This window comes from Phacochoerus africanus, chromosome 4 (assembly GCF_016906955.1).
Source record: "Phacochoerus africanus isolate WHEZ1 chromosome 4, ROS_Pafr_v1, whole genome shotgun sequence".
NCBI classification, from domain to species: Eukaryota; Metazoa; Chordata; class Mammalia; order Artiodactyla; family Suidae; genus Phacochoerus; species Phacochoerus africanus.
Window position 1 is genome coordinate 1360566 of NC_062547.1, and position 66871 is coordinate 1427436.

General features: G+C 67.6%; 2 protein-coding genes and 1 pseudogene across 7 annotated transcripts; 1 reads left to right on the forward strand and 2 right to left on the reverse strand.

The window, feature by feature from the left end:
- Nucleotides 1–9819: 9819 nt before the first annotated feature.
- On the reverse strand, nt 9820–13425 carry LOC125124809 (uncharacterized). Of its 5 annotated transcripts, none has more exons than XM_047774947.1 (3): nt 13180–13424; nt 12886–13034; nt 9820–12592 (listed from the first exon to the last, which is right to left on the reverse strand). In XM_047774947.1, exon 3 carries the CDS (start codon nt 12055–12057, stop codon nt 11131–11133), a length of 927 nt encoding a protein of 308 aa, XP_047630903.1. In that variant the 5' UTR covers nt 12058–12592; nt 12886–13034; nt 13180–13424; the 3' UTR covers nt 9820–11130. The 5 variants fall into 5 exon arrangements, with proteins under 5 accessions (XP_047630903.1, XP_047630905.1, XP_047630904.1 ...); XM_047774949.1 differs by having other exon boundaries at nt 13128–13424; XM_047774952.1 differs by having other exon boundaries at nt 12022–12592; nt 12960–13034; nt 13180–13418.
- LOC125124810 (junctophilin-2-like) lies at nt 10137–14547 on the forward strand. 2 transcript variants are annotated; one of them, XM_047774953.1, is made up of 3 exons: nt 10137–10867; nt 13427–13610; nt 14296–14547. In XM_047774953.1, exons 1-3 carry the CDS (start codon nt 10684–10686, stop codon nt 14528–14530), a joined length of 603 nt encoding a protein of 200 aa, XP_047630909.1. In that variant the 5' UTR covers nt 10137–10683; the 3' UTR covers nt 14531–14547. The 2 variants fall into 2 exon arrangements, 1 of the variants encoding a protein (XP_047630909.1); XR_007134314.1 differs by lacking the exon at nt 14296–14547 and having other exon boundaries at nt 10137–12020; nt 13427–14006.
- Nucleotides 14548–28431: 13884 nt separating this feature from the next.
- Nucleotides 28432–32001, reverse strand: LOC125123896 (uncharacterized; annotated as a pseudogene).
- Nucleotides 32002–66871: the final 34870 nt, after the last annotated feature.

The following is a 66871-nucleotide window of genomic DNA, read 5'->3' on the forward strand; positions in this document are numbered from 1 at the left end:
GGCCGAGTGCGTGAGCGAGGCCCCGCAGGGTTGGCTGGACGAGCGTGTGCGTGGGCTGGGCCTGGAGGCCCGGGGGGCAGGCGGGAAGGCGCTGCTGGCCTGCTTGGGGAACCGGGCCGTATCGGCCCCGGTGCAGCTCAGGACCACTCAGGGCCAGTGTCCTCCGTGGCTTCCTGGTCCCTGACTCCCCCCGCCCTTCCCTCTGCTGGGGGCCACCTCCAGGGGCCTTGCACGGGGAGGCAGAGTGGAGAGCTGGCTCAGCCGTCCCCCTCCACCCCGAGGGACGCTGGCGTCGCATCACGTGGACCTTTGAAGCTCCCCTCCGCCTGGAGGTGAGGGTTCAGGGAAACCCCACTCTTCAGCGTTGATTTAAAGTGATGGGGAAGCTGCCAGGGGTGGGGGCGGGGACGGAGTCAGTGGCATTTTCCTTAGAGAAATAATTCATGGGGCCCCACGGCCCCGAGGACCCCAACTCAAGGTCGGGAGAGGAATCCATCCTTTGTCTGTCCTTCCAGAACCAGCCGCCCGCATGCCCGTGATATGGGTCCCTGCTCCGCCAGCCTTGGCCCTCACCCCCCAGCCACCTAGTGGCCCTCTGCTGTCCTTGCTGTGCCCCCAGCGCCCCCAGGCCTGGCACCCGCCGTTCACAGCCCCAGGAGGAGGAGGGGCCGGCCAGGGGCAGCAGCCTCGGTCTCCTGCACACCCGCGGGCGGCAGAGCAGAGTGCGCACGTGGGGACAGCAAGTGGGCTTCAGCTGGGGGGCTCCTCGGCTCCACCCCCGACACGGAGGGTTGAGGGGGCTACTTGCTACCGCTCCCGGCCTGGAGGCTGGAGCCGGTGCCTCGGGAGCCTCTGCCCAGGACGATGGGCCCCTCCCGAGGTGGTGGCCCAGACGTCCCGTCCCCGCAGCCCTGCCCCCCGGCTCCCCACCCCCCGTGGGGAGCCCTAAGCTGGGCGCCATCCTTCCCCTTACATCCAAGAGGCCCGTCCCCTGCTGCAGGGGGAACTTCCTGCGGGCCTGCCTGGGCTGGACAGCCTCCCGAGGGTGGGGGACTGGGGACTCGCCCTCCCCCAGGGACGGTCCTGCTGGAAGTACCCCAGGCCAGTGCCCACCGCATGGGGCCCCCCCCTCCCTGTCTGTATGGCCACATGTCACGCTGGGTGGGGGGGTGCGAGCCCCACGGTGCGGCATGTGACGGGAGGCTGGGGGCTGCGCCGGGCCCTGCTCAGAGCCGCAGGCCTGTGCTGATGAGTTATAGCTGCAGCAGGCCCGGCCCAGGGCCCACGGGGAGGCGGCCCAGACCCCCCAGCAGCCCCAGGTGAGGCCCAGCCGCCAGGGCTGCCGGGAGGGAGCGGAAACCCATCTGGCCACAGCCCCTCCGTCGGCATCTGGTTTTCCTCTTCGAGGGCCAGAAAGTCTCCCCGGGGCTGCATCACGCTGTCATCCCAGCTCCAAGCCCACGGCTTCAGGAACCGACCGCAGGTGACCTGCTGCCTGGCTGGGCCCCGCTGCCGGGGGGGGCCCCCCTCTCGCTTCAGCTGCCGGGACCCCAGTTGAGTTGGAGGTCACCTGCCTGCTGGGGGCTCCGTCTTCTGGGCCCAAGCAGGGGACCCAGGCCCAGGGACCCGGCAGTTCTCGTCGGCCCCTCCCGCCTCCCAGGTTGTAAAACAGACGAAACTAAGCTGTCGGGCCCCTGAAGGCAGGGCTGCGGGGCGCCTCTCCCGCTCCCACAGACATGGGCTCTCGGCCCGGCCCGGGGACGAGTGAGCAAGCATGTGCCTGTGAATAACCCGCTAGAGACACTCCACTCGGCCCACAGGACAGCCTGGCCGGCCTTGCCCCAGGAGCCTGAGAGGTGGGCCTGGCCCGCCACCGTCTGCGCGGAGGCTGACTTCGGGCTGTAGGGCGCGGTCGCCTGCCTCACCCCCCGAGGGCAGGAGAGCTGGTCCAGGCGGGTTCTCCTCTGCTTTCCAACTGCTTTATTGAGGTTCTGCCCCCCCCCCGCCCCCCCGCCACCACCCTCCAAAGCATATGGTTGGGGCTGTGTGTCCATCCCTAGGTCAATTTTGAAGCACCCTCACGGAGCCCATGCTCGCCCACCCCCACGCCCGGCCTGGCCCTGCCAACCACGCGTCTGCTTTCTGTCTCCGCGGATTTGCCTGGTCTGGACATTTCGTGGAAGTGGAGTCATGCAGCGTGTGGCTGTCGGTGTCTGGCTTCTGTCACGCCACGTCCTGCCCTCCAGGTCCCCCTGGGGCTGTTGCCGAGTCAGGCTGCCCCTCTTTTTTCAGGTTGAGTAATACTCCGCCCCATGCCCAGGATGCAGCGCGAACCTGTCTGTCTGTGGACAGCCTGGCGTGTGTTCCCATCGCTCTAGGGGGTGGGTGCTTAGCCGGGAATGTTTCGTGCGAGGCGGGTGCTGCCTCTGCCTCACCGCCGACAAGGGTGTGTATCAGCCCCTCCCTGCAGGCTGCGGAGCGGCGGGCACCTCCCGTACCGCCTGCCACCGAGGCCCATGGGGACGCCTTCCACAGCCTCTCGTGGGACTCCGGGGGCTCTGCCACGGCCGGGAGCTTCCACTTCAGTGAGGCTGGCATGGGGAGAGGGTTTCCAGCCCCAGCACCCCCCACCCCGTGCCTCTCTCCTTCCACGCGGCTCTGACCCTTGGAAACCCTCAAGGGCCCAGGCGTGGGGGCCGGCAAATGGGGGCACGGCTGCCTGTCGCCATGTGCACGTGGGCCCACCCATCTTCACCCCCTGAGACAAAGTTTTCCGCCCTCCCAGAGTCAAGTGCCACAGGGCAGCCCCCCGTTTCTGCCAGTGCCCCATGCCTGCTTCCCCTGCCCTGCCCAGGCGCTCGGCTTCCTGGGAGAAAGGGGGAGGCGTCCTGGGAGAAAGGGGGACTGGGGCCTCCCTCCCAGGTTCCCAGCCACCCACCTGGGGGGAGCTGCCCCGCAGGGCTCGGCCCACACACCACGAGGGCGACACGGGGACACGAGGACAGCGGCCCGGAAAGCCCCAGCCAAGACGGCTCTCCACGTGGGCTGCGAGGCCGACCTGTTCAGCCTCTGATACCCTCTGAGATCACCCCCAGCGCCAGTCCCCCCAAATCACCTCGTTACTTCTCTGTAAATAGGGCTTTTCCTCGTCAAAATAATCAGTGTTTTTTTTCGCTGCTCCCACATCTGGCTTTGATTGGCCCCGGCCTCGTCGGGTGGACGTGGAGCCTGCGAGGCCGGCCAGCCCGCTTTCCTCCCACGCCTGGCCGACCAGGGACCCCATTCTCTCCCTGCACGTCTGCCCGCAGCCTGGGCCGGCTCTGTAGGGGCCCCCTGCTTCCCTCTGCAGAGTTGGGGCCCAGCGCCCCCGTGGCTACCCCGCTCACCTGGGTGACCCAACCCTCAGTCGTGCCGGCCGGGTCCCCATGCCGGGTCCTGCAACTGCCCTCCCAACCGTGGGCATAGCTGCAGCCAAGGATCGGGGAGACGCTGCTGTCAGGACGAACAGGGAGGTGCCCCGGTGTCCTCGGAATCAGCACCCGAGGTGCCTGGGAGCTCGCACGAGCACATGGTGGGTGCCTCAGACGTGCACGGCGGGCAGCCCTCCAGGACGCAGAGGCAGGGGCCCTGGGCCGTCTGCCTTGCCGTCTCTCCTCCCGCCCCAGGACATTCTGCAGGCCTCCAGGTCCACCGGCCACAGACACGGGGTGCCCAGCATCTGGGCAGAGGATGCATGAACAGCAAGACGGCGCCCACCCGTGAGACTGTGCCCGCTGACCACCGAGGGGGCTGCGCCTCGTGTCCCCTTGGGTGGGGGAGGTGCCTCCCTCCCAGAAGCCTCACGCAGGCGCAGGGCCACGGGGTGGCCTGATGCACCTCCCTTCGGGGAGCGCTTGCAGTTCCGGCGGCCCAAGCGATGGAGGTCCTCCCTGGGGCTTCACGGCAGCCAGGGCCCTAAATTACTCTTATAAAAACCATGTCAGCCCCAAACTGTGTGATATCTGATTTGTAGCCCTAATAAAACCCCATGCCTGCTGCTGGGGGGCGGGGGGGAAGCCCGGCGCCAGGGGCCTCCCGTCCAGCGGGTGTGCGTGCACGTGCAAGAGGGAGTGAGGGGTGACCTAGCGGGGCTCCTGCAGCTGGGGGGGGGGGGGTCCTGCCTCACTCCGTGGCTCACGAGCCCCGCCCCCGCCGACCCCCCCGCTTTTTTAACTAAAGCTGCAGCTGCGGGAGTCACGGGCCTGGGTGGCGGTTGGGTGGTGGACCGTTCTCCAGGCGGACTGTGCAGCCCCTCCCGCTGGAGGCGGGGGGACCAGGGGCTGCCGCCAGTGTGGCCCAAGGCCGGGTGCTGAAGGGGACTGAGTCTGGCCGCGGGTGCCCCCGCAGCCCGGCCTTGCTCAGTGTCCTGCTCCCCACTGGGCGCGCAGGCCCCGCAGGGAGGGCCGCAGCTTGTCCATCCCTCGGCGCTCCGAGCCAGCTCCGGCGACAAGCAGTGCAGGTTCCTTTCTTCCAGTGCCAGGCTGGGGAGGTGCCCAGGTGACCCCAGAACGCCCCCAGGAGCGTCTTCCTGCCCCCCCCCACCCAACGCAGGCCCTCTGGGGGCGCAAGGCAGGGACTAGCCATTGACAGGCTCCCCGTGGGGCCTGGTCGCTAAAGGCCAGACCAAAGGCCCTGGAAACCCACCCACAAGGAAGTCTGGCTGGAGTAGGGCAAGCTCCAGCCCCCAGCCCCCAGTGGGGCCCAGGACATGGCGGACGAGCAGGCAGGGCGGGCCTGGGCGCCAGAGGCGAGTGTACGGACGTGAGGGGCCCATCTGCCTCCTGGTGGCCAGCAGACATGGCCACCTGGACAAGACAATCTGTTGGGGCAGCATGGGCTCTGCAGAGACTTCCAGAAGGGAGGCGGGGCTCTGGGGCCTCGAGGGCCAGGCCTGCCCTTCACTCCGAGCTGCTGCTCTCAGTCACGAGGGCCCAGTGGCAGCCTCCTCTTTCTTGTCTGAGATATGGCACCGGTCACATGGGCAGGGCGGAGACAGGGCCAGGCTGGCAGAAGGCACCCCACGGCTCTCACCAGGACCCTGTCCCCTTGACGCCAGGCCCCCTTCCCCACCCAGGTGTGTGCCCTGGCGTCGAGCAAGGCCTGGGGAGCCCCTGCCCGGCTCAGGCCTCTGTCTCCACAGCTGTCCCTGGTGGGGAGAGCTCCCTTACATAGCCATGGTGTGGCAGGGCGGGCAAGGCAGAGCAGCGGTCGGCCACGCTATGGGGCGTCCACCCTGCGGGGAGGGGGTTGGGGGCAGAAGTGGGCATTTAGTCGCTGCCCAGTTTGGCAGCCCCAAATCAGACCACCCACCCTGTGCTTTTGGGCCCAGACAGAAACCGCCCTTCACGCCGGCCCCCGACCGCGGGCGGGACGGTCGAGAGATGGACCTGCTGGGCCTCGGCCGCGTGTCTGTCCAAGGTCGGCCCCTGGGCAAAGCCGCCCTTCTGAAGAGGGGCCTCGTGTGTGTCCCCAGCGCCCCCGCACTGCCTCCGCCTGCTTGGCTGGCCCCTAGCTTCTGCGGCTTTGGGGCGCTGCGGGCCCCGGTGGGTCTCAGGGGTCGACCAGCTGCATAGTGAGAAGGGCTCTGCCGCTGGGACCTAGCTCTTGGGACCCTCAGCCCTGGAGCTGGGCTGGCGGGCACTCGGGCTGTGCCCCTCAGATCTGGGCTCGTGAGTTCCTCCTCCCTCGGTGCTGCCGGGGGGCGGGGGGCCGGGCCTTAAGGCCCCTCAGGAGGGGCCCCCGTCCCTCGCCTGCTGGGCCCCAGAACTCCAGCCCCAAGGTTCTAGTCACTGGAGACCACGACCCGGGAGCCCCCACCCTGGGTCTCTCCTGGGTCCTGGGACAACCTGGTGCGTGACTGTGCGGGGCTGGTCCTGTGTCCCCAAGAACAGGCAGCACGGGTTCCAGAGGGCGTCTCCCAAAAATACAGAGTGGGCTCGAGGCCCTGCGGGGCCCGTCCTGGAGGAGGCCAGTGGGATTAGGACCAGCTGCCGCGTCCGTCCCGGCCTGTCCTCGCCTCTCAGAACACATCCTCTGCCTGCCCGGTCCCCTGGCCTCACCCTGGCTAAGCCCGCCTTGGCCCCGCGGCTGGTACAAAACAGGAAGACTCTGTGTTCCGAGCCCCCTCTGGGGCTTAGAGGGTAAGGGGAGCCGGCAGCTGCCCGAGGGGATGATGAGTGACGCCCTTTATCTGAAAAGAGCCCATTGCCCGCGTGCCAGCCCTCCCGACTCCTGCGAAAACCGAAATAGCTGTGGGAAGTGGGACGCAGCTGTCCCATCAGTCAAAAGGCGACCCTGGCCGGAACGGCAGGTCCGAAAGGCCCTGACCTCAGGCTTTTCCAGGGGCTGCTGACGGGGGCCCCTCAGACCCCAGCCAGCGAGCTGGAAGCCCCCCTCCCCAGGCCCCCAGCAGAGGGAGGGCAAGTGGCCACAGTGGCGGTTCCACGGCCCTGGCTGTGCCCCTGGCCTGCTCCTGATGTTGGCCTATCTCTCCCCCTGGACTCGCCTCCCCACCGGGGAACCTCTGCAGGCTGGGGTCTGGGCCGGTGTCCTGGGCAGAGCTGGGGTGGGGGCTGCGGGGGCGGCTGGAGCTCCCTGCAGAGTGTGGGGTGCAGTGCGGGGCAGGCGGGCCGCAGGAAGGGAAGGGTCACCAAGGGTCTGTGTGCAGGGGGCTGGCGGGAGGCAAGGCGTGCGGGAAGCTCCTTGCACCAGGAAGACCTAAGAGCAGCGAGGAGGAGGCTCCAGACGGGCAGGGTGGCCGCGGCCGGAAGGCTCCGGGCCGGGCGGTGACCCCGGGGCAGGAGGGGAGCAGGCGCCGGCGGGGCGTGCTCAGCCTGGCACGCTGGGCCACATGCTTGCCCATGGGGCTCATGGAACATTCTTGTGGGGGGCCAGGGCCGGGGCCCGAGGTGTGTGTGTGTGTCCCGGGGGGGGGGGGGGCGGGTGTCGGGCGCTATAACGGGCGACACACAGCACACTTAGTCACCTCTGAGGTATGGCTCCCCGGCCTCGCCCCGTGTCATTGCCACGGCAACGCCGGGAGGGGCCTGCAAACAGCCCAAAACAGAGTGGCCCCCGACTCCTGATCGTCCCCTTGAGGGTGGGACACTGGAGAGATGCTGCCAAGTTTGGAAGCAGGAGCTTGCGGGCTGGCTCTGCGCCAGCCTTGCCCGGGACGTGTGAGCCCCTGGCCCGCCCCTGCCCCTCCCCGCCTGGGCCAGGGGGCCCCGCAGGGGCCTGGGCACCGGGGTGGGGTCTGGCTCGAGGGGTCCTGGCTCCCTGGGGCCAGGGTGCCCCCCCAGAATGTGTGGGTTGTCGAGAGCGGGGCTGGCCCTGCCTGGGACCCGTGTTTGGGGGGCTCTCAGCGCAGGGACAGGCACCCTTCCCACCACGCCCCTTGCCCTTCCCTTAAAACAGGGACCCAGCCAGCCCGGCTGCAGGCTCCTCCTGCCCCTCAGGTGGCCAGGGTCCCAGGCTGTTCAGAGCAGTGCTGGGGGAGCTCACTGGGGGCGGCCGCCTGACGGGGGCAGTAGTGTCACACAGTGACAGGCGGTCCGTGGCTTCTGCAGCCCAGGTTGGGGGGAGGGCCTGCCCCCAGAAAAGGCACCTTCTCACCACCCCCTCCCCAGGAATGCAGCCCCAGAAGGCGTCTCAGGTCTGGCACCCACACACCCAAAAGGCACCCAAGCCGCATTTATGGGCTGCTCGCGCAGGCTGTGCGGTGACCCAGGCTGGTGAGGCCTGGGCGGGGGTCTGGGGGGAGGCCTTGCTCCAGGCGGGGCTGTCAGGGACCCCCTAGAGAGGTTTTGTCCGCAGACCAGTCCAGCACGAACTCGCCCCCAGCCAGGCTGGCTCCCGGGCCGCACAGAGCCGTCCAGAGCCTCCAGCGCAGCCAGTCCCCAGGGCTGACAGCTGGTGAGGACCCGGCCCCAGGGCCTTGGGTGGGACACGGTGCCCCCGTGGACCCAGGCCTGGAAGCACAAATGTGCATGCACCGCGTCCCCCAAGAGCGGCGCTGCCGGCCACCGGGCAGCTGGACGCCGCTCAGGGAGGTCAGGTACGGTGACGGCTGAGCTGTCCCTCCCCGCTCAGCTGTCAGCAACCTGAACCCTCCCTGCTGGCCGGGAGCCTTGGGGCCTAAATTAGGGTCTGAGGGAGAGGCTCTGGCGTCACGGGGGACATCCGAACCACCACTGCAGCAAAAATGTCCGGTCCCGGAGCCGGAGGGGCCCGTCTATCCAGAGGGTGGCTGGCGACAAGCATTTACGGGAAGCTCGAGGGTGCCCACCCTGTGGACGCCCGGCCGGGGAGGGTCCAGCCCAGCCCCCTCCCCAGCCTAAGCAGACCCCCAGCCCCTGCCTTCCGGCCCAGCGGCTGCGCCCCGGGCCAAGGGATCAGGTTCCCCCCACCTCTCGGGGCTGCGTCTTATCTCTGGGAAAGAGATTACGGGTTTCTGATGTTAAATTTTCATGCTGAAGTTTTCAGCATGGACTTTGGAAAGTGCTTTTTTCCAAACAACACCTGGAGAGAGAAGGAGGATGTCAGGTCTGCTCACACAGGTTGTGACCCGGGGGGTGGGAGGGAGTATTCTGTCCCGGGCCCCCCGCCACCCCCCTGCCCAACGCCCAAGGCCCAGGCCAGCGCCTCCCCCTCCCCAAACGCAGTTACGGATTCCGGCCACGCGAGCCTCTTCCTGGGGCCCGGCTGCGGCCAGGCCCCCCTCCAGCAGGCCGGGTCTGCACGGCCCCCGGACCTCGTGGCGGGTGTGGAGCGTGGCGTGAGGTGGTCGCTGCACTTCGTGCTCTGTCACACGTTGGTCTTTGTCTCGCGCGCCGGCCCCAGGCCACCCTCTCACAGCTGCGGGAGCGGATGGCCAGCTGTCCCACGGCAGCCCCCGGGAGAGGGCAGCCAAGGGGGCCGGGCTGGGACCCCCACCCCGCTCTGTGCCCGATGGTCCTGTGGACCCGGCTGCGTTCTTGTCTGCAGGAGCAGGAATCGAAGGGGCCCGTCCACGTGTGTCTTTGGGTGACGGAAGGGCCCACTTGGAAAATCTGGTCTCAAGCTTGTCAGATGGGTCATTTTGATTTGGGGATTTCCAAACATCGGGGCCACGAGAGGTCACCCCACTGACCTGGGCCTGCCTCCTCAGGTCACAGCCCCACTGCTGCGACACCAGAGGGAACCCAGAAGGCCTGCTTGGGGCCGGAGGTGGGGGCGGGGTGCAGCTGGGGGGCTGCAGGCTGCTGCATCCCTCCGGCCCCACACTCTGCACATGGGCCCCTCGGCCGCCGCTGCCGCTCAGCCAGCCTGGGCCTCCACGCCCGAGTCCAGCTGGGCTCCCGGACCTGCTGACTGCGCTCGTGAAGGCTGGGCGGGTCCACGCGCCCTCCGCCTGATGGGCCTGATTCGGCGCTGGACGCCGGACGCTGTCCCCGCTCCTCCCTGGCCCTCCAAGCATGTGGCCCCTCTGCCTCCCTTCTCTGCCCTGCCCCGGCCCTGCCGCGGTGTCCCCCGATCGCCCCCTTTGGCCCTTCCGTCTGCCTCCCCTTGCATCTTCCTCGGGAGTGGGATTGTCAGGCCAGGTCGGAAGCCCCCTTCCCCGTGACCTCGCCGGGGCCCCCCTGACATGGCCAGCACACAAAAGAAGTCACCCCGAGGTCCGGCCCTTGGTCCCACAGCAAATCTGGAAGTGATCCGGCCTCTGCCCCAGCCCCTCGCCTCCCTCCCCCAGGGTCCCTGACAGACCCCGCTCCCCCGTGGCGGCCCAGCCCCACGGTCCCGGGTCTTTCTGCACTTCCCACCCCAGCACTGCCCACCCACACCCTCCACTGTGGCCCGAGAGGGACAGCAGACCGGCCGGGGACAGCAGTGGTGGCACCCCCCTCCCCCCGCCAGGCCTCCTTCGGGAAGGCCCGTGGGGTTTGCCTCCGGGCTGCTCTCCTGCGCCTCGGGCCCCTCCCTGCAGCCCCAGCCGAGCGGCCCTGTCTTCCGGAGCCGGCGGGAGCCAGGGAGTCCGGAGGTCGCCCTCCCTCCGTCAGGACTGGGGCCGTGAGAACTGGGGGCGGAGGACGCGGGGCGGGCGGGGGCACGTGGGAAGGTGCCCTCAGGGGCTGCAGGGTCACTGCTTCCATCCGCTTTCCTCCTCCTCCTCTCAAGGGAAAGGTGTGCCGACCAGGGTCTCAGAGGAGGCACGAGCGGGGGGAGCCAGGAACCTGCCCGAGATGCTGGCTGGGGGCTGGATGTTTAACCCTCTCCCAGGGAAGGCGGAGCGCCCGGCCTTGAGTGATCAGGCAAGCCTGTCCCTGGGCACAGAGCCGGCAGATTAGGTGGCTCTGGTGCCCTGGAAACGGGAGATGGGTCAGCAGTGCCCGAGGCTGGGCAGCAACCTCCTTCCTGTCCCCTCTGAGCCTGGCCTGTGGGCTCAGCAGCTCAGCACTTTCTGCAAACCCCACACGCAGCAAACCTCCCGGCCAGGCGGTCAGCGGCACGCTTCCCGAGGGCCGGGCGGCCAGGCCGGGCTGTGAGCCTGGGACACGGCCCTCTTCCCCGGTCACCTCCCCGCCATGCTGCCTCCTCCAGGGTCTCTGTGGTTCCCGGTCCCGCCTGCCCGGCCCGAGACCCTCCTCAAGTCCCAGGGGGAGCAAGATGGCCAGGGCGGCCTCTTCTCCCCACTCGCTGGCTGTGCTCCTCTTTCTGCTGCAGAGAGCGGAGGGCGAGCCCCCAGGGGAGGACCCCCCAGAACCGCCTGGAGCCCAGCGGGCGGCCCGGCCCCAGGAAGCTGGATCCGGACGACTGGCCAGAGTCTCTTGGGACGGGCAGCCCCGCTCGAGTAAGGCTTTGGCCACCTTGGCCTGGTTGTGGGGTTGTTTCTGGACCCCCAGTGGCCCCGCACTTCTGTGGGCCCTGGGTGCAGTCCCACTGGGGTTCTGTGAGGCCTGGTGGGGCCCCCGTGTGCCCTGAGGGTCACACGGGGACCCCAGGGTCACCCTGGAAGGGGAGCAGCAATGAGTGTTCAGCCAGTGTTGTCACCTAGGGGACCCCAGGCCAAGCTGTGCGCAGGCCCCTCAGCCACCTGCACCCAGCCTCTCCGTCTCAGATCAGGACGCAGGTTCCGGCTGCCCCCGGATGTGGCTCGTCCTCCAGCCGTTCGGGCAGAGACACCCCCACACCCCGGCACAGCTTCCGTAGGAGGTGGTCAGCGAGGCCCCCGGGCAGGCCATCTCCACGGCCCCAGGACCCCTTGAGCTGCTGACCCTCTGCTGCCGTGGGAGACGGGAAGGAAGTGGAAGCTTCCAGGAGGATGGGGAAGGGGGTGTGGCTGGGAGGGTGGGGCGAGAGCGTGTAATGGCACGGGTGGAGGGTCTTCCGTGGGGACAAGGGCGCTGGGGAAAGAGACAGGGTTTGGGGGAGCGCGAGGAGGATGGGCGGGGCCTTGGGGAAGAGGTCGGACCACCAGGCGGAGGGCTGTCGGGCTCGGGAGGATGGAGCCCCCATGGCCGGAGGCGAGGGCCTCCTCGCGGCCACCCTTAGGGGAGAGGCCCTAAAGGCCGGGCGGGGAGGACGGGCAGAGCAGGGTCCGTCCGGGGAGCATGATCTCCCTTCTCTGGGGGAAGCTAGGCGGGCACCATTTTGTGCCATGAGGAGACAGGACACAGAACGCAGCGACGTGCCTGCGTCTTGGAGGCTGTCAGGGCAGAGCAGGGGGGTGTGGGTGGGGCCGAGAGGCCTGGACCACATTCTGCCGCCTGGCTGCCCCACCTGGAGGCTGGCGCATCTTGGGAAGACGCAGGGAGCAGGGAGGGAGAAGGGGCTCTGGAGGGCTCTGTGTCCAGAGCTGGCCGCAGCCCTCACCAGGCGGAGGGTGGGGTGCGGGGGACAGGGGTCCAGGGGCCGTACCCCCCGGATGAAGGGAACCTTGTCCCTCGGGGCCAAGAAGAAGCCCTGCCTGGCCCAGGAGTGTTGAAATGACTCAGCCCACAGAGGTATGGAAGAACCTTCTAGAGACCCAGGTGTGCTCATTTCCGCTGCTTTTCCAGGGCCTGCCGCTTGACCCAGGTGGCACCAGCCCTCCCCTCGGGGCAAAGGGGCCCGACCCCCGCTGTCCACGCCAACTCCTCCCTGGGCTTCGTTCTCTTGCTTGTTGGGGTAACAGCCCCATCACCCCTTCTTCATGGGGTCGGGGCTGGAGAGTGTCTGGAGAAAGCCCCTCAAGTGCTTTTAGAGGTCAAGGCCGGGGTAGGGGGGCGGGCAGGGGAAGTGCAGGTGGGATTCCCGCGCGTTTGTTTAGAGGGCACGGATTATTTGCTTAGGTTGAAGCTGGCAACCCAGTGGGACTTGGGGCTGGGGAATTAGGGTGAAGGGCACAGGGGCCTTTTCCTCACCGGGTCTGCTTCTCCCAAGGGCCCATCGGGCGGCAGGCAGGAGCTGACTTGTCCAGTGGGAGCTGACTTGTCCAGTGGGAGCTGGTCTGAGAGTGCCCGTCTGCTCAGAGGGCACCATTCTGGGGCTCAGGAGCCTCCAGGGGACCCAGTTCAGCACCTCTTCTCCTGGGGGGCTGGGATGGGAGGAAAAGGACTGCAAACATGGGCTCGGGGCCTCCTGATTCACGGGGGCAGGGGGTGAATGTCTCCCCGGGGTCGCGGCTGGACGCGGGCACCAGGGGCCCGGCTCGGGGGCTGGCAGGAGGGGCAGCCTTCCCCAGGTGGGACTGTGGGCACCTGTGGCCCTCCAAGCTGGGCTCTGGGGACCTCCTGGGGTGACTGGTCCCCGAGGGGCCGAGTCACCCCCTCTAGGGCAGGCACCCCGCCGGCCCCTGGTTGCATCCTTAGAACCACAGGGGGCTCTCACCTGGCCCTCCTGTGCCGGGCTGGACCCCTAGGCTCTTCAAGGACCAGCTCCAGCCTGGATGTCTGGGAACTGACCTGTCCCAAGCTGGACGACCGAGACGTGACGGTGGCCGTGCTGGGCTCCGGCCGAGGGTGGTCTCCGGGTTGGTGCTGGGGGTTGGGGGAGAGGGTTGCTTTTCATGGTTTGGCCGAGGGGACAGCAACGATGTCCCCCAGCGCGGCCTGCACGCCTCCTTCACCCACGGACATGGCCGCACGCCGGTCTCCATCCAAGGTCCATCCTTGACCGTCTCACCGAGACTCGGGGACCCGCAGTGGCTGCTCCATCTCTGGCCGGCTGGGAAATGACCCACGACGCAGGGCGCAGCCTGGGTGGCCTGGGATTGGTCACTGCCTGAATGTCCCCGGACGGATGCCCATGTGCCCTTGGGCAGGCTGTCCAGGCCGGGAAACCCTAAGCCAAAGGGATTAAGAAGAAAGGACAGAAACGGCCGTTCTTTGGCTGTGCTCGTTCGAGCTTCATTTCGTGTGTCTTTGCTCAGTGGGTAGAGACACGGAGACGATGACGCCAGGGCCGGACAGGCGCCCATCTCTCAGGCCCGCCCGTGAAGAGGCCACCCCGCCCGCCTCCCGGCCGCCACCCGGCTGCCGCCTTGCACATTCCTGTGGTCACCCAGGAGGGCTCCAGGACGAGGGGATGGGGACGCCGAGGGACCCCCGGCTTGGGTGCGCGAGCCCGTCCCTGGGGCCCCGGGCCCCTGGCTCTGTCACCTGCTGCCGGCTTCCTGGGCTGCAGGGAGGGGCCTTCCCAGGGCGAGGACGGTGAGGAAGGCACTCTGCCCCCTTCCGCCTGTCAGAGGTGGGGCCTCGATGGCGGCTTTAACGACACGTGTACTCCAGATCAGCTTCGGGGAGTGGTGGCAGAGGGACCGCAGGTGACAAGGAAGGACCAGGATCTGATGCCCCTTCCCCCACCCCGCTCCCTTTCTTCTGGCCCATTCCCAGGATGGGCTCTGCCTCCCATTCACCTCCCTCTGGGCTCCGGGGTGGACCCAGTTCAGTTCCACTCTGGCAAAGCCCCCAAGGTGCTAGCCCAGAGGGGCGGGGGCAGGGCAGCGCCCCCCCCCCCCCCCCCCCCCCCGCCACCGGCACTCTCAGACCCGACCGCTTAAGAGTAATGAGGCCCAGGTGGCCCCGCGTGAGCCTGGATCCTTGCTGGCTGCAGCACCCACCTCCCACCCGGGAGCAGCTAATGACAACCAGAGGCTGGGGGGTGAGAGCCCCCTTGGCTGTCAGGGCTGCGGCCGGCAGGTGGGCAGCAGGGCCCGAGCCGCGTCAGTCCAGCCGGGGCTGGCTGCCGCGACACCCACCGCTGGGACTCGCGAGACCCGTGGATGTTTCTGCATCTCAGGAGGCAGCCTGAGGAGGTGACGGCCATCCATCTGCCCCCAGGACGGAGGGCCGGCAGGGCCAACGAGCCAAGGGGTGTCCGGTTGATCGGGAAGATGGGGTGCTCTGGCCGGTGGTGCTGGCTGCTCTGCACCCAGAAAGCATGCAACGCCGCTGCTATGTCCCCCGGCCGAGGGGTCCAGTGGCAGAGTTTCTATGTCCCGCATATTTACCCCAATAAAGCACAGACCGCCTGAGAGGATATAAAACGGGCTGTACTGTCTGCCGTCTCTCTCCTGGTGGGCAGTGTCCCCGGCTGAGACCCAGGGCAGCCAAGCGGCGTCCCGCTGCCCCGGCTGTGGGAACTCCCCACCTGCTGCCGCCACCCTCGTCCCCGCCAGGAGACTGTCCCCTCTCCCCCGCCGTCCTCCCCCAGGCCCGTGCAGAACTCCCAGCCTTGGCCCAGGCCCGCTGTGGCCACTGGAGGGGCGACGTGGGGCTGCGCCCGGTGGGAAGGCCCCCGGGGTCTGGGCACCATCAGCAGGTGCCCTGGGAAATGCTGAGTCCGTCCTTCGGGAAAGTGGCCGGGGCACCGGCCGGGCTTGCAGGGTGGGCCGGGAGAGGAGTCGGGGCGTGTAGGACCGAAAATTTCAGACAAGCGGCAGGCGAGGCCCCCCGCCCCTCCACCAGGGCCCCGGGCAAGCCATCGCCGGGTGTGTGTGTTTTCAGGGGGCCGGGCCCAGGTGGGAGCCACCGGCAGGCAGGCCGCAGTCAACCCAGCGGACACGGGGCCAGGCCGCCTCGGGGTTTTTTATTACAGGAAGGGTAGGAAAATGGCTGATGAAGGGGGTCGAGGCGGAGCTGCAAGGATGAGGGCGCACAGCTGAGCGAGGCCCAGGGTCAAGGCCTGTGGGGGGCTGGCCGGCCGCGGCCCTGAGCCCTGAGCGGCGGTGCAGCCCACCCCGGACCGCCGTCCAGTGGGAGCGTGCTGGCTCTGCAACTTTGGACGATGGAGACCATTGCGCAACCTTGGACTGCCTGAGACCAGGGTGGCCTGGGAATCGTGCGAGAGGAGGCCCGGGGTCTATGGTCGGGCCCCCTCCGCCCCCCAGGGGACAGAGAAAGCCCCTGTCATCAGCAGGGAGCCTGCCTCTGCCTCTGTCTGCAGGGCCGAGCACCCCACGGCCCCGCCAGCTACTGCCACCAGGCTTCCTGCTGTGGCTCTGAGGGTCTGTCCCTGAGGCTCTGTCCCTGGGGCTCCTGGACCCTGGAGCTGCACACGTGGGTCACAGCCCCCACCAGTGCCTGCCCCGGGGTGCACCTGGCCTGGCCGTCCGGCCTCCCTCTCCGCGCAGCCCACACTCTAGCCCTTCCAGGAGGGAGCCTCGCCCTGGGGGCGCCCCCCACCTCCGTGGCCATCCCGGGCCCGTCTGTGGAGCCCAGCTGCGGGGTGTGACGGGGGCGCCTGGCCCATCCACTGTTCCCGAGAGCAGGCGTCAGGGCTGGATGAGCTGGTACCCACGCTCTGAGCCAGGTAACCCGGCCCGGACAGATGGACATTCCTGGCAGAGCCTGAGGCCAGCAGGACACAGTGGTCCCTGCCCTCCAGGGAGCACTCAGAGGCCAGAAATGCGGAGAGGGAGCAGCACAGGCTGTGGCAGGAGGGGCTCTGGGTAGCGTTCCCTCCCAGCTTTCCCATGACGCCCCCTAATCTGGGCCCTTCTCCCTGGCACCCCCGCACCTCACAGCTGCCGGGCCCAGCCAGCTGCTCCTCCCCCCGCCCGGCCGAGACAAGCAAGTGTCCTGGCATCGCGGCCCTTTCCCATGGCGGGGATGGGGCGAGGGGGGCCAGGAATTTGAGGAGGAAGCAGCAGTGGCCCGAGAATTCGGAAAATGCGGGGGGATTAGGAGGGAGGGAGGCTGGACGCACAGTCCTGGGTGGGCCGTGACGGATGGGGCAGCCGGGGGCTCGGGCAGGAGAAGCGAGCCCTGTCCACGCCGGCGAGGTGGGGGGAGCAGCTGTTACCATCCGTCAGGCCACCCCCTCCCTCCTTCGACCCCAGGCTGGTGGGGGGCTGGGTGGCGGGCCTCAGCGGCACCCACAGGCCACACAGGGCCCAGTGCGGGCTCAGGGCATGGGGCTCCTTGGGAACTGAAGCCTGGACCCCGCTGACCGCCTCTCCCACCGGCGCTGCCTTCCCTCTTGCCCTGGCTTCTGGGCCCCGAGTCCCTCCGGTCTGGGCCCTCCGTGGGGGTGCCCCTCGGGGAAGGGGGGCCGAGGCCGCTGTCTGGTGGGGCTGGCCCCTGGGAACCCTCCGGAACAGCAGCTGTCCCTGCCCTTGGAGCTGGCTGACAGGTCGGCCCGCCCCCCCCCCCCCCCCCCCCGGGCCCGGCCCTCCATGATTGATTGTGGAGGGTCGCACATCGGGGGGCGAGCCTGCTGAGCCCAGCAGCTGCTCGGAGGGGCTGAGGGGCTGAGGGGCTCGGGGCGCCTCCTCCAGCCCCCACCCCTCCCTCCTCCCACCCTGCCTGCCGGTGTTAGCTTCACCCGGCTTGGCTGGGCCCGCTCCATCCTCCCTCTGGGGTCTCAAGGGAGGGGCCCCCCAAAGGAGACCAACCAGGCCTGGCGGCCAGAGCTTTGGTGACCTTGGAATAACCAGGTCCTCCCTGGCCCGGCCGAGGCATAATTGGAGATGATGAGGTGACAGCTGCCCACCCCCCCACCCCAAAGTGCAGCCCCAGAGAAGCAGGAAATCATGCTGCCCATGCAGGGCAGGGCTTTGCTTCGAGGGGAGAGGTGCCTGCACCTTGCAGCCCACAGGGGTTGGCGTCCCCCGGGAGTGTGGCGGGGGGGGGGGCAGTGGACAGAGGTGCTGGGACCACTGGGCCTCTGAACATCAGTCCCAAAGGGGGCGGATCATGAGCTGGATTTTGACCTGGAAAACAGGCTTTTTCCAGAAAGGGGAAAGGGGGCCGCGGGGCCCCGCCAGTCCCGTCTCCCTGACCCTTGGCTCCGGCGTTTGCTCAGCCAACTTTGCAAAGACCCAGCACAATAATCCCTGGGTCATTGACTCCAGGCCCCCTCCGGGCCTCCTCACCGGCCTCCGGCCTCCGCTCTCTGCCTCCCCAGCCCCCCCGCCCTCCCTCCCAGCTCGTGCCTCACTCCCTCTGGGAGCCTCCGGTGGCGCCTGGGAAATGGCACTGCCCCGGCATCTCGGCGCCCACTGGGCCGAGGAGTGGAGCAGGAGGGGTCTGCTCGGCAGCCTGGGGCCCCACACAGCTGCATTCACCCCTCTGCTCCCCTGGGCTTCCCCACCTAGAAGGATCCTAGGGGCCGAGGGCCCGGGGGCTGGAGTTCCCGCTCTGTCCCTCAGGCCCCTGAGTGCTGGGCATGGCTGCTGCCCACTACGCTCATACCAGGCTGGGGAACTCAGCGTGGGAAGGTCCTGCAGGCCAGGCTGGGCCCCGAGGGTGCCCACCTGGCAGGCAGAGGAAGCCCAGAGCCCGGGCAGCCCCTGACCTGGTCCTTGGCCCCCTCTCGTGGGGGCTCAAAGTGGGGTCCACCTTATGGGGCTTCTTCAGGCCAACCTGGGCTTCCCACGTGGGCAAGGGGCCCTGGGGGCTGTGTCGGTTCCGGAGGGCGACCCGGTCTCAGGAGCCCTCCCCAGGCAGCGGTAATTGTGGGAAACGCAAGCCACATGCCTCAGGCTCATTTACACTCAATTCAATACAATGGACTTCCCGGGTCTTTGATGTTCCAGGACCTGCGGCCTTTAGTGCTTTGTGGGCTGCGAAACAGGAAGCCACGGCGTTGGTGGGGTTGGGGGCAGAGCCAGGCACCTCCTCCCCTCTGCAGTGGGCTGTCAGGGACCCGGTCCCCTCCTGCGGGAGGGAACCTGGTTCCCCTGGCATAGGCCGGGCAGAGGCACGGGGTGGGGTTTCTCCGCCCCGCCCTGACCATGGGCAAGGGTGGGCATCCTCCAGGAAAAGCTGGGCACCCCCAGGCGGGAGGGGCCGAGGCAGCCTGGAGGAAGCGGCAGGCAAGATCTGGAAAGCTGTGGCCAGGGCTGGGCCAGCGCCCAGGTCAGGAGCCGCCCCAGGGCTGCCTCGCGGACTGTCTGCTGCCCAGGAGGCCTCCTGGCCACCGCCTGGGGTGGGGGGGTGGTGCCAAGTGTTCAAAACTCAGTGGGTGCCGCTGGGGACGGGCTCCCGGAACCCCGTCTAGGGCAAGGCCTCGGAGCCAGTTGTCTCCGCGGGACCCAGCGGCCCAGCCTCTGCCCGAGGGCTTGTGGGGAACCTGGACCCTAGCAGCCGGTGGGGTAGGCCCAGGGGTCTGACAGCTGCGTGCAGGGAGCCGACCCTCCTGAGCTCTCCTGGAGGGCTTCCTGGAGGCGGGGGCTCGGAGGAGGGCCTGGAAGGTCGGGCGGGCTGCAGGCCTCACGGATGCAGGCAGGGAGCCCAGCAGGAACAGAAGTGCAGGGCCGCCCCCGGGGAGTGGTATGTGCACACGGGAGCAGGAGCAGAATCTTCCAGAACTCCAGGCCTGGGGTGACAGGGCCAGCGGCCAGGCCAAGACAAGCTGGGGCCCTGCTGGGTCTGCTGGGAAGTTGGGGCCACTGGGCACTGGGAACTGAGGACAGGGCCCAGAGACACGTTCTGTGCCCTGACAGCGTGCGGCCCGGTACCAGGGGTGCCCCCTGCTCCTCCCCCACCCGGAGGGCTGTGCAGGCTCTGGGGAGGGGCAGCTGTCTGTCTGCACATTCCAGACTCAGGGCCAAGCATTTGGGTGAGGCTGTTTTTCTTAAAAAGTGTCATATGAAAATAAACAGTGTCGCTGGAGCTTCTCTGATGGCCCTGGATCCCTAGGGAGCCGCAGCAGGCAGCGGCTAGGGGCTCCAGGTGGCTGGGGGGTCTTCCCGCCAGAGTGGCCTCTCACCAGCCCCTCCCAACAGGCCTTGCCACTTAGGAGATCTCCCTGGGGAAGGGTCTCCTGCCCGAGGGCTCTGGGGGCCGGGCAGCCCTGCTGGTACCCAGAGCTGGGGAATTCTGGGAAGACCGTTCCCAGAGCAGGGCTGGGCCCAGCTGGGGCTCCGGGCCCAAAGACTTTGTGGGCTGCCTGGGGTGGCGGGTGTGACCCCTGCCGGATCCCTCGCACTTCCCCCTGTGTACCTGGGCTCGGGGGGGTCGAGGCTCCCACCCCACCTCTGCCCTTTGCTTTGCAGTCTAGGGGGCTTGCTTCGCATGCTCTGGGGTCACCTGGGGCCTTCCCACCGTGCCACAGCCCCTCTGAGGCGACTGGCCCTCTCTCCTCTGGGAACAAAACCCAGCCCCAGACTTCCCAGAGGTCACCGGAGCTTAGGCCCAACCTTGACCTCTGGGGAACCTTCCCGAGCGTTCCCTGCACTCTGACCCCCACCCACAGGGCAGGTGCTCCGCTGGGCCCCCAGGCAGCTGTGAGCCAGGCCCAGGCTGTCGGTCTGGGCAGGGGCGTCTAGACCTCCCAGCCTGGGGGCTTCGAGTTTCGACGCGGCCCCAGCAGGATCTGGAAGCTGACTTGGGTTTGTGCCGCCCCGCACCTGCTTCTCTGGCCCTGGTCGGGCGGGCGGGAGGAGGGCGCCGGCTTTGAGGCAGGCGAGGTCCCGGGTCAACCCCGGGCTCAGCCCCCTGAGGAGGGTACCTGGGAGCCCCCACAGCCTCTGCTGCTGTGTGGTGACGCCCTGCGCCTGCTCCAACCCCAGGCTTAGCAGGGACTCACTCGACCTGCAGGGGCCAGGAATCGGGTGAGAGACACCCTCACCACGCAGCAGGAAAGTGGGGGCCCCTGGGAGGCGTCTGTGAGAGGGGTGGCATGCCCCAGAGAGGCTCCAGGGCCGGGGCAGCCTCAGAGAGAAGGGGACTTCCTGCGCGGCCCACCCTGTCCCTGCTCAGAACCCCTGCCCCTATGCGGTACAGCAAGGATGACCTGAGCTGGGGTGCCGGGGGGTGCGAGGGGCCGCCTGCGCCCCCCCTCCCCCACCAAGCAACACACCACCCTTTCCCCCACTCTGGGCCCTGACCCTGAGCCTGGCCCCGGCCCCGGCCCCGGCCCCTGGTGGGCCCAGCCCCGGTGGCCTGTTTGGGCTCTGAGGTCAGTGCCCTGGGACTTTGCCCGGGGGGAGCACCCCAGAGCTCTCGCACGCTGCACCCGTCCATCCTGCCCCCTCTCCGGGGCTGGGGAATGGGCAGTGGGCGGTGGGATGGCCCAGAGACCCGCCTTCCTCTGCCCGCTCAGCCGTGGAAGCCTTGTGCCTTCCAGAAGTTTCCTCCTGTTCCTTTGTCCCTGCCCCGCAGTCCCAGCCGTCTTCTTGCTGGGGAAGGTCCCCGCGTGGAGGGTGGGCTCTTCCGCCTTCGGGGACCTCCGCTCACCCCAACCCACAGGCGCACACACAAAGCCAGAGAGCAGTATAGATGTGAGCTCCCAGCCGGCTCTCTGCACCCGCGAGCTGGCTGGGTCCCTTAGCGGCTGTGGGTGCTCAGGGGTCCCTCCCACCTCTCCGTGGAGTCCCAGGGAGCGGCCCTGTTAGCACAGACACGTCTTCCCCAGGGCTGCTGGCGGTTCTGGTGGAGGGGACCCTGGCCTGAGCGCGGCCCTCCCTGGCAGCTGGAGGCCGGAGCACCCATGTGGGACCCTGCGCCCCCTGTTCCAGGGGCTTCCCCAGACCACCAGGCAGCACCTTCACTGGGGGAGGGGGGCGAGGGGCTGGGTCTGCCGCTCCCGGGGTGGCCCAGGCTAGAAAGGCCTCATCCGGGAGGGATGAGTGCCCAGGCCAGGCCCAGGTGGACGCTCCCGTGGGGCTGGCTGCAGGGGGGCAGCGGTCTCTGGGGCTCAGGCCACACAAGCTGTTGCGCTCAAGTGATCAAAGGGAAAAGGGGGAGAGTGTGGTGGCCGGGGGGGCAGGGGGAGGCCCGAGGGGGACGGACGCACAGCTGCACCCTGGGGGCCGCAGGTGGGCCACCTCCATCGCTCGGAGGCCGAGGCTCGGCTGAGGGCTCCGGCCTTTCCGAGGAACTCAGTTCTTCAGGGGCTTTGCCCAAGTCCCCGCAGGCCCCCTTGCCTTCATCCTCACCCCTTCCTCACTGCTTCCTGCCAAGGCTGCTGGGGATCCCCCTGCCGTGGGCTCATCTGCCTGGGGGAGCAGAGCTGGAGCCCTCCTCCTCAAGCTGCAGGCCGGCCTGGCCCCCAGGGGCTCCTTAGAGGCCCTGGGCCATTTGCCCTCAGCCACCTTGGGGTGGGGTCCCTTGCCTTGCGGCCCAAGGAACACGCGCTTCCCGTGGGCACCCCTTTCTGAGACAGCCAGTGAGCACAAACGGGCCTCAGACGAGGTCGGGGCGCCCGCAGCCGGCTTGCGTCTTTGGGGAAGAGTCAGAACAGACCTGCACAGGCCTGCGTGCCTGCTGAGGGCATGGCCCCCGACCCAGGGAGGAAGGGGCACCCGGATGGCGCGGGCGGCGGGAACCGGGGCCACCGGATGACGGCAGGGTGTTCGCAGACCGAGGGTGTGCGTGGGCGTTTGGGGGTGGGGGCGCCTGGAGCCTGCTCGGGGCCTCGGCGGCAGGAAAGCACGTCTGGAGCACGTTCCTGGGTGACAGCTCCGTGACGGATGGCCGGGGAGCGGGGACGTCTGGGGCCCATCCTGACCCGGGGGCCCCCTCCAGCCTGAGCGGCCACGGCCCTCCGGCCGGCCTCTTCCTTCCGACCCTGGGCTCCCTGGGGAGGGCTAAGCGTGGCGTCAAGCCCGCTCGGCTGGGCCCAGCACCCAGCTTGGCACGGGAAGCCTGGGTGGCTTCTCGGGCCCTCCAGCCATGCCGGGGTAATCCGGGGGCCGGGGTGAGGGTGGGGGCCGGGGGTCTGTTTCCAGGCCCGAGGGCTTCTTGCTACTCAGCGAGGCTCAAAGGCCAGCAGAGCGTGCACGGTGGGCCCTGCATCCCATTTCCTCCGGCCCCACCCTCTGTCCTTCCCACCCAGCCCCCCCCCGCCCCCCTGCCCCCCGCCCTCCTCCGTAAGCATTTATCCGTGACAGGCATAGCATGTCAACCCTTGAAGTGTCCCAGCCTCCCTCCTGTGGTCTGCGGGCCTCTCACCCCCACGCCCACCGCCTTAGGCTTCCAGCCCCGCTGTGCAGGGGCCGTGCCCACCCAAATCCAGGACCCATGAAATTCGGCCTGAGTTAAGTTGTCGCATATGACAGGATCCCACACGTGGGAGGCTCACACTCCGGGACTCTCTGGCCGCCTGCGGGGCGGGGGTGTCCTGGGAACCAGAGAGGGCTGGCCCCTGAGCAGGGGCGGGGAAGGGGCGCCAGGCCGGGTCCCACGGTGCCTGCGCCGGCGGGCGGGCGGCGGGCAGGGGCTGCTGTGCAACCGGCCCCCTCCCTCCGCACAGAGGGGAGCCCGAGGCAGCAGCCCGGCCTTGACTGGGGCTGCCCCTCGCCCCCCTCTGGCCCTGAGCCCACTGGGAAAACAGCCGCTTTATCTCGGCTGCCTCCAGAACTGCAAACAGCCACGTGTCCCAGGGGGTCACTCTTGGCGCCTGCCCTCTGCCCCACGTCCCAGGCGAGGTCGTTCACCCTCGGAGGGCCAACGGGGAGCGGGGGCCCCGGGCCCGTGGCCCCCCCAGGCCGGCCGTGGGATGGAGGGACCACGGGGTGGGCGGGGGGGGCGTGGCCTGGCCGTGGGGTCTGTCCCAGAAGGGCGGCTCCGGGGAGCTCACCTGTCCTGGGGGGTGAGAGGGACAGGACCCTCCTGGTGACCGGGGGCTGTCCCCTCCTTGGTCACCGCTTCCTTGGGACAGAGTGCAGGAAGCCCCTCGTCCCGCCCACCCTCTCCAACCCCCTCCGACACCCACCCACCCACCCATCTGTCCACAGAGCACAGGCCGGGGGCCCCGGGGCCTGTCCGAGACCAGCACACTTTGACTCGCGAGGCTCCCTCCCACCCGCATCCTGACGTCCATTGTGGCCAGGCTCCAGCAACCTCTCAGACACGGACAGTAGCCAGCAGGGACAAACTTTATTGTGGCGCCCCCAGCCGTGGACCCGTGCGGGGCACGGGGGAGTGCCCCCCTCCCAAGCGGGCGCTGGGTGCTGCGGAGCGGGCAGCGTGTTTCTGGAAGTCCGGCCTCTTCCCAAGGCCCGGCCTCCAGCCTCTGGGCCTCTCTGGGGCCCTGCAGCCGGCAGAGGCCCTCTGGTGAGGAGAGGCCCCTGCTGGGTCCGCATCGCAGGCAGAAGTTCTGGGAAGAGAGGCTCTCGTCTCTCACCCTGCCCCGGCGCCCCCTGCGCCCCCACTCCCAGAGAACAGGGGTTCAAGGCTGCAGGGGCAGGCCAGCCCTGAGCTGGCATGTCCAGGGCTGTCACCAGCTGGTGGGCTGGGTGTCCTGACCCTCCCCACTGACCAAAGGCCCACAGCCCCAGGATGGAGGTCAACCAGAGCTTGGTGCCAGGAAGGGTGGCCCCCCCGAGATCTATGGGGGGGCTGTCCCACATTCCGCGGGACTCCCTGGGGTCCGCTTTGCCTCGCTGGGCCTGGACCCACCCCGGAGGCCACTCTGTGAACCCCCAAAACCTCAGGCCCCCTCCAGAGGGAGGAAGAGGGTGGCATTCAGGCCTATGGCCCCATGCTCTCTGGCGGGGACACTGGAGACCGAGAGCCAGCAGGAGGGGCAGACAGTGCCAGGCGCCTGGGGGGCCTTGGCCCCGGCCCCAGACCCAGAGCAGCGGGCCCTCGTGTGGGCCACGGTGGGGCGGGGCGGTGGCAGGGTGGGTCAGGGTCCCCGCTCCCTAAGCCCCGGTGGGGAGCTGCCAGCTCCTGCTATTGACACAGGGCTGACGTCAGCGCCCAACATGGGGGAGCCCGTGGCGGGGGTCTGCGTGCTCCTGAGCACTGTGGGCCTTGCCACGCACGGGGCGCGATCTGAAAGCCACCTGAGTGAAGCCAAGGGGCCCCGCTTCTCCCTGGACCTGGTCTCCTGTCTGCCCCATCTGGGCCCACTGCCCGCACGGGAGAGGCGGGCCCAGGGAGGGCTGGGTGGGAGGGGCCTCTGCCCTGGGCCTGAGCCTTCCTCAGATTGTGGCCCCCTGCGGCCCTGGCCTGGTCCCTTGGGCTGCCGCATCTTCCGGGACCAGGACCATCCTGGGATCCCAAGGCCCCTCCTTGGCCACCTCCTGGGAGCATCTGTGTCGCCCCACTCAGTCCTTGAGCTCTGTCCTGCAGCCGTGCCCAGGCCCCCTGCTGCCAGGGCTCTGAGTGGCGCTGACCCACCAGGCGCCCTCCCAGCTCGCCCGGGCCCGGGACCGGCCCCCAGGTCACGTCCCTGTCAGCTCTGGGGCCGGCCTGTTCCAAGCATCCCGAGCAGCTGCCCGGCCTCCTCCTTCTAGTCCTTCTTCCAGAAAGAAGCCTCGAGCCCGTGCTGCTCTTTCCATCTCCCTGCCCTTCCCCTCCTCCTCCTCCCACTGCCGAGGCCTCTTCCTACCCCGCTCGGGGGGACCGGCTTCCTGCCCTGCCCCCCTCCCCCAGCTCTCCCAGCGAGACGTCCAGGCCGGCCAAGGTTTCTGCAAAGTGTGGGAACACGGCTGTCCCCCCCCCCTGCCCCGAGTGCCTCTGCCCCCTTCTCAGCTCTGCGCCCACAGCCTCCTCCCAGCCTGCAGGATGGGCACTGCTGGGCCTGGGCACGTGGGGGCGGCCTGCAGAAGCGGCGCGGGCCCTGCGCTCGGCGCCGTGGTCGCTTGCTGGTCCGGCCCCAGGCCCGCGCTGCTCCCCCGGGCCCGGCTGCCCGCCTGCGTCCGGCCAGGTGTTCGGTGATGGAGCGCGTGCTCCCGGAGGACAAGGAGCTCAGTGTCTGCTTTATGCAAGCTCGGCGCTGACAAGGAACAAAATATCCAGTGACCGCTTCCAGGAAACGGCCCCGGGCGGGTGGGGCCGGCAAGGAGCAGGCCCCTTCCCAGCAAGCCGGCCTGCAGGTGGGCTTCCAGGAAGGGGCCCCGCTGGTCCCCCTCAGCCCTGGCTGGGAGCCAGCCGTGTCACCAGGTGCAGGCCAGGGAGAGGTGCGGGGAAGGGAGGGGGCCAGGGGGAAGGAGGCGGGTGGGGTGGCCTGGGCCGTGGCCCAGTGTGGTCACCACCGCCCTAGGGAAGCCAAAGCTGGCCACGCTCCTTCTAGAACCTTCTGTTCCCCCTTTTAGGGGTCACCCTGGGGCCTCCAAGTCAGGGGCTTGTTGAGACAACACGCGGGGAGATCCTGGACACGAGAGGGAGCCCAGGCCTGGAATCGGGCCCATGCTCACTGTGCCCCACGCGTGGCGCCCCCCAGCTCTGGGAGCAGGGCGACGGTTGTCCTCCAGGAGGCTGGGGTGGGCCAAGATTTCTCAGGGTGCATTGTCGCTGACCCCAGGGGCATTGTCCGTTCTTTTGTGCTCTTGGAGAATTTCCAGACCCTGTTCAGGGGTCTGAGCAGAGCCACTTCCCACCCTGCCTCCTGTGCAATCCCTGCCTGAAAGTGGCTCATTAAACCTGGGCCGAGATGGACCCACGCGTGGAGCTGGCTCAGACGTTGCTCTTCCAGGGGACATGGGCCCGAACGGCCAGGCCACACAAAAGCCATCAGGCCTTGCAGAGCAGCCACAAAGAGGACAGGGCCCACAGCCCAGCCACACGGCCAGCGGGACCCACACCCTCGTCACAGCTGTGCTGCACCCTGTGGACACTCAGCCTGGGACGGGCCGTGGCTAGGGCTGCACGCCAGAGACCACCCAGGTCCATGGGGACTGCAGGGGACAGACACACAGGCACACAGACGCACACAAGGACTCACAGACACATGGACACACGTGGACACACACGTGGACGCAGACACGTGGACACAGATATGTGGACACACATGGACACACACGCAGACGCACAGGTGGACACACAGACACGTCAGGTCCAGGTTTCAGTGGGCTGTCACTCAGCCTAAACCCTCCCGGGCCGCAGGGCCGGGGGAGGTTCAGGGGCCGAGATCCCAGCAGCCCGGTGCCCCCACCCCCGCCCCTGCCAGGTCTGGGGGAGAAATTCAAGCCGTGTGCCTGGTGACATTTCAGTCAGCGCAGGGACATTGCAAAAGTGCCTTTGCGTGGGGGGCTCGGTCCTGTCCCGCACCCCCTCCCGGGCTTTCTCAAGCAGGAAACCGGCCTGGGCCGAAGGTAAACACAGTCCACCCTGGGTCCCCTGCCCCACGGACCTGAAGGGGCGCTGCTGCTGTCTTCCCAGCCCAGGTGGGGCTCACCCAGGGGCAGGGGTCCTTACCCGGCCCCATCCCCGGCCTCCCCACTGGCTGCCCGCACTGTACCCACGGCCCTCCAGGCAGCTGCCCAGGGAACAGCCTAGAAGCAGAGCAGGTGGGCGCCCAGTGTAGACAGCCCTGTGTGTGGGGCAAGACAGGGCTGTGGGCCCAGGGCCTCGGGGCTCCCCCAGTCCCTGCCCCCCGAGCCTATGCCCATCCAGGGGCACTCACCTCCCCGACGAGCCGCGGGCCCCCAGGAGGGAGGAATCCAGGGCAGAGGCGAGTGCGCGACCGGGAGGCTGCAGCCCCTCTGCCCTCCGCAGCCTGACTCCCCTGGAAGCGGCCGGGTCCTCCGTGTGCCCCAGAAGAGGTTTCGGAGTCACCAACCTCCCTCCTCCACCCCCCACAGCCCCGCCGTGCTCGGTGCCCCTCCGGCCACCTGTGGTGCCCATGCCACCACGGTGAGCCCCCGGGAAGCTGGGCTCTGAGAGCCCGCTTTGCGAAGCCCCAGGAGAGGCAGCTGATTAGCACCGGGCCTTGGAGGGGCTTAACTCCTGACGCCTGGAGGGCGAGTGCTTCTGCCGCTGGCCAAACCCGCGTGATGGAGGTGGAGTGGGCTCGCCTGCGAGTTGCCCATGGGCTTGGGAAAGCCTCCGGGGGCGGCCGGATGCGCAGAGGAATCGCTGAGGGTGCTTTGGGCAGGGGCTTCACCAAACGCAACTGTGCTGCCCACCCGCCCTGCTGACCCGGGACCGTCGCCCCGGAGCCCTGGAGGGCTCTGTCCCCCATCAGGAGGGACAGCAGGGCCCAGAGAGGAGACCAGACGCGGGGAGGCGGTGGGGGGCGGGGGGTGAGCTCATGGGGCCCAGGCCAGGCCAGCCAAGGGCCACGCGGCCGGACGCTGGGAACGGCACGAGCGCGGGGTCTCCCAGGCCTCTGCTATCTCCTCTCGGTCAGTCGGCCCGCTAGGCATTTCCTGACTGCCCTGAGCAGAGGAAGGGGTCAAGGACCCAGCCCTGTTTGCAAGGCCTGCTCCCTCGCGTTCCCAGCGTCACGCCAGGCGCCCAGGGGCTGGGAGGCCGGCGGGGGGGCGGTGGCGGGGGTGGGCAGAGGCAGAGGGGCGTCACCAGCCCAGCTGCTGCCTGGGACCGGGACACCAACCGTGGGGGCTGCAGTGCACCCAAGGCCGTGGCTCCGGGGCTGCCGCCACGAGATCCTGACGTGCCCAGTCCACCCTTTCCAACTTTCTGCCGCCTCCCACTGCCACCTGCCTACTGAGCTGGGCCCCTGTGGGCCGCCCCCCCCACCCTGCCCTTCGCTGCAGCCCAGCAGACTTCCTGGGGTCTCCTGTTGGACACTTCTGCGGTGCCCCCAGCACCGCAAAGCATGAGGGGAGGGGACCCTCTGTGCCCTCCAGCCCAGCACTCAGGGCCTGCCAGGCTCTTGATGAAAGCGGCCGGCCATGGGCGTCCCAGTTGTGTGGCCAGCCTGGGTGGCATGTTCCTTCTGCCAGTCAGACCCACTGCCCTGGACCAGGCCTTCAGGGTCTGGGGCGGGGGCTTGGGGGCCTGGATGTCACGTGCAGGCAGTGCTTTGTGTGGTAGGACCTCTCAGGGCTGAGGACATGCTTCACGCCCCTCGGCCCCCTTTCCCTGCAGGGACCCCTGCATCCTCCAGGCCCCCCGCCCTGATCCCCATGTCCCACTCCCCTTTGCGCCCAGCCCCCCGTTCATTACCCCCCGAGTCCTGTGAGCCCCCTCCCCACCCATTCCGTGTCCCCCACCCCACACGCCCTTACATGTTCCCCATCTCATCCCCCCCTTCCCCGGCGCACCCCCAGCCCAATTGCAAAGTCCCTGAGACAGATTCCGGTAACTGAGTTTATTGATGAGTCCAGGGCTCTGGGGTGGCCCTGGCGAGGAGGGGCACATGACGAGATGGACACTCAGTGCAGCGTTTGAGGTCTGCTCGGTGTTCGGAGCTTCCAGACTAGGGGAGGGGAGGGCGGGGCCCCACACACTCAGGCCCCCACCCAGTCACCCCCAGACAGAGATGGACAATGGCAGGTGCTGAGGGGGCGCGGGCCGAGGAGGCCAGGCCATTCGGCAGCTCACACACCCGCTCCGAGACCCGGGGCTGGTTCCAGGACTCCAAACCAGTGCAAACGACTTAGTGCAAATTAATTCAGGAAGGACGGGGACACAGAGTCCTGGATGCCCCGAGTCTTCTGAGCAAAGGAGAGGAAAGAAGAGAAGAGAAAAGACAGAGGAAAAAAAGGAGGAAGAGGAGGGAGGGAGGCTGCTGGTGTCTCCAGGGCGCGGCAGGGGGTGGCCGCCGAGGTGGAGTGGCCGGGCGGGGGGTGGGGGACACCGCGGGTGCCGTCGGTCCGGTGGTGTGGGACGTCTGTTCCTTTGGCTCAACCTGCGGACAAGGACAGAGACAGGACGTGAGCGGGGAGCGGGGCAGCGGGCGGGGCTTCGGGAGCGGGAGGAGCGCGCGCCCACCTTCCAGAGCTGATTCCTGAGTCAAGTAGTGTAGTGGCTCCAGAATGCAGCATATTCTTGAGTCAGAGCTAGGAGGACTTGAAGAAGTCCGGGTCCAAGGCCCAGGCATGAGCTGGGTAGCACCATCTCTGCAGAGGGAGGGGGGGACCGTGAGCGCCCGGCTCTCGCCCGCGCCCCTTCCACCTGTGGGGCGAGGCAGGACCTGCCTCACCTTGTCGTTTGAGGGTTCTGGGGTCCAGAGAGCAGCAGTCGTGCACGTGCTCCTTCAGGAAGGCAAAGGAACAGACGCTGGGTGTGGCAGCTCCCCCGCGGGGCCAGCCGAGAGTGTTCTATGGGACAGAAGACGGCCATGAGGGGTGGGGGGGGCGGGTGCGGCTGGCCTGGGGGCCAAGGCCTGGACCTGCGCTCACCAGGAAGGCCGGACGGCGTCACGTCTGTCCCTCTCCGTCACACCGGACTGTGTCATGTCCCTCCAAGCACATCCTGGCGTCCGGCCTGCGGTGCTGGCAGTGCATCCACCCCCACTGGAGACGAGGCTGTGGGGAAGCAGAGGGCCCTGGTCGAGGGGGAGGGCAGAGGCGGTGGCGGGGCCGGGAGGGCGGCAGGCCGGGGCCAGACACTCACCTGTCTCCGGTGCGAGCGCAGAGTCACCCATCTCTGCTCCGTTGTCACCCGCAGAGGCCCGCCTTGGCCTCGCTCGCCGCCAGGCTCCGGCTCCTTGCCCCTGCCTGCGTCCCCACCTCCCTCCCCCCAGAGGTCACATCCATTCCACCCCACCCGCCTCGCCTAGTCTGGTCTCGTCAGTGCCCTTGACTCCCCTGGGTGCTGTCCTGTCTGCCGTGCCAGTCCCAGGGGCGAGCGGCGAGGGCGCACAGTGCCACCAAGGACACCGGGGGCCCTGCCGCGCCAGCCCCTGGGCCGCAGTGCTGCGTGGGAACGCACGGCCACAGGCTGGGCCCGCGCAGCCTCCCTGCTGCCGAAATCTCTCTGGGGCCCATCCCCACGGCCATGCTCCCTCCAGGTGACGTCTGTCTAGCACACTGCACCTTCTTTCCCATTCTCCGGCCCTCGAGGCTCCAGCTCAGGCCTCAAGAGGCCCGGCCAGAGCCGCCCCTGTACCTGCTACTAAATGAATTGCAGTGGGTGAAGTGGCGGCTGGGGACCCCACTGTCCTGACACCCCCGACGGATCCTGTCCGACCTGGGCCTGGAATGCCCCCCGCCTGTTGCGTCTCCTTCCTGCTGGCAGCCCTGCCTCGTCTCCCACCAGACTCGCTTGAGATGCTCTTTCCACCTGGGACGGCCCCGGCCCCCCAGCCCCGCCCGGTCCCAGCTCCCCCTGAGACATGTCACCTGTTCTGCCCGCCTTGCCTGTCGTCCGCCGCCACTCTGCCGGGGGGTCAGCCGCTTCGCCTCGCCGGCCCTCGCTCCCCAGAACCTCCTGATGCAGGAGGCCAGAGAAACAAGGCCTGGGAGGGAAGGGGACTCACCTGGCCCGGCAGACTGCTGTCCTCACCTGCCCACAGCTGCCAGCTACACCTCCGCTGCCCCAGGCCCCGGGGCGAACCTCTCTCCAGCTCCCCCTGACCACCAGCCGCCACGACCTGAAACCAAAATTGACCGGGATGAATGCCTGGCTCCCCCCTCTTCCCTCTGCACCCCAGCTCGGGCCTGTCACCCCCCATGCCGATGTTGCCCTGCCTATAGGGCACCTGGGAGCCCGGACCTCAACCCCGCCAGGCTCCCAGGTGCCAGCCAGCCCTGCCCAAGCCAGCCCCTCAACCCTGCGCCGCTCCTGCCAGGCTCCAGATTTCCAAGGTGGTCCTTGGCCCGCGCAAACGCCCCTGCACCCCGCTTCCCCATCTTCCCCTGGTTGCCCCCGGTACCCCCGCTTCCCTGGTTACCCCTCGGCTCCCCCACTTCCCCAGTTTCCCCCAACCCCCCCATCCCTCCCACCACCCCCCTCCCTCACCCTGCTTCCCGGGCCCTAGCCCGGGCTTTTTCTAACAGGGGTGGCCCCGCCCAGAATTCCCGCCCCTGCGCTGCCAGCCAATCGGAGCGGGGACCGTGCTTGGGGCCACCACAAGGCCCACCTCCGACCGGGCCGGTCCAGCACACGTTCCTCACCCGTCCTGGAATTCTCCAAAGAGGGCCTTCTCCCCCTCCCCCCACAGACAGGGTCTGGCCTCGTCCCCATATGTCCCTCCCCACTCCCGGTCGAAAGAGTCCCGTCCCCTCAGGGCGGAGGTGGAGGCAGCTCCCTGCCCAGCCCCCACTGGGTGCGCACTCTGCCCCTAGATGGAGGGGGGCCGCCAGGCGCACGGGTGTGCCACCGTCTGCCACCACGATGGCCGAGCCCACGGTTCACCTCATCGCCCCAGGGTCCACGGAGCGGTCGCAAGGGGTGTGGGGTCAGGGCTCAGGTTGGGCAGAAAGCGCCTGGGATTACGCGGGCGACTGGCGCTGATTCACCAGCTAGTCAACGGTGCTTGTTGTGGTGAGCACAGCGGCTTCCACAGGGCGGGCTTCCCACGGGGGCTGGGGCACCCCAGTCCCCTCGCTGCCCCATCCGACGTCTGGACGCGGCATGCCCGCTGGGCTCACGGGCGCGCCCTAGTGACAAGCCAGGCCCCCTCAGCCCTGCTGCGGCTGCCCAGCACCCCACCGACCAGGACACTGCCCGCTCAGGATTGGGACAAAGAGCAGAGAGAGCGCTTTAAGAACCCTTGGCCAAAAAAAAAAGAGAAAGAAGAAAAAACAGACAGACAAAAAGAACCCTCGGCCACCCTTGGCCGCTCTGTCCCTGGGGCAAACACCTGGCCTCGTGGGGGCCCTCGGGCACGGTCCCTAGGGTTCGGCCACCAAGTCCAGTCCCGAAGGGACTCACAGCTGTCCAGGCCTGACCACACCTTGGAAGGTCCTTGGGAAGACATTGCTTCCATGTACCCTTGGCACACTGGACACCCAGCCTTTGGCACTAGTGGACCCCCAAATATTCAGTGGGAGGACCCCAGGCTTTGCCATGGGTGGACCTCCGAGCCAGGATGGAGCAGAGCCCCACTCTTGGCCAGAAGCAGACCCCGGCCGCGGCCGCCTTGGCGGCGATGTGTGAGCCTGCACCGCCGCCCCGCGGCCGCTTCTACCTCCACACCCACAACCGCAGGGCACCATTCGGGGTGGTGACAGGCCTGGGGGTCGGCTCTAGACAAAGAAAGGAGACCCCAGGAACTCTCCTGCACCCGGAAAGCAGCGCCCAGAGCCCTGTGCCTCCAGGGACCCCGCGGGGAGGGTATCCCCCGAAAGCCGCCTCCGCGCACCCCCGGGGATGGGGGTCCCTCCTTGCCCCCGAGTGCTCTTTCTCCTCTCCCCCACTTCTGCAGTTCAGCCTGGGGTGACTCAGATGGGGTGACCGGGAGGGGCTCAGGCGGGCGCCCCATCTCCCCAATGACCCTCGTGAATCATTACGGTATCCCGCCAGGGTGGACGCGGTACGCCGCGCGGGCGGACCCCGGCGGGCCGCCGCGGCAGATACATGAGGCTGCACTGCCGCCCCGCGGCCACTTGTGTGTAACAGCTCGGCGCTGTCTGGGGTGTAGCCAGCAAACAGGGTGGCACCTGATGCTGGGAGCGGGACCCCAGGACCCTCCCGCCCTGGGCAGGTGCCGCTGAGGTCCTCGTGCCGCAAGCGGCCTGGTGCGGTAGGTGTCCCACTGGAGCTTGGACCGTGCTCCCCTCAGGCTTCCCATCGGGCTTTTGTCACTCCTGGACATGGGGTCCTTCGAGTCGCAAATCCCAGCCTTGGTGGTGTGGGGCTGTGACCCTGGAGTGCAGTGGGATCCACTCTGAGCAGCGCGTGGGCTCCCGGGCAGACCCAGGCTGCTTCCGGGGGTTGGGAAACACACGTCCACGGGCTCACGGGGACCCAAGAGCATGGCGTCGGGAACTGACTGGCCACAGGGCACGTTACCACATCAAGATCACGCCCTTTATGTCTCCTGGACACTAGGGTACCTGCTGCACCCCACTTGGAAGTCGGTGCTTGGGCGGCCGGCAGAGCTTCCGCGGTAGAACCCCTGGAGGCTGCGGCACGCCCTGCCTTTAGCATCTCAAACAATGCTAATGCCCAGCAATTAGGGGCCGAGGTTCCCCTTGGGGGCAAATGCCGATCAATACAAGGCTCGAAAATGGGGAGGACTGGCTTTGGTGGGGTCGGCGCGCTGGGCTGGGTGCGTGAAGTCCCCGGTTTTGGTGACAACTACCACTCCCCTCAGGCCTGGGAGACGACCTTGGCCCCACAGCACCACGGGACCTCACGGGGGAGGGTGACCCATGCTTGAAACCGAGATGGGCCCGACCTGGAGCCCAAGGTGGCTGGAGAGAGCACCCCATCCCCTAGATGACCCTCGGGGACCACCGGGGAATCTGGCTTGCGCGGACCCGGAATGCCACTCGGGCGGATCCTCGCGCGGGCGGGCGAACCCGGGACCCCGCACGGGCGAACCCCAGCCCGAGATGTGTAAGCCTGCACTGCCGCCTCGCGGCCGCTTCCGTCTCCACACCCACAAGCCGTCGGCGCCGTTCAGGGGTGCAGTGGACCTGTGGAAGTCAGCCCACAACCAAAGGGGAAGATCCCCAAACACTTTGGGACCAGGCAAGGCAGCGCCTGGGACCAGGGACCAGGCAAGGCAGCACCCTGTGGGAAGGGTGTTCCCCTGGACCTGGTCTCCTGTCCCTGGCCACCCATCCCCTGGACTCCCAGCCAAGTCCTCCCCAGCACATGGGGACCCCTCCTGCCGCCCAGCATCTGCTGTCACCTTCCTGTTGGCCCAGGTGACAGGAGGGTCAGAAGTCCGATCACCGCAGTCAGGCTCCTAGAATCACGTGGCCTCCTGGGCAGACCCAGGGCGCTCCGGGGCCCCTTCTGTCCACTCACTGGCCGCAGTGCCCGATCCAGAGGTCCTCCGAGTTCGGGTCCACACTGTCCTAGTGTTGACGGGAGCCCCTTCAGCTCATGGATTTGCAGACTTGGTTAACCTCGGGCAGTTTGCTTCTTAATGGGTCATTTGCATCTCTATAGACCAGAGTGGAGGAGGAGCGGGCTCGGCTTCACCCCTGGGGCCAGGCCTGGCCTTGGCTGGTAACAGTGGGCCATTAGGGGCTGTGATCCCTGCATGGGGCACCAAGGGGAGATGGTACAGCCCCTGGCCCACACCCAGAGCCTGCAGATGCGGCCGGGGCCGGGGAGATGGACTCTTACGGACCAACCTTTCCCTCCCAGACACTCCAGCTCTGCCTCTGTCACCTCCACATCCCCAGGAGCTCGATAGGGCGCCGGCTGGAGAAAAAGCGGCGGCTCCACCCCCGGTGGGGCCCTGGGCTCTGGATTTCTGGGACGCCTTCTGGACACCTGTGCGTCAGGTTGGTCTAGTCCAGTGGCCAAGCCCGCGAAGACAGCAGGGCCTAGTTTGCAAGCCCCGTGCCACGTCCTGGGGACCCAGGCTGCGCTCCTCAGCTGCTGGGCACGTGTGCTCAGTGGCCTGGCCACCCTTTTTCGCAGTGAGTTCCAAGGCAGGTGCCCATGGACGTGTGCTGGCATTCAGAAGCTAGAGGAAAGGGCTAGCTGGTGATGTTTGGGGACCCCACCCTAGAGTCCCGTGTTGGCTTAGGGTAGGGGGTGAGGGGCTCACGGCATGAGTGATTGGACGTGTCAGAGATGCCCGCCCTCTCCCCTGGGAGTGAGGCAGGGCACACGGGGGCATCTGCAGAGCATGGAGCTGGGGCCTGGCAGGCACATGGCTGGTGATTCGGGCGGCCGTGCTGATTCTCTGCTGAGAAGGGAGTGACTTCTTGACGCTCCGAGGGAGGCAGGGGTGGGGTGGAGGGTGTGGCTCCATTTAGGCCCCGTAGGAAATGAGGCCGAGGTCACACGGGCTGCCCCGAGGGAGACCCTTGGAGGGCTGGGCCGAGGTCGTGGTCAGAGCTCCAGAAGTGTCCCCCCTCCCCCAGCCAGGAGGGAGGAGGGGCCGGAGCGTGGCAGGGAGAAGCAAGTGTGGACGAGGGTTCAGGACGGGAAGATGAACCAGTGTCACGTGTGGGGCAGCCAAAGGAGCCGCAGGTGGCACAGGCCTGTGAGGCCGTGGAAAGCGTGGGCCGCCGTCACCCCCTTGGCTCCTTGGCCAAGTTCTGGCCACTCTAGAGGCTTGTGCCCCTGACCCCCTCGAATGCTCCAGTCAAAGGACTCCCTTGTCCCCAGCATCTCGCCTGCCAGTCCCACCTGCGCCTCCAGCTCCCCGGCCCCAAACCCAGCCTCCCCTCCCTCTGCCTTTCTTCCCACGGGGTGCCGTCCTCAGAAACGGCTCCTGGCCTCAAGAGCCTGTCTCCCTCTCCCTCTCCCTCCAAAGCCCGTCAGCAAGAGGCCGCCTCTTCTACTTCCACCAGCTGGGCCATCGCCCTGCCCTTTCCCGTCACCCCGCCAGCCCCAAGGCCACATCCACCAGCAGGACTCTGACATCCCTGCTGGGTACTAACCCCCGCCCCCCCAGAGTATCAGCTTCCCGCCCAGTCCCTACCCGGGTACCATCAGCTTTAAAAAAATGCATACTCTGGAGTTCCCGTCGTGGCGCAGTGGTTAACGAATCCGACTGGGAACCATGAGGTTGCGGGTTCCGTCCCTGCCCTTGCTCAGTGGGTTAAGGATCCGGCGTTGCCGTGAGCTGTGGTGTAGGTTGCAGACGCGGCTCGGATCCCGCATTGCTGTGGCTCTGGCGTAGGCCGGTGGCTACAGCTCCGATTCGACCCCTAGCCTGGGAACCTCCATGTGCCGCGGGAGCGGCCCAAGAAATAACAACAACAACAAAAAAAAGACAAAAGACAAAAAATAAATAAATAAAAAAAAATGCATACTCTGAGAGGGGTGAGTTAAGCTTTATTTGGGGCAAATTGAGGACGAAAGCCCACAGGGCAGCATTGTAGAGAAATCTGAGCAACCGCTCCCAGGAGGCAGGGGAGGGCGGTGCAGATGCGATTTTGGTGACGGGGGAGGTGCAGGCAGCCAAGCACACGTTTCTACAGAAGGTCGCTGCTGGTCCCGCGGAGCAGATGTCGCCAGGGAGGGTTTTAGTGCTCTTCCAGATATGAGGAGAAGCAAGGGGCGGCCTCACAGCGTCTTCTCCTGATGGTATCTCAGGATCTGGAGACCTGTTCGGCCAGTTTTCCCAGAGCACAGAGTGCCTCATCCTGATCGCCCTCCTGCAGCGGGTATTGAAGGTTGGCAGCTGCAGTGGCTCAGGAGTCAGTCCACGTAGAAGCAGGTGGCAGGTGCCAATCTCCAGCTCACAGTACCCCCTCCCCCCAGTACCAGCCTCCTACTCGAGTACCAGTCTCCCACCCAGGTATAAAATTCCCACCCAAATACCAAACCTCACCTGGGTACCAACCTCCTACCCGGGTGCCAGCTTCCTGTCTAGGTACCAATCTCCTACCTGGTACCAACTTCCCACCCAGCCTCTTACCTGACTATCAGCTTCCTACCCAGGTACCAATTTCCCATCCAAGTACCAGCTTCCACACAGTGCCAGTCTCCGACCTGGTATCAACCTCCCACCAGGTATCAGCATTCCAACAACGTACCAAGCCCCACTGCGTGCCAGCCCACCACCCAGGTACCGCTCTCCCATCCAAGTATCAGCCTCCTACCTGAGTATCAATCTCCCACCCAAATACCAGCCTCCCGCCCAGTACCAGGCTCCTACTCAAGCATTAATCTCTCACCCGAGCACCAACCTCCACCTGGCTACCAACCCCTCACCTCGCACCAGCCTCCTACCCGAGTATCAGTCTGGGCACCAGCCTCCATCCCAGGTACCAACTTGCCACTTGGGTGCCAAGGTCTGACTGAGGCCAACCTTTCACTAGGGTAGCAAACTCTCACCCAGGTATTAGTCTCCCACCTGGGTACCAACCCCCCACCAGGATACCAACTTCTCCCTTGGGTACCAACCTCTTTCTGGGTATAAACCCCCTACCAGGGTACCAACCACCACCTGGGTATCAACCTCCCACCCAATATTATCCTCCTATCCTGGTATCAGCCTCTCACATGGGTACCAATTTCCCGCCCAAGGACTGACCTCCCGCCAGGGTGCCAACCTTCCACCCAAGTACCAGCTTACCACCTAGGATCCGTCTCCTACCTGAGTATCCATCTGGGTACCAATCTCCATCCCAGGTACCAACTTCCCACCTGGGCCCCAACCTCCGACCAGGCGCCAGCCTTTCACTCAGGTACCCATGAGGTACCAACCCAGAGACCCACAGGCCTTGGCGGCCAGTGACAGCATCTCAACTCCATCTGGCTCCAGCAGGATCCCAGAATTGCGACGCCAGAGGCGCCCTTGCAGCTCATTTGTCCTTCTTGGAAGGCCAGGCTTCTCCAGGCCATGGTGTCTGCTACCTCCAGGCTGATAATCCCCCAGGGTAGCGTGTGTAGGGAGCCGAGAGTGGCCCCCCAGCGATATGCCCACCCCCTCCTCCCCTCAACCTGTGAATGTGACTTTACTGGAAAAAGAAGCCCCACAGCTGTGGGGAATGACATCGGGTGAGGTCCTCCTGGATTACACAGGTGGCCCTAAATCCGGTGACCAGTGTCCTCAGAAGAGATGGGCAGAAGAGGACACACAGGGAGAGGAGGAGCCACGTGGACACGGAGGCAGAAGCTGGGGTGATGCCGTCTGGAGCCCCCAGAAGCTAGGAGAGGCAGGAGGCGTCCTCCTCTAAGACTCTGGAGGGGGCGCAGCCCTACAGACCCCTGCAGGACTAGGAGGAATGGAAGCTGTTGTTCACGCAGCCGAGCGTGCGCCCACCCCTGGGCCCGCCCCGGGAGATGGGTGCAGACCTCACGGTGGAGAGAGGCTCCTTTCCAAATGGTCCTGGCGAAGGTCCTTGGTGGCAGAGGGGCTGCGACAGCCCTTGCCCGCCACCCATGCCTTCACGACGCCCCCCACATAAGGGGGTGGAGTCTACCGTCCCTGGGAATCTGGGGGCGCTTTGACCAAGGACGTGTACCCAGGTATCGCCTCCAGACTCAAGGCTGAGCTTTGCAAAGGCCCCAGGTTTTGTCTCCAGGAAAAGCCGCCACCACCAGGCAAGAAGCCCCACTGTCCTGAGGCCACCGCACTGAGAAGCCAAGCGAGGCCTGTGGCCAAGCCCAGCTGCCGGGGCGGTGTCTCCCAGCCCCTCACGCGGGAGCAAAACGGTCCAGCGGCCCTGCCCTGACTGGGTCCTGACTAAGGAGCCGTGAGCTCTAGGTCGTCGTTACCTGAGACCGTCACGCAGCAGGGGGTCACCAACGCGCCCAGGGCCCCCTCCGTCCATCTCCCAGCCACCGTGTCCTGCTTCTCAGAATCTCCCTTGGGTTCTGTGGGGAGCAGCACGTGTCTGGCCTTAACCACGTGCGCGCTGAGCGCTGGGGCTCCCGTCCAGGGGAGACGCAAGAGGGCCAGTCCTGCCTTTGGCTGTTGGGTGTAAGGGCTCTGCCTTGGGCACCAGGCAGCCAGTGGGAGAGGGCCGTGGGGCCGTGGAGTGCCCAGCGTGGTTTGCTGGCCTGCTCAGCACTTGGGGGTTTGGAGCTTGGGCGGGGCTTGGCAGAGTGGCCAGGCACAAGCAGCACCCACGGGGCTCCCTGAGGGGCCAGCTGGCACCTGGCTTCCGGCTTCCAGGCCCCCGAGCCCCAGCCCCTCCCAAGGCCCCAGATCATGGGGTCCATCCTCGCAGCACCCACCTTGAGCATGGCCGTGCCCTGGTCCACCTCACCGGCGCCCCCCCATCTCGGCCCCACAAGCCCTCTGCGCACCCCTGATCCCCTCAGGCCTCACCCGGGCATGTCCCGCGTCAGCGTCTCTCAGCAGCGCAGACGTCCCATCCTGTGGCTTCAACACTGTTTCTGGACCACGGACAACGTCCCCCACGCCCCCTGGGTCCTCTCGCAGCACCAAGCGGGGCCCCTGGTTTGTGGGGTTCCCCACGTCCTGCGTGCCAGTTGGGAAGCCAGGGAGGCTGGGCCCTTGCCTCTCCCGGCCCCATTTCTGGCCTTTTCCTCCAAATGCTTCTGGAACTTGGGACTCACAGTTCTGAGACCCCAAGGTGCAGCCACTTCCCCGCGCTCTGGAGCCTCCATCTCCCCGCTCCTCAAGGGGCACCTTGGCTGCTCCATTTCAGGCTCCCTCAGCCTTGCATCTGGGACTCTGGCCTGCGCACCCCACAAACGAACACGGTCCACCCCAGCAGAGCCCTCCAAAGGCCATCTCTTCTCTGGGCCTCTTCCGCCATCGCAGGCTGGGCCGCCCCTGCCCCCCGCTGGCCCCTGGGCATCCTCTTGACCCCGACCGCCCACATGGGACCTCGAGTCTCAGCAAGTGCCCACAAGCACTGGGGCCGGACCATGGGGGCCGGAGGCCTCAGCACAGCAGCCTCACACAGCAGCGGTGCCCCCTCCTCCCCTTCTCCCGGACCCCAGGGCGATGGGAGGGCATGGGCAGCAGGGAGCGCGACCCAGCCCCGCGTGGGGCTGACTCTCCTGCAGAGGCAGGGGTCGGGGTGCGTGGGGTGCACAGCGTGTGGGAGGGGAGGCGGGGGGAGGGGCGCCTGAGCCCCAGCGCTCTTCTTGCGGAGGAAGGGGCTTGACCTGGTGGGCTCCTGAGCCCCTGGCCGCAGGTCTGGGTCACAGCGGAGATGCTGGCTGAGGGAAGAAGCGAGCGGATGGGCTGATGCAGCAAGAAAAAGAGAACGGCGCCTCACTTTCTCAAGGTACCAAGGGGTTTTCTGGTCCAGATTCCAGGGGGTTGGGGGGCCTTCCTGCTCTAGCCAGGGCGATTGTTCCTGGCCCCTTGCAGAATCATCTGGAAGTTAATCCCTTAGAAAACAAATATTTCAGACATCTCAACACGGCCCTCCAAGTGGGAGCCTAAGCAGACGGCCGGAGGTCTGGACACACTCCCACACCCCCAGATGCATGAGCGCTCCACGGCCTCACAGCAGCGTCCACGGGGGACGCGGGCTGCGGCCAGGAAAGTGTCAGAGCCGCCAGCCACCTGCCTGGGCCCCCGCCCCTGGGCCCTGTCCATTTTCCTTGGCAGCTCCCGCCACGGACAGGACATTCCTGGAGACTAGGCCGCACGTTGGGGGCCGGGGGCTGGAGAGGTCAGGCAGGCCTGAGGCTGCTTCAAGGCCCGGCCGGGCCTCCCTTCCGCCTCCCCTTCCCCAGCCTCTGCCCCTCGGGCTGACCTGGGAGAAAGGGAGCTTGGCCTGCCTGCTCTGGGCTTCACCCTGCTGAGGTCCTCTGTGCCCAAGGCCCGCGACGCCCAGAGCGCCGTCAGGCAGTCTTCGGGCCGTCACAGGGGCCTCCTGCCGGCCACTCTCTCCTGCTCAGGGCCTGGGGGCCGCCTGCCCTTGGCACCTGAACGTCCCTGTGTGAGGTCTTTCTCCCACCTGGAAGGCCAGCTCTCTGAGGACAGATCAGGCCAGGAAGCCCTCGGTCGACAGGGGTGGGCAGTGGGCCCGGGGCAGTCACAAGCCCTGGGGGGGTCCGCCAGCCGCAAAGACCAGCAGCAGAGGGATGAGGACAGAGGGCGCACAGCCCAGGGCCCGGGAGGACCTGTCTCAGGGACGCGCCTTCCAGCCCCACGCGGGGCGGATGCCGCCACAGGCAGACGCGGGCCTGGGACACGGACATGTGGGCAGAGGGGCTGTGTCTTTTCCAGGCCGACCCTGGAAATGTCTGCCGAAGGACCCTCCGTTGTCGCTGCCTCACCCCCCAGGCCAACAGCGGGTCGGAGAGGAGGCCCTGCGTTCCCAGGACCGTGGAGCCCCAAGGTGGCAGGAGCCTGGGCCCTGCAGGCAGCCTCCCCCGAGAAGAGCCTCCCCGGGATGAACGGGCTGCCCTCGCTGAGCGGCCACCTCGCTGAGCAGGGACCGGCTGCTCCCACCCTCTCGGGGGGATGCAGGGGTGGTGTTGGGTGGCACGGCCGCGGGAGAGGCAGCTGTGGGGCCGGGCGTGGAGGTCGCTGGTCCCCGTGGCCCTGTTGGGCTGGGCGGCCGCGCCAGGACCACCGGGCGAGCACCCTCCCGCCCAGGGCACCCGCATGAGGGCGGCCGGGAGCGGGGCCGAGGAGGAAGGTGTGAAGCAAGAGTCGGAGGAGGAAGGGCTGCGGTGCGTGGAGGCCCCGGTCCCCGTCGCAGGGACCATCCAGGGCTGTCCTTTGTCTCACCCCCACACCACATATTTCCAGAAAGAAATCATGCCTGATTCCAAAGGCTCCACGGAGGCGGATTTTTCCATCTGGGCTTCGCTGATGAGCTCTTTTGGTGGAGACTCCTGGTTAACTCGCTCCAAGCTCCTGCGGGGACAATGGGGGGCGGGGGCAGGAGGCCAGGGAGGCTGGGAGCCGAGCTGGGGAGAGGCTCAGGCTGGGCACAGGCGGGGTCCCCACCTCTGCCTCCGGCGTCTCAAGGCGTTGGGGTCTGGAGTCCCCTTGGCAGCACTGCAGCCCCTCGGGCTCCTCCCCAGGGTCCCCGCGTGCACATCCGGCTCTGCGGAGCCGGTTCCCACACTGTGCTTCCAGGCCCTCGGCCCCTACTCCATCCATCACCGGCTGTCATCCCGCCCAGGCCCGGGGCTTCGCTCCCGGCCGCGCCCCTGGACCTCGCTCTTGGGGCGATGGCCCCACTCGAGCCTCACCCACTGCTCCCCTCTCCTCGGGGCTGCACACCTGGGCTGCGGGACAGAGGGCCTGGCCCCTCCTCGGGGTCCGCTCCCGGATCGCTCGACCTTCTCTGGGCTCCCCTCCTCCCAACCCTGTGCACGCGCGACCCCTCCCCACCCGCCCCCCATGGCCCTGTGGCAGCCTCTCCCGTCTTTTTCGGTGACACTTCTTGGAATGGTGACTGTCATGGCTGAACAGTGTCCCCCAAATTTCTAGGTTGGAGCCCTGACCCCCAGCACCACAGATGGGGCTGTATTTGGAGAGGAAAATCAGAAGGAATCGATTAAAGTGAGGTCACCGGGGTGGGGCCCTGACCCCACAGGACTGGGGGCCTAGAGGCAGAGGAGGTCAGGACACAGACACACACAGAGGGACGGCCCTGCGAGGACACAGGGGGCAGATGGCTGTCCACATGCCCGGGAGAGAGGCCTCGGGAGGGACCCGCCCTGCCCGCCCCTGGGGCTCGGACGCCAGCCTCCAGGACTGGGGGACAGGGACTGCTGTTGGAGCCGCCCCGGCTGCGGGACCTTGTTCGGACAGCCCGGCAGACCTGGACAGCGCCATCCCCGCCGTCTCCTGGCCAGCCGCCTCTGTTTTCCCAGGGCACCGGCCCCTTCCCAGCAAGTGGAAAGGCCCCCTCGCAGGGGTCCCCTGTCGTAGGCGTCCCTTCCCTCGTGGGGGGAGGTATCCTGGTGAGCCCTGCCTGGGGGTGACCAAGCACGCCCTTGGCCTCCCAACCCTGGCTGGCCCCCTAGGCACCACCTACAAGCTGCCCTCCAGGCTTTCCCCGCCCTGGGTGCAGGACAGCTCGGGGACTGCATGGTCCTGATGGGCCACCTGGCCCCAGCCCTGCTGCCCGGACCACCCACCTGGCCCCCGTCCAGCCTGGCACCCCTGTGGGACCCCTTCCCATAAGGTTTAGGTTGGCGGTTGGCCAACAGGCAGCCTAAGTTTTACCCTTGCCTGCTCCTGCCCCTGCCCCTCCCAGGGCATCCTTCTCCCGGCCAGGCCCCAGGCCCAGGGGGATGGGCATCTGGGCAGGGCCGGGTCCTTGGTGCCCAGGGGAATAAGGGTCTTAAAAAAATGAGAAGGAAAAATAACCAAACACTCTCTCCCTGTCTCACTCTGCGGCCCCCTCCCTCCCCTCTCATCATAAAACAAGGAATTTATTTTTCTCTGCGCCTGGGGTTGCAAAAAGCCACTCCAGCCGGCAGCCCCGCTGTGCTGGGCTGGGTTTATTTGGGGTGGGGGCCAGGGAGGGGGGACTGTTTGTTTTCTTTTGCTTTTGCAAGAAAAGGGCGGGCAGGGGTTGGAGAGGCCCGGGGGACCCTCGCCGTCCCCCCCACCCACAGGGAGGCCTTTACTCCCGCCCCCCCACTTCCCTTTTCACTTTGGGGGGCTGAGGTTAAACAGAGGGCGCCCGGGGCCCCGTGACCTTTACCCTCTGACATCTTTGAACTCCACGGAGCTTTCATGTTTTAACCTGAAACCGCCTGCTTCGCGCCGCGGTCACCTCTCCCGAGCGGGCAGCCGGCGGGCTCTGCGAAGATGACCCCCCAGGAGCAGGGCCCTCTAACCTTCGCCCTATCTGGACACGGCAGGGCCCCGGAAATTGGCCCTCACAAATCAAGCCAGCCAGGGACTGTCTTGCCCAGTCGGCCTGGAGAGCTCAACCACCCACCCTGCCTCCCTCTGTGCCCCCAGCGCCCTGCCCACTGTCCCTCCTGCCCCTGCCCAGCCCCAAGTGCCCCTCTGCACACCAGGCCTGTCCAGTCTTCCTCTGCCCATGGACCTTCGCAAGGGGACAAGCAGCCGAGGCAGCCTCTGCCCTCCAGCCAGTGGCCAGCTTGCCAGGGGCCCTGTTCTGCCCCCCAGACTCCCTCCAGGTTCAGGAGCCCATGGGGGCCAGGTGGCGCCCACAGGGGAGCAGACTGGAGCCAAGTTACTGATGTGACCAGTCTGAGCCCTGTGGCACGAGAGGGGACACCCGGGCCTTCTTGCCTCTGGCTCCAGGGAGCAAGGCTGGCCACCAGGCCACCAGGCCCGGCTTGGGCTGGATCTGGGTCTTGCCTGCTCCTGGGGCTCCTCCGTGGCAGTTCCTGGGTGCCATTCTGGGCTCGGGTGCAGGATTCTGGGCGTGGCACCGAGCTCCTATCCGCCCTCTGCTGCCACTCCCCAAAGTCAGAGCCCCTGCGTCAGCCTGGCCACCCCGAGGTGTCCGAGGCCCGGACACGGAGGCCCCTCATCCACTTCCACAGGGAGGGCTTGGGGGCCTTGGCAGACACTGTGGGGCAGCCCTTCTGAGTCCCCCAGCCTGCCCATCCGACCCAAGCCCAGAAGCAGAGCCGTATCCCCCGCTAACCAGGGGGTGGGCAGCCCCATGGGTCCCGGGCAGTATGTGGTGTCCCGACTCCTATGGAAAAAGCTCCTCTCCCTTGGCTGACAGTGGGGGCCGGGACCAGGCACGGCTGGGTCCAGGGAAGCGCAGGGTTGGGTGGGAACCCAGTCCCAGTTTTCTCCGGCCCTATCCCACCCTCTCAGGTGACCCCCCGCCCCCACTTCTGCGCTCCCCAAGGCCTCAGCCCCCACCCTGCCTGCTGCTTCCTGGCCCTTTTGGTCCCTCTGGTCAGGGTATCTGTGGGGGTCTCCCAGGCTGCTCTCCGCACGCCCCCCCCCATCATGTGCGCTGCCCTGGGGAGGGGGCTGGATGGAAGCCCCCTCCACCCCCTGGTGGCCCTGGGTGGCCACCAGACTTGGTGGGTGGGCAGAGGCTGGGGGCAGGGCCTTTCAGGCCCAGGGACGCCAGCGCGGGCCCCCTAGCCCCGCCCCACCCACAGTCCAGCCACTGCCAGGTTTCTAAGGGGCATTGTTATTAATATTATTATTGCAGCCGCTGCAAAAACACTGCGCTAAGCCCCTCGAGTGATTTATTTAGCGTGCGGCCTTATTGATTAGGCCAACTTTCCACGGTGGTGGGGGAGGCGCCTTGGCTCCCGGGATCTCTGGTCTGGGGGGCCCGCCCGCCAGGCGCCTCCGGGCAGACGCCGAGGTCCCGGCCCCTCTTGCCCCACCAGAGGCTCCCTTGTGGGGAAAGGGGCAGCCCAAGCCCCAGGGAGACCCTGGTCTGAGGACAGAGGCCAGCCCTGCTGTGGAGAGGGCCCAGTCTGAGGGAGGAGGCCACCCCTGCTCCAGGGAGACCCGGGGCCAAGAGGCTGCTCAGCCTTGGGAAGCCGGTGTACCTGGGAAGACGTACCTGGAGCCAAGGGGGCCGCCGGGCCTGGGCAGGCCTGGGCCCTTCACCCTGCTCTATGCTCTCTGGGCCTGGGGGGGGGGGGCCTGTGAGGACCCCGAGGGCAGCCCCAGAGTCCTAGAGACATAGTGTTCACCACTTATGGGGGGTCGGCCCCATCCTCTCTGCACCAGCCCTGCTTCCCCCATTGCACCTGCTGCGGGTGACGAGGCCCATGGCTCACCTGGGAGCCCACCCGCTGTCCCGCGGGAGCAGACCCTCCCTCCCTCCTCCACTGAAGGTGCGCTGGATCCGGTGACCACAGACCCCAGGAGGCGGCTGGCCTGCCCTCAGGTCCCCAGGCGTCCCTACCAGGCCACCAACCACCCCTGGGATGTCAAGGCCGCAGCCAGCTGCCAGGATGGAGCTCCCGTCTCCCCTGCCCCCGAGAGGTTGCTGGATATCCCCCAGCCTCTAGCCCTCGGGGACCACCGGCGGCTCCCCAGCCCGGCAGCCTCCCGAGTCCAGAGAAGTCAGGCTGGGCAGCGCGCGTCGGGGCTCAGGGCTGGGATCCGGCAGAGAAGTAGCTGCGGAAGGTAGGTGCTGGGCCTGGACAGCCGTGGACCACAGGGCCCAGCCCCTCACAGGGGAGGCCTGTGGGGTTTGTCCTGCCCCAGCCTCCAGCCAGGCCGGCCTGCAGGAGCCGGGAGGCTGCGGCCCTTCTAAGATGCGGAGGGAAGTCAGGCGGGTGCCTCCTGCCCGGGGTGGAGGCTGCCAGGGGTCTGGCCCCAGCCCCGATCTCTGAGTCAGCCCCTCCAGAGGCAGCAGGGCTGGGGGAAGTGGTGGGGGGCAGGCCTCTGGGCCCCGCTTCGATCTAGGGTACAGGATGGGGCGAAGGAGAGCTGCAGGGAGAGGCACCCGGGCTAGGCCTGCACCCCTCTTTCAGATGTGGGTCCTAGGATTCTCCTGTGGGCGGGGGGTGGCAGACGAGGGGGTCTCCAGCAAGGGGAGATACCGGGAGGTGAGACACAGTGCCCTGGGGGGGAGGCTCGGGGGAGCGGCTCACCTCGGGATAAAGCCCAGACTCGGCCCCAGAAAGCCCAGCACAAGGTGCTCCCCCAGGGCCTGTCCCCCTCTACCAGGTCGAGCCAAGGGGCCGGGGGCCCTGCCCTGCAGCTGGACTGCCTCCCGCTCTGGCCCCCGGGAGTGGGCCCGAGGTGAGCGGCCAGTTGCCCGCGGGCGCCCGCCTTGCCGGTGGGTGGAGGAGGCCGCTGCAGCTCCATCGCGGCTGGAGCCTTCTCCCCCTGCCCTTTTTATGGCTAATAAAAGGGGTCGTAAACCCTGTATGTGTACAAAGTTACCCTATAAATGGCTCCCGGTAATAATGACATTTGCAGCAGTGTGGCCGGGAGGGGAGATGATGCCGGCGCTGGCTCGGCCCACCCAGGAACGGGGCGGGCGCGGCCCTCTCCGGGGCGGGCGCGCTGGACCGAAGGCCCTCAGGCTGGCGCTGCAGGGAGCTTGGGGCCCGGAGGGTCAAGGGCCAGGGCCAGGGGCTCCTGCCTCCAGCCGCCCGGGGCGTGAGGCGATCTGTGGGCTTGCGGACCCTCCCTCCACGTGGCCTGCCCCCAACCCCGAGATTCGGTGTCTTCTTCTGCCCCTAGGGCATCGGGCTGTGGGCAGGGGTCAGACAGGCAGGTGCCTTGCTCCAGCCAGGTGCCACCCCCATCATCCCCCCGTCCGGGGCAGGCTGCTGTGGCCCTGACCCCCAGAAGTTGACAAGCCAGGGCAGGGGAGGGCTGCTGGGCTCGGGCTGGGTCAAGAGCCGTGCTGTCTCCTGGGCAAAGCCCTGCAGGGAAGGTCTGGGGATTAAGCCTCGTTGTCCCCTGGCTCCAACCTGCTCCATCTCGCCAAGGGTGCCCTGAGACGTGAGGGATCGCCTTTAAAGACGACTCTCCTGCTAAGATCCCTCCGCTGACTGTGTGCCAATGGAACATGGTGGCACTGAATCCTCGGGGGCCCGGGCATGGCCGTGGCCGAGTGACAGGTAGAAGGGACCCCCTGGGCGGGGGCCTAGAGTGTCCCGGCCCCAGCTGCCCCCCGAGGGCAGACCACTCGGGCCCGTGTGTCAGATGTCCTGTCCTCATTTAACCCACAGCAAATATTTTCCCCGTCATAAAATTCTTGGGAGAATTGCCAGCCTCTGGTTTTTGGGACATCTCTTCCTGCAGGATGGCGTGGTCCTGGGCCCCTGGCTAGAAGCAGGAACTCTGGCTTCCCGGTGCAGCGGCCTGGGAAGCCTGAAGCCTGCCGAGCGGGGGTGTTTGCCCATCACTGGGGTATAACTAGCCCCTGACGCCTGTTTCCATAAACCCAGGCTGTGTCCCTCGGCCCCTTCCCCACGTCCGGAGGGCCCCCTGGGGTTCGTCCCCAGTCTCCTCCCCCTCACCTAGCACACTGTCTTGAGTGGGCCTGCTCCAAGCACCCCACGCCCCTCAGAGACAGAGAGGACTTCGGCCGAGTGAGTGCCTGCAGAGAAGGGCCATCGCCATGGGGACTGCGACCTCGGCTGCTCAGGAAGCCCATGGGGCAGACGCCCGGGTCTGGAGACAAGATGCGGCCGGTTGCAGAGGCCACGGGCAGCTGGTGGCCTGGGGCTCCCGAGACTGAGCAGCAGGGTGGGCCCTGTACCCTCTTCCATCACAGGAGACCGCATGTCCCACCAGGAACCAGGGCAGCCCCTCTGTCTGTCCGTCAGGGCAGCCCTGACCCCTGCTGTCCTTTCTTCCGGCCATTGCTAGGTGTCTGAGCCTGGCCTCGCGGGCTCCAGGGGGACGGGCCAGGCTTGGGAGAGGGTGCGCAGCCCACGGTCCCGCAGAACTTTCCGCGGCGGGAGGGTCCTGATCTGCGTGGGCAGCCCCCCCACGTGGCGCATTTCCTTTCCATTCCCGGCAACGCAGACTGGCGGTCCTCCTGGATGCTGCAGACCCGGCCCGAGCGGCAACCCGTCAGGGCCGCTGTTCTGCCCATCGCCGAGTCGCCAGAGAAAATGCCGGTGCCCAGGTCCATCGGAATTTCAGGTAAAGGACGAATGTTCCTTGGCACCAGGACGTGCTGTGCCGTATTCGGGACACGGCTGGGGACATTCGTATATGCTAAGCAACTATTTGTGCTTTATCTGAAGTTCAGATTTCACCGGATGTCCCCCGTTTTTATTGGCTTATCTGGTCGCGCTGCCAGTTACAAGTGGGTCCTTCAGCTGCAGGACAGCCTGAGTCCAGACCGGTCACACGACGGGCACGGAAGGCAGCAGACGGGCCAGCTTGGGCCGCCTCTGGCCGTGCCCAGGCTCCCCAAGGGTTCTGGGGCCCTGCCGTCCCCACGAGCCCTGTCTTCGCCCTGTCTTCATCCTGTCTCCCACCCGCCCTTGGACACTGGTCCTGCGGGTCCACATGTGGACAGCTGGCTCAAGCAGTGGGGGCGCCCCTCGCCTCCCCCCCAAGCAGCCTCGGGGCTGGCCTGCTCAGGGGTCCGGGGCCCTGTCCAGGGGGGACCTCCTTCCCGGGGCCGGCTGGCAGGCAGAGGGCCCGCTCCTCCCCCCACGGCCTCCCAAGGCGCGGGGGCTGGGCTGCGGGCGCTGGGGAGTCGGGGCTGGGCTCTGACTGCCCCCCTCTCTCCTCCCTGAGGCGCCCCCACCCCTGCCTCCAGCTTGTCCCAGGGTCCCGCAGAGTGTGCGGAGCAGGGCTGGGAGGGGGCTGGGGGGCCGCCAGCTCCGAAGACCCTTCCGTCCTGACTCTGCTTCCTGGTCCTCACGTCTGGAATGGCGGCAGGGTTGGGGGGGGGGCGCTGTGTGTGTGCCCATCTGTGCACATGTGTGTGTGCGCGCGTACGCAGCACATGTGGATACCTGTGTGTGTGCAGGTGTGTCTGTGGCCCAGGGCCTGGCCTTGGTCCCCTGGCTGAGATGTGGCCCTTCTCCCCCCAACTCCTGGGAGGCAGGGAGGTCGCAGGACCAGGGCAGTGGCAGAAGGTGGCCTGCACCTGGTAGACCTGGGCTGAGGCAGGGACACCGCCAGGGCTCCCGGCCTGGCCTGGAGACAAGGGGACGGTGTGAAGGCCCCCCGCGCCCACTCTCCCATCCCGGCTTCTCAGCTCTCCCACGCTGATGGGCAGCCCAAGTGTCCAAGGAGCCAAGGGCCCCTGAGAGGCTGCCTACGTGCCACCCCACCCCCGGGCTCCTGCTGCCAGCCATGGGACCTCCCAGTGTGGGCCCTGGAGCACCCGCTGCCCTGGCCAGGGGTCAGAGGCCTGGCCGCTGGGAGCCGTGCGTCCCTGGGCTCGGCAGACGTGGGTCGTGTTGGTTACACTGCACAGAGGAAGGAGAGGGCGTGTTTTCTGTTTCTCCCCAAACCACCTGGTTGGCCCCAGACCAAGTGTATCTTTCCCTTTTTAAAGCAAGTTTTCGCTCTCTCTCTCTCTTTTTTTTTTTTTTGTAAGGAAAATAATTCCAGACTCCACTTTTCCTCATGTGCCTTCCAAACAGGGCCCCCTCCCAGGGCTGGGGACCCCAGGCTGGGCTGCTAGCTCCAAGCGGCAGACAGGCCTCCATCTACCCACCCGGGGCCACCACCACTCCCTGCAAGGCAGCCTGGGGCAGTGAGCCAAGGCTGCACCCTAGCACCTGCTCCCAGGGACAGGATCGGGGGTTCGGGGGCAGCAGCCCACCGGTGGGGCATGTGGAGTCCCCTGGGAGGGGCTGGGGAGCTGGCTCTGAGGAGGGCCTTGCGGCTGACCCGTCCGTGACAGGCTGAGCAGAGACCCCCCTGGAGGCAGGAGGGGCCCCAGTGCTCAGCTCAGCCCTGCTCACCTGCAGCCTGCACCGCCCCTCTCCAGGCCGGGGTCTCTGTCCTCCTCTGCCTGCTCCTCCCGGCGGCCTCGCACCCCCACTGCCATCCTGGTTCCCAAGCCCTCCCTCCGACATCTGGCCCCCACCCCGGCTGCTCAAACTTCTGATTGGGTGGCAAAGCAGGGAGGGTAGAGTCACATATGCCACCCCTGCAGAAGGAAAGAAATAAAAGCCCTCCCACAGGCGACCAGGCTGGTGCCACCAGAGCATCCAGGACCTGTGTCTTGGGCCTTGGCCGTGGGCACACACAGGCCGGGAGGGCTGGCCAGGGTGGGGAGGACACGGGGACAGGCGTGGAGCTGGGTCCTGGTGGGCAGGGGGCTTCCAGGGGCAGGGGCCCAGGGCAAGGCCCAGGGAGGAGCGCGGGAGGGGGGCAGGTCGTGCCCCACCTGGTACACAACGCTCCCACCAGCCCCTGGGGGGGTGGCTGTCTTGGACCCTCTGACTGCAGAGCTTCCGGGCTTCTCCTGATGGGGGGTCTGGGCAAGGGCAGGGCCCCCTATCCACCTCAGGGGCCAAGGGCCCCTCAAGCCACTGTCCCTGCGGGGCCAGCCACAGGCCCCACCAAGGGTTCCAGGAAGTGCCTTTCCAAAGAGCCAGGGCACAGAGCAGACTCCCTGCTCGTCCCCAACCAGGGAAAAAGCCAACACGGGAAGGGAAGGAGCAACCCCTGCAAGGAGAGCACACGAGGCCAGGGCCTCCGGAGAGAGGCCGCTCACACAGCACCGTGCCCGCTGCCCGCTGTCGCCTTCTTTCCTTTGTCGCAGCTGCTCCTGCAGCCCCCTGCCTGGGCTCGCTCCCCGGCCACGGCCTCGATCCCGCCCCCCTCCCCCCCCGGCCTGCCCCGGGAGCCCCCCCACTGTCTGCATCTGCCTGGGATAACAGGCAGAACCCCATCTGCCCCAACTGCCCGCCTGGGGGGACCCTGGCCTCAGCCCAGCCTGCACACAGCACCCCCCAGCAGGGACACAGGTAGGGCAAGGGGGCAGGAGGGCCACTTCAGGCCATGGTGACGTCCAGCCTTCGGCCCAGTTCTCTTCCCACAGAGGCAGGGAATGTGAGCACAGGGTCGGCAGAGACCCCCAAGGGGCAAGAGCTGCAGAGGCGACAGTGGTCAAAATGGAAGGCAGTGCCCGCTCGTGTGTCCCTTCTCCCTCGCCGTGTCCCTCTGCCCCCAGCTCTCAGGCCCAGGAGGGGAAGGGACTTGTGGACACGGACAGGGGCTGTCACCGCGGTGCGGTGCACAGAATAGCCTGGGTCCCAGTGGGGCGATGGGGCCTGCACCCCCTTGCACACAAGCCAAGGAGCCCAGGCTCCCCGCTCCTGAGCCGGGACCACCCGCTCCTATCTGGCGGCTGAGGCCAGGGGAGGCTGGCGGGAGAGCGGGGGGCTCTGGCCAGCCTGGGCCTTGCAGGCTCACACCCCCTTCCCCACCCCAAGTCCTGGCCTCAGCAGGGACGTCCTCACGGCTCCTTCTTGCCAGCTGTCCCCTCCCGTCTCCACCACCTGCCAGTGGCAGCCCGCCTGGCCTCGGCCCGGCCCCGGCCCGGAGCCAGGCACCATCGCCTGTGCCCCTCCCAGCTCAGGCTGCATGCAGGGGGCTCAGAGGGGCCGTTGGCCTTTTTTGGGCTTGTCCACCCCAGGCCACCCAAGCCCCCCGCGGGCAGGCCAATCAGCACGTTGGGCCGCGCAGGCACGCAGGCTGTAGGCAGCAGCTATTTCAGGCGGGTGTAGGTTTCAGGCCTCTTGTCAAAGAGGAAGGGACAGGGACACCTGCCCCACAGGCGCCAGCCGGGCGCACGGGGACCCCAAAAATGGCAGTGAGGGCTGGGCCGACAGGTCACCTCAGGCCAGCTCCTTCCCCAGGCCTCAGCCCCGGCAGTTTCAAGGCCCCGTCGTCACCCGTGTTCTGAGAGGCCTGGGGACTTGGCCGCGCTCGAGGGCGCACAAGCGGAGGTGGCGGGCAGAGGCCCCACACACAGCTGCATGCTCGCGCCTTCTTCCCGCCCGGGTGGACCTCTGCCTCCACAGCCCCCGTGTGACCCCCAGGCCTTCCAGGTGGCCCACCTGGCTCTCCGTGCCCAGCAGGAAGGCCTAGATTGGGGGCTGGGCTTACCAGGTCTCGGAGGACAATCAGATCTGCCCGCATTGGCACACTAGAGGGGTGGGGGGCTGGCGCAGGTTCAGACCAAGCTTTGGGGCATCTTAGGCAAGGGCTGGCCTCACTCGGCCTGCCCAGGGCTGTGGGGAGGGGGCTGGATCCACCCTGTAGGTGCGGCAGGCAACCGGCCCCCAGCCCCCTGCGAGGGCGGGAAGGCTGCAGGACAACGAACCTGCCCGTCCTTGCCCTCCCCAAGTGTCTCCTCTCCCATCTGCCCTCTGCCCCCGGAAAGCCAGAGCCACCCTATTAGGGCTGCCCGAAGGCCACCGGGAGCTTGGCCCTCAGCGTGCAGCCAGGCGGCCACATGCCCCCTCCTGGGCAGAGCAGGTGCCATGGCCGAGGGCAGGAGCGAGCACATTGCCTGGGATCAGTGGGCAGAAGCCATGGATGGAAGGACAGGGCAAGCAAAGTGGACAGTGCCTCCCTGGACAGTACTTCCTGGGGCTGAACACGCTTGCAGGCGGCCCGATTCCCTCCCAGGGGATGTGCCAAGTAGGCACAGAGTTTGCAGAGATGGTCAAACCACTCCTGCCCCAGGCCAGGGGGTTGGCACAGCCACCAGCCAGGCAGCTAGGAGCCTGGGTGCTCCAGAGGCTGCTTCCCCAGGCCCCGACTGAGCGCCCTGAAAAGAGCCGGGGCTGCCTCCCACGTCCAGCTGGAGCTCCCCCCAAGCCCCTGAGCTGCCCCAGGTCACGACCCCCACCCCACCCCTGGCCATGCCCACCCACCACTCCCCAACTTGGGGCGATGGGGCCAGGGGCCAGCGGTCCTTTCCGAGCCAGTGGGCCACCAGCTCAGCCTGTGGTGTTGGGGGGGGGGGTGGGGCTGTGGGGGCGGTGCAGAGCAGAGCCCAAGCGTCGGTTCAACCTGTGGGGTTCGGCGTTTTCTCTCTGCCTACATGGCTTGGAGCTGGGGCCGGAGGCTTCCCCACCAACCAGAGGCTCTCGGAAGACTGAGCCGGGGGCCTCAAGTGCCCTGTGCCCTCAGAGCCAGCATCAGGCAGGAGTGCCAGCTTCTGGGCCTCCGGTTTGGGACCAGCTCTGCCTGCAGGGAGCTTGTGGTCTCCCTGGACCCTGGGGTCCAGCTGACGTCACAGCACTGGCAGAAGGAAGGTGCGCCCCGCTGGGGGTGCTGGGCCTGGTTCGGGGTCCAGTGCGCCCTCCAGGCTGGCGGCTCTGGCTGAGCGGTCGCCATCTCTCTCGACAAGCCAGGAGAGTAGCCCAGGGCTCTCGGGCTGGAAAGGCTCAGGCTAGTGACCTCTGAGCCTGGAGGTTTGGTGCCAGCCCAACACAGTCTGGGGCCTCAGATGCGGCGTCCATACCCCGGGAGTGGTGAGCTGCCCGCGTACCTGGGCCGCGGGTGCTCCGGGCCTTCCCTCCTCAGGGCGAGATAGAGATGGAGCTTTACCCTCTGCACTTCTGCCCTCCCGTAGAGCCAGGCCCAGGGTGGGGGGGTGATGCTGGCCCGTCCGGGGGCCAGTGGTCTGGTCTGTGGAGAAGGCGCCTTGTGGAGCCCTGACTATCGTGAGAGCTGATGGCGGGGCCCTGGGACCCTCAGCAGGAGCCAGGCATGCAGTGTGGCCCCACATCCCCAACTAGCCACCTGCCCCGAGCAGGTGAGACCAGGCTGGCTGGGGGCAGGCAGGGGTCCTGGTGGCTGGGACGGGCCCCTCCAGGCGTCCTTCCCCGGGGTCCCGGGGACACAGCACCTCCAGCCTCCGTGCATCTGTTCTCCCGCCTCCGTCCATGAGGGTCCCAGGCCAGCCCGGAAAGGGGCCAGAAGAACAGGGTGGGCATGAGCCGGAGGTCTGTCCCCCGCACCCACCTGGAGCCTGGAGTCACGGGCAGCTCGACCTCCCTTCAGCCCCGGAGCCCAGGAATGCGTGGTGCCCAGACACGTCCCCGCCAGGAAGTGGCTGCCTTGCCAAAGCGTCTCCCCAGAGGGGGCTGAAACGGCCCACTGTGTCAGCAAAGGTGCCCCCAACACGGGGCGCCCTGGCCAGTGTCCCCGAGGGGCTCCGAAAGGCTATGAGACTAAGGCGGCATTGAAATGCCCCCGAGGCAGGTCACAGGGCTGGGGGCTGGGCCCTTCTGTGAAACAGCTCGTCCCTGGTGCCCGCGTGCTGTGGGCACAGGGGCGTCGTCTGCCAGGATTTCTTCAAGTGGCCGCCTCAGCTCCTGGCCTTCCCTTCGCTCCGTGTGCAGGGAGGGGAGCCCAGGACGGCTCTCGGGGGCCTTGGTTTGGACAGAGGGGCCAAGAAGCTGGGGCGGCCAGAAGGCATTGCGGGTGGACGGTGGCCAGAGCCCGGCCCAGGGGCCGCAGGCGGACGGGCGGGTGGGCAGGGCCGAGGGGCCGCTGACCGCAGCGCCGCAGCCTTGGAGTGATAAATGGCTTCCCCAGGAGCCAGGCGGCTCTGCCAGGACCTCCTGGGCCTCTGAATTCGGTCTTGCTGCCCCTGAGGCCCAGCAGGGCCCGCGCACAGGGCGGCTTTGTAGAGGCCGTGATTTACGAGGTGCTGCTCCAGGAGGGCCTGTACGTGCAGGGCTGGCATCGGGGGCACCAGGGGTGTCCCGGAGGCCCCGCCAGTCCGGGGTGGGCAGCCCGGCATCCAGCACAAGGGCAGCAGCCTGGAGCCCTGGCAACCATGCCCGGGTCTGAACTCAGAGGGCGACATCCTTCTTGGCGCTCGTTCCCGGCCCCAGGGACCCCGTGGCGGACGAGGGCCCCTGGGTGCTCGTTGGGGACAAGCAGGCAGCCCGGGCTGGTCAGGGGGTGGACGCTGCCATGTGGTACGTTGACCACATCAGGCTCAGCCCTCGAAGCCCAGGGGACAGGAGCATGGGGAGGGGAGGGGACCTTGGTGGCTGCTCTGCCCCCAGGGGCTTCCTGCCCACTCCCAGCCCCTCCCCGAGTGAACCCCACACCTGGGAAGCTTTGGCGGGGGCTCTGCCCTGCTAGGCCCACCCCACCTACCTCGGAAAGCCTCACACCCACACCACGCCCCAAGCTCTCTGGGCCGGGCTTCATCTCCAGCAGGTTTTAGAGTCAAGATTTCTCCTGACCGCCCTCTAGGAAGCTCTCCTGGTCCCTCTGGCCCCGGGTCACCCCCCGTGCTGGCCTCTGCCGCCCAGCAGAAGCCAAAGCCCCAGATGCCTTGATCCCCGTGCTGGAGGGCACTGCCCAGGGAGGACGCACCTTGCCAGCGCCAGCCGCGGTGCAGTAAGGGTGGGGGGCAGAGGAAGAGCCGTGGCAGAATGGAGTTTGGGGCACCGCCAATGCCAGCTGGGCCAGACCCTGAGCTGCAGGAGCCCCTGGGGACCTGAAGCAGGGCGGGGTAGGGGGGCGGGCTGCCGATGGCATGCTGGCCGGGGAGCCCCCTTTAGCCTGGGCTTGCTGGTCTACCCAGGACTGGCAGTTTGACCTCCCTGACGGCCTTGAGTCCCTCACACCCAGCCTTTGCAGGCCGGAGAGGAAAGAGGCCCCTCTCTCCCGGGTGACAGCCGGAGTTTGGGTAGGCTGGCCGCCTGCGTCCTTGGCTCCCTGGGACCCCGAGCTCCTGGCGGGAGAAGGCGGGCTGGGCCAGGCCTGGAGGGCCCTGGAGCGCCCGGCCTGTACCTCTCTCTAATTGCTCTTTCTAAGAAATCCCTCAAAATCTTTTGCAGGGAGAAAAGGCCACAGCAGTGGCCCCGGCCTCTTCCAGGTGGCCGGCTGTGGGAGCTGGTGGCCTTGGAGACCGTGGTGGCACCACCAGCTCTGGACCGGACCCAGAAATGCCTCTCCAGCCCAAGCCAGCCCTCAGCAGTGCCCCAGGCTCTGCTCTGCCACTGCTCCCTTGCTGCACCCCCCACCCCCCCGCCCCCTGCCCCCCTGCGGGAGGGCCCACAGGATGGAGCAGCCCAGGCCCGGGTTAGGGTGGGAGAAAAATGTGAGGCCGGGGAGGCAGAGGCCCCCCCCCCCGCCCAACACAGCCACCTGTGCTGCGCACACACCCACCTGAGACCCGGCCGGCCTGCGAGGCTGGCAGAAACCACGCGTGGGTCTGATCAGAGCCGCCCCTGCCCCAGCCAGTCTGGGACCAGGTGGCCTGGAGGGCCAGGACAGGACTCCCCGCCAGGGCCAGGAAGGCAGGGCAGGAGGGCTGGGGCACGAGCCCCTGGGAGCCCAGAGAGCTGAGAGGCACCCCATCCAGGATCTGCTTTCTGTGCCCCCTCCAGCCTGGGACCCCAGCAGGGCAAGGGCTGTATGGGGCTTAAGGAGGCAGGGGGCGTCTCCTCCCGCTGGCCGCCCAGAGCACCCCCCAGCCCCCGCCTGCCCCTCTTCCATCTCTAGCCTGTCCTTTCCTGTGCCCTCCCTGTCCCGGGCGGGCCGCACACTGGCTTCCACCTTCCCACCCAACTGGCGGCCCGTTCCTTCCTGCTAAGGCACCCCGAGGTCCCCGCTGCTGGGGACCAGCTGGCAGGTGGGTCCCACCGCTTTCTCAGCATGGGCTTTGGAGGGGGGGATCAGCACATACCATCCCTTCAGGCCAGTGGGGAGCCTGGGGACCATCCGGGACCCCTGTGGGCAGGCCCACAGGACCGACAGCAAGAGACCCAGGGGACCAGGCAGCTCCCAGGCCTCTCAGCTTCAGGCCAGGGGAGCCCACCCGCAGGTGGCACGTGAAGCCAGGCCCCCAACCCACAAAACTGCCCGAAGGGAAGTGGGAGGGACAGGAGGAGGGGAGGCCAGGCCCGGGCCGCCCTTGGCCATGCTGGCCCCAGGGGGAGGGAGGAGGGGACCCCTGCACCCCGTTCCCTCCTGACCGGCGCCCCCGCCCTCCCATCCGCGAGGGCCCAGCCCGGGGTGTCGGGGCCACGATAGGCAGCAGCTTTCTCGTGGGCAGGTATTTCCGACCCCCGCCGGCCTCAGGGGGCCCCCTTCCCCCTCCTCCCTAATCCCGTTTCCCGTGTTGATCCCGCTTTGCCGAGGAGGAGGCTGCGCGGAGGCCACGGGAGGGATGGTCCCGCGGGGTCGGGGGTGGCCTGGAGGGGCTGGGGCAGGACCACATCCTCAGAGCCTCTGGGGGTCTTGGGGAGGACCTGGGGGGGGGGGCGAGGCCACCCACACATCAAGAGGGTGCAGGAGCTGAGGAGGGGACAGGGCAGGACAGCAGGGAGGCCCCTCCCCCGGAGGCCCTGGGGCTTGGATGGCTTGGGGCGGGGGAGGCCAGGTGCTGGGGGAGGGGGCCGGGTCCTGGGCCTGAGCAAAGGCAGTGGGGCAGGACCTGGATGGAGAAGGTGGAGGTGGGGAGAGCAGCTGGCTTGGGACAGTGTGCTGAGGGTGCCCAGCCTGGGCGGGGGTCCGGCTCAGGCGGGAGCAGTGTGGCCATGGTCCCAGGCCGACTGCCCTGGTGCCTACACAGTAGGGACCCTGGCTGGAGTCACACCGGAACCCCAGGGCCTGCTCAGGCCCTGTGGCCCCAGGGCTGCCGAATCCCTGCAGGAGAGACGTGGGGCAGGGCCTGGGGGGCTCTCGTGGCTTCTAGCCGGGGATCCAGTCCAGGGCCCATCTTGGGGCAGCCGTGGGGAGGCTCCCCTCCAAGTGCCACCCCCACTGTTGAGGCCCCACGGCTCCCCATTAGAACACACTCAGAGACGCCTTGAGGTCCGCACCCCAGGCCACGCAGGGCTGCTGAGGGTCTCGTCCTCGGTGCGGGAAGGGAGCGTGTCCGACAGCGAAGGAGCCTCTAGTCAGAGGGCATTTGGACCTTTCACCTGCTCGGGACGTCCAGGGTCCCCAGGGCAGGGGCAGGGCTGTGGGAACCCTGTGGAGCTGGGGAACGAGGGCTCTCTGGCTCCAGCCCAGGTGGGGTCCCTCCTTATCCGGGTTCAAGCTCAGGGCTGCAGGGTCAGCGCCAACACACAGCCTCTGGGAAGGCCTCCCCACCAGGGCAGAGGCCAAAGGGCCGGGAGCCGGCTCCAGATAAGGCCTCGTTGTCCAGTTTAAGCCCAAATTAGCTGTGACCTTGACCTGGAAAAACAGGTCTGGTGGGGAAGCGGGCCCGGGGTGCTGGGGTTCCGGAGGGCAGGCAGGAGCTCCTTGGAGCCTGGAGCCGGCCTGGGCGGCCAGACAAGGCCTGAGGCTGTGGCCACACCAGGCCGGTCCAACTCTTGCGACGGTGTCGCCAGATGTGGCCCTGGAGGGGCAGGTAGTGGGAGGGACTCTCCCCCGGTCCTGACGCCCGGAGCAGGGCGTGGGTCCTGTGTCCCCAAGGGGGCCTGGGGACACCTGGTGCTGGCTGTGAGGGGCACTCGAGCCGCCCTAGGGGGACAGGCGTGAGGCAGGCTGCCCCGAGGGGGGCAGGAGGGCAGAGGGTGGGATGGGCCTAGCGGGCCCTTCCCGAGGGTGAGCTGCCCACGTGGAGCAGACTCCCGGGCGTGCCTAGGAGCTGGCAGGGTGTCCTGCTTGGAGGCTTTGTCAGGGGGGAAGGCGTCTGAGCCGGGACAGCCCGGGCCCTGAGGTTCGCCAGACGCAGGCAAGATGCAGGAACCATCCAGACCCGGCAGTGGCTCCTGAATGTCTGGGGACAGGCCGTGGACGTGGGGAGCCAGATGCCTGACCCCAGGCCCCAAGGCCCTCGATGGCCCACAGCCTCTGCTTGTCGGAAGCCTGGCTCTGCTGACTTGGCCCCGGGCCACTGGCTAGGCGGCGTGGCAGCCTGGGTGGACGTGGCCAGGCGGTGGCCTCACCTCTACGCCCGGCCAGGGCCGTCAGGGAACGTCGGAGCCCCCTCCTCGACAGGGCGCCACCGCAGGCGGCTGTGCCCGAGGGCGTCCGCCCAGCCCGCGTCTCCCTCACGCCTCAAGGGGCAGGAGAGGGAGGGGTTTTTGCAAGGACCACACAGGGCCGACCTCAGCCACCAGCCTGGCAGATGGGACCCTTGGGCTGCTGGGGAGGGGACACGTGTCCACAGCCAGCACTGCCCTTAGCCAGAGGCCACCAGCCGGGTGGCCAGGGGCTCTCGCCGGCATGCTGGCTGCAGAGTCAGAGGTGGGCAGCTGGGCGGTGGGCTTGAGGAGAGGCGGGAAGACAGACCCCCGTGGTTCCCGTCGCCCCACACGCTGCCCCTGCGCTTCCTGAGCCCATCCTCCCTCCCTTGGCACCACCTCTCCCAGGGCCCCTGAGGCTCTGGTCCTGCCTCCCTCAGACTCTGGGGAGACCCCTGAGAGGGGGTGCTCCCGGGGGCCCTGAGGTTACCCCGCACTCTGCCTAGGGCTGGGTGAACTGCCCGGCCTCGTGGAGACGGTGACCCCGGCCCAGCGGCCTGTGCAGGGAGGAGGGGACCGCAGGGGGCCGTCACTCGCTTGAGGTCAGTGGGGCAGGGATTCCCACGCACCGGCCTGAGGGGAGCCTGGGGTCCCGAGGGCCACACCGCACACTGTGGGGCTCCCGGCCCTGCGCTCTGCCGACAAGGGGGTGGGGATGGCACCTGCCGGGACGGGGCTTGGCTTTGGCTGCCTGCGCTCTAGGCACATCACAGAGCTGAGGGTGCGCGGCGAGCAGGTCCCCGCCCCTCCGTGGTGGCACCTGGCGGTGGTGGTCTCCCCTGCGCTGCCTGCTGGTCTGGGGCAGCCGTGGGGCCGAGGCCTGGGTCGTGGGGAGACAGGAAGCCCAGGGCGCACTGCCACTCTGCTGGCCAGGCCCTGAGGACCAGAGCCCCCAGGCGCAGCCACAGCCCTGGAGTGGAGCTGGCCTCTGCTCACTGCCTGGCGCCCAGGGCAGAGTGGGGCTGGCTGGGCTCCCAGGCCCCCTCCAGCTGGAAGCCTCTGGAAGCCCAGCACTCCTCATCCCCGTGTTATTGCACAGCCCTCAGCCCTTCTGCCGCTCAAAACCCCTGGCCCCTGTCCTGTCGGGGTCACTCCAGAGGCAGGGTGCTGAAGCAGGGGGTCCCAGCATCCTTGCTGTTCCCCCCACCCCCCAGCCCGGCCCTGTGTCCGGCTGGAACTGCTCACAGCGGGACAGAAACAGCACAGCCCAACCCTGGGACCCTGGGCTCGGGCCGTGTGGTGGCTGCAAGAGATAAATGGAGCCCTGGATGGGCAGGCGGGTGGGGGGAAAGGAGCCACTTGCCACCCCAGCTGGGCTCCCCGCATGCACTTCCTCCCCCCTGCCTTGGCCCCTCCAGACCTGAGCCAGCGCAGAGTCTTGCTACAGCCAGGCCTGGGGGTGAAGGGACAGAGGGCCTCCCTTCTGGGAGGGTACGTGGCCTCCAGCCTCTCAGAGTCACATGTCGGGGGACCTCTGGGACCTGCCACCACCCCCTCTGGGCAGCCTCCCCCTCCTCCCCCAAGATCCTGGCCTCGCGCCTCACCTGGGGGCTCACGGCCATTCCGGCCACTTTCCCCTTCCCCCAAAGCACAGTCGGGGCTAGAAGGGGGCTCGGTGGGAGGCAGAGTAACCTCTCCTCGGGCAAGTGAGACCCCGAAAGGGCAAGGGGCTGGGACCACTCCACTGTGCTCCCCACCGCCTCGCCCTTACGCCGCATGTCCTGTCCCCTGCCCTGGGCGGGGGGGGGGGGGGGGGACTGGCCCCTGTCCTCCTGCCCCTAGCTGTCCTCTGAGGCCATCCCCAGCCTGGGCTCTCGGGGAGTTGCCAGCAGCTCACGGGGCCTGGGGATGGGTCACCCCTCTTCCTCTGGTTCACTACGACCTGGTCCTTGGACCTCTGGGCCGCAGCCCGTGATCCCAGGCCAGAGGGCTGAGCTCCCAGGAGATCCCAGGCCCTCCAGGCAGAGTCCTGCTCCCATCAGGGCTGGGATGGCAGCCGGCAGGGGGGGCCAGGGGAGCTGGGGAGGCTGCGGGCAGGTGGGTGGGTGGCCCAGGGCTCCTGGCCACGCTCCCTCTTACCAGGGTCCGCAGTGCAGACTCAGGCCCTGCACCAGGCGTGAGGGCGCAGGGCCCAGCCGCTGGCGAGACTCTTCCTGCGGGCCCTGGCTCAGGGTTCATGCGCTGAGCACTGTGACCGCCCCCACCTCCCAGGCTCTGCTTTCGCTGAGACCATGAGTAGAGCAAGTCCCCTGAAAACCGTCATCCAGTATAAGACAAGCACAGGGCTCTGGGGTCGCTGAAGCCCAGCCTGCAGCTGAGTGAGGGTCCTGCCAAGGCCAGATCTGGGGACCCTCTGGGGCCTGAGCGGCCAGTCTGCTGGGCCCGGGAGCAGGGGGTCTCTGTCTGCAGGGAGGGGGCCTGGTCTCAGGGGAGGAAAGGAGGCAGGTCTCACCTGAAAGGATCTGCCTTCTCCTCAGGCCTCTGGGATGCCTGGGCAGAGAAACCAGAAGGAAAGGCCCAACTTGCCAGCTGGTGGGGATGGGGCCGGGGGTCGCTCCCGGCACCCCCCCCCCAAAACCCCACCTTAGTGGCCAAAGTGGGTGTCATGATGGCCACTGACCTCACGGGGGCGCAGGAGACAACAAAATTTCAGCCACTCTTGGGGGAAGGACACTTGTGGCCTGAGTCTTAGGGGCTGAGTTTCGGGGGGGACCCCCAGGTCTCCCCCCAGTATGAGACACCCTGCCCACTCCTCCCAGCTGCGCCCCAAACCCAGTGCTTCTGGACGGGCATCTCCCCGCTGCCCCTGCAGCCACTGGCCTCTGACCATGTCCCCTCCCCGCCCTCCCCTCTGCAGGGCCAGGCCTCCAGGGAGCAGAGCCGAGGCCCCACCCTAGACGGAGCTGGGGACCGAGACCCCAAGTCTCCACCCGGTCTCTGCGTTAGAGAGGGGGTTCCGGGGGGCACCCTGGGGCGGCACGGGGGGGCGGGAAGGAGAGCCCTGGGCCGCTCTGGGAAAGGTCTGGGAGGGAGGGAGGGGGTGTGGCTGAACCCCGGAGCCTGGGAGAGGCAGAGAGGGTGAGGCTGGGAGGGGAGGGCCCCAAAGCCGGTTGGAGGCCCTGGGTGGGGACCCATGGAAGGTTGCTGAGCAAGGGCAGTGCGGCCAGAGGCTTGATGGGGAAGCTGAGGGGGTCAGCTCTCTGGGGGTGAGTCCCGAGGCACGCTCCCCAGGTGCTGGGGGCCTCCCCGTCTCCCGGCCTGTCGGGGGCGTGGGGGCAGCTCAGCCCGTCCCTGGGCTCGTCAGGTGGCTGACCTCTGGGATCCTTCCTGAAGGACACCTCCAGCTCCCTAAGCTGCTGGCCGGGATCGGACCTGGGGGCGGCCTCCCCTGGGGGCCGCCCAGCCTTCCTGGGTGGGGAGCAGGGGTGGGTAGGCCCCATCCCTCCATCCCCCTTCCCGCCTCGAGGCCGGGATTCGTGTCCAGCCAGGGGCAGGGGGAGACGTGCTGGGCTCAGCTGCTGGTGCCCCAAACATTCTGGGGCAGGACTTGTGCAGAAAAGCCCCGTCCTCATTCGAGAGGGGGGAGCCAGTGCCTCTCCTGCAGGCAGAGCCACGGAAGCTTGCCAGGCAAGGGCCAGGACAAGGCCAGAGGCAGGGACGGGGAGGCCAGCCGGGGGAGCTTCAGGGACCTGGCCGGCCAGAGCTGGCCTGAGGGTCTGTGGCCCCCTGCCCACCTCAACCTCCAGCTGAGTGGTATCTACCTCCACACGCACCCTGGCCTGGCCCCCGCTCAGTAAGCCGAGCTCCGCCAGCATGGGAGGCAGGAAACAGGCCGGGAGGGCTCCAGGGGCTTAGCCAGGCCAGGCCCTGGCTCAGATCTCAGGACCCTGGCCGTTCCCCAGGCCAGGGAGTGCTCCTCCTCCGCCGGACCCGGTTCCCCCACCGGACCAGCTCTGACGCCTGCTGTGGTCTGGGTGCTGTGTGGAGCTGGGGAGCCCCTCAGGGGAGCGCCCCTGCGGTGGGAGGGGCGCATGGAGGTGGCGGGAGAAGGGCCTGCCCCCACCCCTGCATGCCCTGCGCCTGTCACTGTCACTCTACTTGAGAGCAGGTGGCTCAGGGCGGGTCCCAGGCTGCACAGGCAGCAGAGATGCTCTGGGGGTCCCAGCCCGTTTCCTGCAGGAAGGGGGGCCCGGTGGTCCCAGGGCGGGGCCCAGACCTGGGGAGGGGGGCACGTGGGGGCGGGCGGGGACCTGATGGGTGGGGGCGAGCAGGCTAGGCAGGCTGTCCTCTGGCCGTGAGGCCGGACGAGGGGCCTTTTCGTGGAAAGGAATCGAAAGCAGCCTTATCGCATTTGTTTTTCCCCAACCTTTGCTTCCTGGCTCTTGTGCAATATGCCCCCTCCCCTGGCCTTCACCTCTGCCTGGGGTGACAGCTCACAGGTGCCCCGGGCACCGCCTGCCTCTGGCAGCTCAAGGGGTGCTCTGGGACCCTGGGGGCTGTGGGGGAGGGAGGCTGCGGGCCACCTGCCCCGTCCATCAGCAGCTTCCCCGCCACAGGCCAGAGGCAGGGCCTGGCGGGGTTTCTTTGCAGGCTTAGCTGTGGGCGGGCGGGTGCGTGTTTGCGGGCTGGGCGGGGAGGCGCGCCCTGAGCTCGGAGCCAGGTGGAGGCGCGCAGGTCTGGGTGTGTTTGGGGCGGTTTCAGGAGGGGCTGCTAAGGGTCTTCTCCACTCTGCCTCCTCCTCGACAGGATCTGGCTTGTGAACAGGCCCAGAGGCTTTGGGAGCCAGATATGGAGAGGGCGGGGTCGGGGACGGGGTGCGGTGGGGAGGGCGCTTCGGGAGAGGTGAGGCCCCGGAGGGGAAGAGGCCCCGGGCGGGTGGAGGCCAGGCGGGAAGGCTGACGGGAGGGGGCCGAATGTGCCGCAGTGGCTGCCACCAGGAGGGTCTGTGTGGGCACATCCCCTGCTGTGGGCTGGCTGGTAGGTCACGCCATCGCCTGGACCCTGGGCGGGCAGAGCCCTGGGTTGGCCACGGCTTTAAGGTTGTAGATGCTGAGATGGGAGAGCGAGGAGCCGGGTGGGGGCTGGGAGCCTGGGCCTGGGGCGGGGGCTTCCTCCTTGCTCCCCGTGGCCCTAAGCCCTCCCAGCCTGAGTCTCATGTCATCACCAGGGCACAGAGCCCGCCTTCCTTTTCTGGGTCACCTGCCCTCAGGTCCCCATACCTCTCGAGGTCAGACCCCACTCACCTCGGCCTCTCACCCCTCTTCCTCCCATGAGTCCAGGTGGCTCTCGGACGCCCACCTCCTCTGTTGGAGGTACGTCACCCAGCAAACTGCCCTCGAGGTGCCCCAGGGCCGGGCTCCGGATGCGGGGTCACCGCCTCTGCAGACCCTATGTGCCACCCGGCGGGCCTACTCCATTCTCCACCCCTCAGAGTCCACGCTCCACACTCCATCCCCCACGATTAAGGCCCCGCACTCCCCCTCCGTGCTCCAGGGCCCGTACTCCGCCTCCATTGCCCGTACTCCAGGATTAATAGTCTATACTCCATTTCCCCGCTGCACGCTCTGTGACGAATGCTCCGTAATCCACGGTAAATACTCCATCCGCACTTGCCACGCCCCAGGATTATTACTCCATTCCTCCTATCGCAGCATTAATGCTCCACCTTCATGCTCCTGGATTAATACTCAGCACTCCATGCTCCATCCTTTAGTGTCCATTCTCCACCCTCCGGCCAATACTCCATCCTCCCCTTCGGATACCCCGTCCCCGTCGTCCGCACGCCGCCCTCCGTATTTCACCCGGTCCCCCATTCTCCGTGACGAATACTCCATTCCTTAGCTCCATGCTCCACAATTAGTACTCCCGTCTCCTTTCTCCAGGGTTAATCCTGGATACTCCGTGCCTCATTCTCTGGCTCCTTACTCTGTGATTAACACCCCATGCAAGGACGCAGTGAGGAGGTTCTGCCCATGAACCAGAAGGAGGACCCCGACCAGGCACCCAAGAGGCCGGCACGTGGGTCTCGGATGTCCAGCCTCAGGTTCTGGGAGCTACAGGTCTCCCTGTGCCAGCTGCCATCTGGGCGAGGTTCTGCGGCAGCAGCCCCAGACTGCGCCTCACCCCTCATCTCCCTCACCTCCCGTCGGCGCAGCCTGAGCCCCAGAGAGCGCCCTGCTGAGGCTGGGGCTGCCCACCCTGGCCGGTCGCGGCTGCCCTTGGCTGGACGTGTAGACGGACTCACACACGCCCACCTGAGTCCTGCGTGCGTCCCCCCCCCAGGGCCGTGCAGGGCAGCCACAGCCCTGCCTCCTCCCACTGAGCAGGGCTGCTTCCCACCACCGCTGGTCCCAGCGCAGGAGGAGCCCGAGGGCCCAGGTGGCAGCGGGAGTTCAGGGACCTGCCAGGCTCCAGGCCAGAGTGCCTCCTTCGAGCGTCCGGACACCAGATACAGGAGTAGGGGGCAGGGGACACCAGCCCCGGACGGGTCTGGAGTGATGGGGAGTGGGCTGTAGGCCCCTGCTTCCACCCCTCCGCTCTGGGAACTCACATTTTCCCGCTGGGGGCGCATAAAGGTCTCATATATTCGCCAAGGATCCCCTCCAGCGGCCGCTCCAGCTGGGCCCGGCAGGGCACCGTGCCCCTCAGGGGACACCACGGGGGGGCCGCAGTGGCCTCTCCTGCTCCAGGCCCCGCTCCCGCCTGGGGCCCCCTGGGCCGCCCGCCCATGGCCAGGGCAAACTCCCGGTGTGGGCTGCCCGTCTGGGCAAAGAGGCCGCCAGGCCCCGCGTGGTCTTAGCAGGGAGGCGGATGCCGTTAACTAACCATTTCTTCTGCAAGAGTCCGAATCTGCTCTGACCACGGGCCCTAAAAATCGCTCCGCGCGTCCAGAGGACCCCCGAACAGCGGGGCTGCCTCCTGCTCCTCCTGCCGGGCTGGCACTCGGCAGGCACGTGCCCTCGTCGTCCCCAGTCTGTCAACCATCCCGTCGTCACGATCCCCAGAGTCCCATGCGAGCAGCTCTTTCCACACCCCGCACGGCCCCGGAGCTGCCTGGGCACCCAGATCTCCCCTGACGCCTTTGTTCCTAATTCTGCTGAAATACACATAACGTCACCTTGAACGTTTGTCCATTTTCACGGGGACAATTCTGTGGCCATAGGTACACTCCCCTTGGGGTGCAGCCATCGCACCATCCGCTTCCAGGAGGTCCCATCTTCCCAGATGGACACTGCCCCCACTGATCCCTAATTCCCTGCCCCCCCTCCAGCCCTGCCCTTCCTGTCTCTGTGGCTCTGGTGCCTCCAGGGACCCCCTGTGCGTGGGATCACAAAATGTGTGTCCCTTTGCGTCTGGTGTGTGTCTCTGAGCATCCGGAGCTTGGGGTCCTTCCACGCTGCACCTGTGTCAGGACGTCCTTCCTTTTTGCGGCTGCGCGAGGCTCCCCGTGGGGCTGCCCCACACTTCACGTGTTCGCTCGTCCATCCACTGACGCTGTTACTTTTGGCGGTTGTGAATAATGCTGTGTGAACACAGGCGTGCAAATACCTGCTGGAGGCCCTGCTCTTAGGCCTCTCGGGGGCACACCCAGAGCGGATATGCTCCACAAGGTCATTCTGTGTTTAGTTTTTGGGGAACCATCACGCTGGTCTCCAGAGGGACGGAGCCTGCGTCGCTTTCACGGGGACGGTGCCCGAGGCTTTGAGGTCTCCACCGCTCGCCTCCTATTGTCTGTGCGTCGCAGCCGTCGAAACGGCTGGGTGGTGCCTCCGTGTGGCTTCAATGTGCTTTTCCTTCCTGGTTATGAGGTTGAGCGTTTTTTATGTACCTGCTGGCCGTTCGCAGGGTTTTTGGGGTTTTTTTTCTTTTTTGCCTTTGGGGACGGCGCCCAGAGCGTTTGGAGATTCCCTGGCTGGGGACTGAATCAGAGCTGCAGCTGCCAG

What these genes read in the sequence shown, in the direction of transcription:
- LOC125124810 (XM_047774953.1), top strand. Translation starts at nt 10,684, where the DNA reads ATGGCCAGGGCGGCCTCTTCTCCCCACTCGCTGGCTGTGCTCCTCTTT. An exon ending in GGACGGGCAGCCCCGCTCGA is followed by an intron (nt 10,868 to 13,426) that starts GTAAGGCTTTGG and finishes GTCTTTGCTCAG; the next exon opens with TGGGTAGAGACACGGAGACG. An exon ending in CCGAGGGACCCCCGGCTTGG is followed by an intron (nt 13,611 to 14,295) that starts GTGCGCGAGCCC and finishes TCTGCATCTCAG; the next exon opens with GAGGCAGCCTGAGGAGGTGA.
- LOC125124809 (XM_047774948.1), bottom strand. Translation starts at nt 12,057, where the DNA reads ATGAGCACACCTGGGTCTCTAGAAGGTTCTTCCATACCTCTGTGGGCT.